The sequence below is a fragment of the Schistocerca piceifrons genome, chromosome 6, assembly GCF_021461385.2.
Source record: "Schistocerca piceifrons isolate TAMUIC-IGC-003096 chromosome 6, iqSchPice1.1, whole genome shotgun sequence".
NCBI lineage: Eukaryota > Metazoa > Arthropoda > Insecta > Orthoptera > Acrididae > Schistocerca > Schistocerca piceifrons.
The window spans coordinates 498474641-498546729 of record NC_060143.1 but is presented as its reverse complement, the minus strand read 5'-3'; positions in this window follow the sequence as shown (position 1 = coordinate 498546729).

Genomic DNA, 72089 nt, shown 5'->3' with positions numbered 1-72089 from the left:
TGTTGGCCGTCGAATGGCGCTAGCTGCGCAGCATTTGTGCACCGCCGCCGTCAGTGTCAGCCAGTTTGCCGTGGCATACGGAGCTCCATCGCAGTCTTTAACACTGGTAGCATGCCGCGACAGCGTGGACGTGAACCGTATGTGCAGTTGACGGACTTTGAGCGAGGGCGTATAGTGGGCATGCGGGAGGCCGGGTGGACGTACCGCCGAATTGCTCAACACGTGGGGCGTGAGGTCTCCACAGTACATCGATGTTGTCGCCAGTGGTCGGCGGAAGGTGCACGTGCCCGTCGACCTGGGACCGGACCGCAGCGACGCACGGATGCACGCCAAGACCATAGGATCCTACGCAGTGCCGTAGGGGACCGCACCCCCACTTCCCAGCAAATTAGGGACACTGTTGCTCCTGGGGTATCGGTGAGGACCATTCGCAACCGTCTCCATGAAGCTGGGCTACGGTCCCGCACACCGTTAGGCCGTCTTCCGCTCACGCCCCAACATCGTGCAGCCCGCCTCCAGTGGTGTCGCGACAGGCGTGAATGGAGGGACGAATGGAGACGTGTCTTCTTCAGCGATGAGAGTCGCTTCTGCCTTGGTGCCAATGATGGTCGTATGCGTGTTTGGCGCCGTGCAGGTGAGCGCCACAATCAGGACTGCATACGACCGAGGCACACAGGGCCAACACCCGGCATCATGGTGTGGGGAGCGATCTCCTACACTGGCCGTACACCACTGGTGATCGTCGAGGGGACACTGAATAGTGCACGGTACATCCAAACCGTCATCGAACCCATCGTTCTACCATTCCTAGACCGGCAAGGGAACTTGCTGTTCCAACAGGACAATGCACGTCCGCATGTATCCCGTGCCACCCAACGTGCTCTAGAAGGTGTAAGTCAACTACCCTGGCCAGCAAGATCTCCGGATCTGTCCCCCATTGAGCATGTTTGGGACTGGATGAAGCGTCGTCTCACGCGGTCTGCACGTCCAGCACGAACGCTGGTCCAACTGAGGCGCCAGGTGGAAATGGCATGGCAAGCCGTTCCACAGGACTACATCCAGCATCTCTACGATCGTCTCTATGGGAGAATAGCAGCCTACATTGCTGCGAAAGGTGGATATACACTGTACTAGTGCCGACATTGTGCATGCTCTGTTGCCTGTGTCTATGTGCCTGTGGTTCTGTAAGTGTGATCATGTGATGTATCTGACCCCAGGAATGTGTCAATAAAGTTTCCCCTTCCTGGGACAATGAATTCACGGTGTTCTTATTTCAATTTCCAGGAGTGTATATGTGTTTCGCACAGTTGATCCTGGCGTAATCCCGTAGTTATTTGCAGAATTATGCATTCCTGACGTGTAAAACATCACAATAAACACCACTAATGTCTGTTTTTGTATGGTGGTGGTGGTTGTTGGGATGTTTAAGGGGGACTAGACAGCTAAGGTCATCAGTCCCCCATTCCAAAAAAAAGGCGAGACAGAAATGCACGAAGCAGGTAAAACCCCAAGGGGAAGGAGACTCCCCCCCCCGGGCCCTAAAAGAACACAAATGCGGTAACGAACACTACAGACACGAAGACACCTGACAAAAGGAAACAGAACAAAAGAATGACCGGAGACTGGTTGACTGACCACGACAACAAAAAAGGGAAAGAGTCAACCAACCGACTACACACTAAAATCTGCAACAAAATATGAGAGACTCGAGGACAAGAGACACACAAAGGGAAAGGTGCAGGACCACTCTAAATGGAACCATAAAAAGGACTAGCATGGATAAAATGTAAAACACTGTCAGCCATGGAGGCATCGTCGCATAAAATCAAAGGCAAGGTGCCCGGGAGATTAATAGACTGCCGAAGGGTGCGCAGTCGGGGACACTCCAATAAAACGTGGGCGACCGTCAGCCAGGACCCACACCGACACGGGGGGGGGGGGGGTTCTCCTGACGCAAAAGATGGCCGTGCGTCAGGTATGTATGGCCGATGCGGAGCCGACACAGGATAACAGACTCCCTGCGAGAAGACCGCAGGGAGGAGCGCCACACATCGGTCGTCTCCTTGATAGCCCGCAGTTTATTCTGGGCTGTTATGCCATGCCACTCAACAGACCACACCCCAAGCACCTTACGGCGCAACACCAGCTGCAGGTCGCGAGCCGTGAGGCCGATCTCCAAACCTGGGGCGTCGATCGCCCCTTTGGCCAGCCTGTCAACACGTTCATTCCACGGGATGCCAACATGACCTGGCGTCCAAACCAAGACCACCGAACGACCAGAGTGGGCAATGGTGGAAACAGACTCCTGAATGGAGGACACCAGAGGAGAAGAGTGATAGCAGCGGTCGATGGCCTGAAGGCTGCTCAGGGAGTCACTGCAGATGACGATGGACCTACCTGAGCAGAAACGCATATGCTCAAGAGCGCGCAAGATGGCCACCAGCTCTGCAGTAAAAATACTGCAGCCAGTCGGCAAGGAGCGTTGCTCAACATGGGCAGCGTGAGCAAAAGCGTAGGCAGTGCGACCATCAACCAGGGAACCATCAGTGCAGACAGGCTCACAGCCCGGAAATGAGGCGAGGAGCGCAAGAAAACGGCGACGGAGGGCCACAGGCGGAACCGAGTCCTTAGGTCCCTGTGCCAAATCCAGACGGACGGACGGCCGGGACAAACACCAGGGAGGCGTAGGTGTACGGACCCGGAAGGCAGGCAGAAGAGGGAATGACCCCAGTTCTGACAGCAGGGACTGGACACGGACAGCTACGGAAAGCCCAGACCTAGGTCGCCGTTCGGGCAGATGGAGGACCATGGCAGGGAAAAGCAGGCGACGATTGGGATGGCCTGGCGAGCAATGCACATGGACAGCATAGTCGGCGAGCAGACGATGGCGGCGAACCCGCAGCGGGTGAACCCCGGCCTCCACCAGTAGACTATCCACGGGGCTGGTGCGAAAAGCGCCAGTTGCAAGCCGAACCCCACAGTGGTGTATGGGGTCTAACAACTTCAACACTGAGGGGGACGCAGACCCATAGGCCAGGCTCCCATAATCAAGCCGGGACTGCACAAGGGCTCTGTACAATCGCAGCAGCGTGCAGCGATCTGCACCCCAAAACGTGTGGCTAAGGCAGCGGAGGGCGTTGAGGTGCCGCCAGCATTTTTGCTTCAGCTGAGTAACATGAGGAACCCATGTGAGCCGGGCATCAAACACGAGTCCCAAGAAGCGGCAAGTGTCCACCACTTCAAGCAGGTGGCCGTCGAGGTAAAGGTCAGGATGAGGGTGGACCGTCCGACGCCTGCAGAAGTGCATAACTCGAGTCTTGGCAGCAGAGAACTGAAAACCATGAGTCAGAGCCCATGATGCTGCCTTGCGAACGGCGACTTGCAGCCTGCGTTCGGCGACTCCCGTAGTCGTGGAGCTAAATGAGATGCAGAAGTCGTAGGCATACAAAGAATTAGACACCGACGACCCCACTGCTGCAGCCAGACCATTAAGGGCCACTAGAAATAAGGAGACGCTCAACACCGAGCCCTGCGGAACCCCATTTTCCTGTATATAAGAGGAACTAGAGGTGGCACCGACTTGCACCCGGAAAGACCGACGCAATAAGAAGCTTTGAAGAAAAGCGGGAGCCGACCACGAAGACCACACGCATGCAACGTGGCGAGGATATGATGCCGCCATGTGGTGTCATACGCCTTCCGCAGATCGAAAAATACAGCAACGAGATGCTGACGTCGGGCAAAGGCCGTACAGACAGCAGATTCCAGCCGCACCAAATCGTCCACTGCAGACCGGCCCCGACGGAAGCCACCCTGGGATGGAGCGAGGAGACCGCACGACTCAAGGACCCAACACAAACGCCGCCCCACCATACGTTCGAGCAATTTGCACAAAACGTTGGTGAGGGTAATGGGACGATAGCTGTCCACCGCCAGTGGGTCCGCACCGGGCTTCAAGATGGGGACAATAACACCCTCTCGCCATTGCGACGGGAACACGCCTTCGCTCCAAATGCGATTAAATATCGCGAGAATGTGTCTCTGGCAGTCCCTGGAGAGATGCTTCAGCATCTGCGCGTGGATACAGTCTGGGCCTGGTGCTGTATCAGGGCAATCGGCGAGGGCAGCGAGGAATTCCCTCTCGCTGAAAGGAGCATTGTATTTTTAAGAACGACGCGTGTGGAATGAGAACGGCGTCCGCTCGGCTCGCTCCTTTAGAGAGCGAAAGGCGGGGGGATAAGATGCAGCCACAGAGCTCGTAGCAAAGTTGCGGCAAGCCGTTCAGCAATGGCGGCAGCGTCCGTGCAGACAGCGCCGTCCAAGGAGAGCCCAGGGTCACCCATAGGGGTCTGGTATCCACAAATCCGCCGGATCCGGGACCACACGAGCGAGGGGGAGACATGGGAGCCCAAGGATGAGACATACCTCTCCCAGCACTCCTGCTTACGCCGTGCAATAAGACGACGGGCCAAGGCACGGAGCCTCTTAAAGGCGATGAGGGTCTCGAGAGACGGGTGCCGCCTATGACGCTGGAGAGCCCGCCGACGGTCGCGAATAGCCTCAGCAATCTCTGGCGACCTCCAGGGTACAGCCTTCCTCCGAGGGAGGCCAGGAGATCGGGGGATGGCAACCTCGGCCGCTGAAATGATGGACGTGGTTAAAACACGGACCACCTCGTCAATGTCACCCTGTGGGGGAGTCTCAATGGTTGCAGTGTAAGTAAAAGCCGGCTAGTCTGCCCTGTGGAGAGCCCAGTGGGGCAGGCGCCCAGAAGAATGACACTAGGGCAGTGACAAATAGATGGGAAAATGGTCACCACCACACAGGTCAGGATGCACTCTCCAGTGGAGGGATGGGACAAGTCCAGGGCTGCAAATAGAGAGATCGATGGCCGAGAACGAGCCATGGGCGACACTGAAATGCGTGGGAGCACCGGTGTTCAAGAGGCTAAGGTCGAGCTGAGCCAACATATGCTCCACGGCCCGACCGCGGTCATCGGAGACAGTCCCACCCCAGAGAGGGTTGTGGGCATTGAAATCGCCCAGAAGCAGCAAAGGCGGCGGAAGTTGAGCCAGCAGCGCAGCCAAGACCTGTCGGGGGAGCTCCCCATCCGGAAGAATATAAACAGAGCAAACAGTAATAGCCGGCGAGAGCTCAACCCTGGCAGCGACTGCCTCTAAAGGCGTCAGAAGGGGTACTGGCGAGCTACAGACAGAGTGGTGAACAAAGAGGCAAACCCCACCTGACGCCCGTTGACAGGCAGTGCGGTTCTTATAGTATCCCCGATAACCGCGAAGGGCGGGGGTCCGCATTGCCGGAAACCAAGTTTCCTGCAGAGCAATGCAGAGAACAGGAGAAACACTCAGAAGCATCCGGAGCTCAGGCAGGTGGCGGAAATAACCGCCGCAGTTCCATTGGAGAATGGAAGCAGGAAGGGACTGGGAGGGCGTGAATGCGACTAAGAGGCAGACAGCGCCTCAGAGCCAACTGCCGCCACCGGAGGAGAGTCAGCTGAGTCCATAGGAGAGGCCCCCAAGGGTTCCGTGAGGGCGAGATCCGCAGCAGAGGCGAGGATCTCCACCTCATCCCCGGAGCCAGGACTATGTACAGCAGGCGGTGCTGAAACCGCCGGAACGTCCTTCTTCTTGGACACATGCCGTTCCTTCTTCTCACGTCGGCCCTTAGGGTGAGAGGGCTGGGAGAGCGTCTCTGAAGGAGCGTCGGAGGCTGACGACGACGCAGAAGCCCTACGACCAGCAGGTGGCGGAACCTTCAGCCACTGGCTGACATCCGGCTGGGTAGGAGAAGAAACGGAGGAAGGGAGAGCCCCGAGGGACCCCTTCCGCGAGAGAGGAACCGGCGGAGGCAACGCCGGCGGAGAAGGAGGGGGAGGGATCGAGCCTCCCGGTTGTGGAGCAGAAGTCACTCCCGAAGTAAGCGTGGGGGGAGGGACAGAAGAGGGTTTGCCCCCAACTGCTAAGGGGGCAACAGAGGAAGGCTTGCCCCCAGACACGAGGGGGGCAGACAGAGATACACGGCCCCGAGGGCCCACTGAAGGCGGCACAGATGAGGCGACAACTGTCGCTCGCGTGGGCGACGATAACGTGGCTGCAGCACAGACGTTCGAATGGAAGCAGGATACAATCTTTCATATTTCAGTTTTGCCTCTCGGTAAGTATGCCGGTCAAGGGTCTTAAATTCCATTATCTTCCAATCCTTATGAAGAATGGGGCAATCCGGCAAGCATGGAGAGTGGTGCTCCCCACAGTTGACACATAGAGGCGGAGGCGCACATGGAGAATCGGGATGAGAGGGGCGTCCGCAATCTCGACATGTAGCGCTGGATGGGCAACAGGAGGACATATGCCCAAACTTCCAGCACTGGAAGCACCGCATCGGGGGAGGGACATATGGCTTGACGTCGCAACGGTAAACCATCACCTTGACCTTCTCGGGCAAGACATCACCCTCGAATGCCAAGATAAAGGCACCGGTGGCCACCCTGTTAGTCTTGGGTCCTCTATGTACACGACGGACAAAACGTACACCACGTCGTTCCAAGTCGGCTCTCAGCTCGTCATCGGATTGTAACAAGAGGTCACGATGGTAAATAATCCCCTGGACCATATTTAAGCTACTGTGGGGAGTGACGGTAACAGGGACGTCACCCAGCTTATCACACAAGAGCAACGCTCGTGACTTGGCTGGGGAGGATGTCTTGAGGAGGATGGACCCATTCCTCATTTTAGACAACCCCGCCACTTCCCCAAACTTATCCTCCAGGTGTTCCACAAAAAACAGAGGCTTCATCATAAGAAAGGAGTCACCATCAGTCCTGCTGCAGACAAGGTATTGCGGTACGTAAGGCTCCCGCTTGCCACTAGATCGGCGTCCCTCCCATGGCGCAGCCAACGAGGGGAACGACTGAGGGTCATATTGCGCAGTCTACTCTACCTCACTTAGAGACGCTGGTGGCCGTGCGACCACCAGCTTGGTGTGATTTATTGCGCTTCATTGCGCCACATCCGCCCAGATGCCACCTACTCTGAACAAGGGCTCTCCCCAAGGGCGCCACCCAGCCAAAGCAATGGGTACCTGGCCGATATCCCGTTGCCCGGAGTCCCCGTGCCCCAGACAAGATGGGCACATACTCCTTGGCATGCATGGGGAGGAAACAGCTCTGGCATCTGTAGTGCGATCCCTGCATGGTCAGGGGGCTACCACCAAGAGGGTACATGACGACCCCACCACAACGGACTGGCTACCATGCTGGATTTTAGGTGTTGAAAGGGTCCACAGTTGTCGTGGGCGCTAAGAAGAAGAGTGCGCACAAGGCGAGAAGGAGACAACCAAGAAGATGTTGGGCGTAGTCCCCCCCCCCCCCCCCCACACGACAATAGGTAACATGCAAGATGGTGGAGCATGATGGACCAACAGAAAAACACCACGTAAGGTGTCCTTCCCCAAATGGCACGCACTAACAACGGAAATTTGGGAAAAAAAAGGAGGTCAAACCCAAGAGGGGACCATCACAGAAGGCCGAAACGTTTGAGACTCCTTTTAGTCGCCTCTTACGACAGGCAGGAATACCGCGGGCCTATTCTTACCCCCGAACCCGCAGGGGGCTGTTTTTGTATCTTTCCGGCTACATATGCCATGTATGTTTTGTCAAATGTTGCGAACTTTACCGCTAGTTTTCTCTTTCATGTGAAAGTGTTGTCTTTGTCCGTTATTCGTATTGCGTGTGTCGCGTCCCTTAAATTGTGTATTTAATGTGTAAGAGGATTGAAGTGTAATGGAGTTTGAGATTTTAATGATAATCTGTTAGGAGGGGGAGTGGAGGGGAAAACAGGGGTGGGGGGAGTGTAAGATAATTGAACAGTAAATCTAAAATAGTGGAATTGAGTGTGTGTTGTAGGAAAAGAACGAGAGGTGAAATGAAAAAGGGGAGACCCAAAATGAGGGAAAGTTAGGAATGGAAAAAGAAATTTATTTTCTTACTACATGGTTTTTCAGTTATTTTATGTAGTTTCTGGTTTCCATAATTTTTGTTCATTTAGAAACTATTTGGTTTCTGCTAATGCGTTTTGTATACAGAAGTTTCCTTGTAAGAGAGGGGATGTGTGTATTTATTGATTTTTTAATGTTCATATCTTTTTATTGTGCTTTGCCTTTGGTATTCCTTTTTAAGGAAGCAAAGTGAAACAAAACATTTTTATGTGAACTAAAGTTTTTCTTAACGTTCGTAACACTACACTAAGTGCACGAGGCATATATAGCCAGAAAGAGACAAACAGATAGTAACCATGATATATTGAGGTATAATGCATATCTGGAAGTGCGTACTTCTGTATATGAGTACGAGATTAGGCCGGAATTAACGGTGCCATTCCAAAGAATAACTCAAAAACGTTATTATTACTATTTTCACCATTTGTGGCAGCAGCTGCTGTAGTACAGGGCGGGGAAAATAAAAGTGGCGCGGTCGAGTATATACGACTCGATGTGAATAATCTTATAAGCACACCCCGTGACGCGCACTCCACGTGTACGACAGCCACGTAATCCATAGTGCGGGCTGTGTCAGTATGAGTGGAGCAGTGCAAAGATGGATGATGCTCACAGGGTAGCTGCGGATGTTCATTGTAGAAAGTTATCTAACAACCAACTCATGGAAATGGTATGGTCAGTTGTTTGCTAAGAAGTTTACTGGTGTCAAAGTGTCGGCAAAGAGTGCCATTCAATATAAAGTCCGAAGATGACGTCAAACACGATCTGTTTTTTAACAAGCCAAAAACATTCCAAAACGGGCCCGCACACCAGAAAATGTGGCTGCAGTTGACCAGCAAATGCTTCGAAATCCTGCCAAATCATCCCGACGCCTGTCGCTAGAGATCGGCGTATCACGTCGATCGTGCGACATGCAACCCTACTGAGTATCTGTCATTCATGCATGAAAACCAGCAGATGCTACTAAGCGCCTCCAGTTTTGTGAGTGGCTGTTCACTACAAATGAATGGGTTGGATATGAATCTGTTCTTCATGTGTGATGAAGCCTGGTTCCATCTGAGTAGTTATATCAACGCACAAAATCACAGGTCCTGAGTAGCGGAGAATCCGCGTAGCTGCCACGTAGCAGGACTGCACGATGAGAAGGTTGGCGTTTGGTGTTCAGTGTCTGCACGCCGCATTATTGGTCAGATCCTCTTTCACCAAACGCTAACCTCGGCGCGTTAAGAGGCCAACAGTCTGAAACAATTTTTGGCATCATTAACGGAGGAGGGAAAGACCTGGGTACTTCTAACAGGATGGAGCAACTTCCCATACAGCCCGCCGACAAGCTGTTAGCAGAGATCCGTCTGGTCGCGGCTCTAGCTGGCCACCCATGTCACCTGATCTATCGGCGTACGATTACTTTGTGGGGAGGTCTAATGCTAAAGTGTTGGAACAACCGTTTAACAATTGCAACAGACCATTTTGGTTGAGACTGCAGCCGTTCCAGCAGTCCACCTTCGATACTGCTTCAGGAACTTGCTGATCAGGCCCAAAAGTGCCAAGAGATGATTGGTAATCAGTTTAAAGATATGCTATAGTCAGGTTAATACTGTGTTTCCTTTCCTCTGCTGTTTTTTTTAACTTCATTAGATCATAATATAATTTACACACACAGCCACTTTATACATCAAAATCATTTTAATGCTAGTACTAGGGGTCATATTAAAATTGTTATTCCTTAGATAAATATGATGTAATAGATACAGAAAATGTGGCCGTCCCATACAGAGCGATGAGGTTGCGCAAGACGCATCAAACGGTACAGTTCATCCAGGTGCAGAGACGAGCAGTGTGACTGAAAATGGATAAATCACAAAGCTGGAAATTTGGACAGCTGTTGCCAACCTGGCCTTTGTGCAGGAGATGCACCAAAAATAATGGAATGTCAGGCAATCTGACAGACTGTTTCTTACAGGTCTTTGGGAATCTGTAATAATTTAGTCAAGTATTAAAGCACATCTGAATACATTTGCGATCTCAGAAAAATGAGGTGCATCCAGTGACACAACAATATCTGAAATATCTTTAAAACTACAGAAGTTAATATTTCACAACGAAGAAACATTTCCACAATGAACTCTGACTTAAAACTTTTAAACGCTTCATGCTATTTCAACATATGATGTCTCAGATAACACCGATGCACGATGGCTGTCATCATAGAAAGCGACTCACCTTTATCTGTTTCATATATCGACTTATGACGTCGTTTATAACTTTTTTATTACTCAACTGTCTGTCAGCATATCGTATTCTCCACAGTTATACAGCATATGTACATAGCATGAATACGTCATATTTTGTCGTTCTTGTTTCTTTCTTTCATGAACAGTTTACTATTTTGCCAGTAACTTTATTCAAATGTCGATTGCAAGTGCTATTAAAATACTGTGCTAACTTACAGTCACATGTGTTAGAGGACAACACATCTGGACTCCTTCTGTCCAGCGTACCCTCTCCATTCTCCTCCACATTTACATCTCAGAGCTTTTAGCCTTTGTTATCCTCTCGTTTCAATGTCCTTGTTTCAACCCCACAGAGTGCCACGTTCCAGACAAAACTCATCCTAAGACTTTTACTCAGACGTTTATCTAGTTTGCAGCATAAATAATTCCTCTTTCTCTTGAATGCCTCCTTCGCGATAGTAAAACGAGTTTTCAGCTCTTGATTGCATCTCAAGTCTTCAGTAATCGCATGAGTACTTCCAAGATAATTAAATGCTCTTACTTGGCTAATAACTGTTTCGGGGTAAAGTCAAGCGCCGACGCGGCAATCGGAATCGAGAGAGCAGAGAAGGCTGCGAAAAAGGCGTCAGCCAACTGTACGCTTTTAGGTTCTGTCCTAACAATATTCCTACTTCGTTTTCATCATTTTTGATTTTCTCCGTGTGGAAAAATTTATAATCACCACTTTCTACCTCTCCGTTCTCTCGCCATCTTACTTCACACATGCCAAGCGCATGTAATCAGCTTCTTTTCATCTCCTGATTTGCATTTTCCAATTTTCCTGCTTGCAGCAGTGTTTGGACATTCCATGTTCCTATCCTTGTCGTTTCTTTTTTCATTCTCCCCTTCTTTTCATATATTTTTCTTCTCAAAGTTCTTCGTCTCCCAGAGATCCTAGTGATAGGATGTTTCAACTCTGGACTCTTTCACAGGGAGAAACGTAGCATGTACTCCTTGGGAAATGAATGTAGTGGTATCCCGTTACTTTCCATGCAGGCAGTAGATTACCCAGCCCAAAACCAGCCTCCCACTAACGGTGAGACACTGTCTGTAGCCACCCCTATAGGGTACAGTCGCTAGTTGTTCACTACATTGATCCAAGGAGAATAGGTGCCTCTTCCGCCATCGTCACCATTCCGAAAGACTCTTTCTCCGATATCGCTGTCTTTAAGTTCTCCACTATTAACACTGGCAGGTAGCCCTTACATGGTTCTATCAACGACGAGGTAGTTGAATCAAGATTTTTTAACGAGGTATCACTCCTCCTTCCCCATTACGTGCAAAATGGGGTCTTAAGTTTTGTCAAAAGAGCGTATGTAACTGTTCAAACAAAATTTAACTACAATTCGTTTTCATTTAACGTGAGCGCACTTGCGTAAGGGTACTAGCTTACTCATTCATGTACAAAGCATTTTATTTGTAGATACTGTGAATGATCTGAGTGTAACCGAATATGTATAACATTTCTTTACTTAAATACTGTTGTAATATACTAGATAAGAACGGAAGGTTGTCATGTTGTGTCAGATGATGTCTGTAGAGCTTAAGAACGGTGTCTTTTTGTTGCGTACAGCCTTCAGCCACTGGTAAACAGCAGGGGAACACTACGTTATTTTGAGAGGTCTGAATGTGCTCCAGAGTAGTGAATTTTGAGCTTTTGAATATTTTGTATATTGTGATTAAGAAATGGACTTAGTTTTAGCGTATATTTCGTTTGGGGATTTTGCTACCATTCTTGAAACACTCTCAAAGTATTTTCATTGCGTTTTTCCGTCCGAACAGGCCTTGGATGGCCCAACGGTACCGACCGAACCCCTTGTCATCCTCAGACCACGGGCGTCTCTGGATGCAGATATGGAGGGGCATGTGGTCAGCACACCGCTCTTTTGGCCCTGTGTCAGTTTACGAGACCGGAGCCACTGCTTCTCAATCAAGTAGTCCCTCAGTTTACCCCACAAGGGCTGAGTGCACCCCGCTTGCCAGCAGCGCTCGGCAGACTGGATGGTCACCCATCCAAGTGCTAGCCCACCCCGACAGCGCCTAACTTCGGTGATCTGGCGGGTACCGGTGTTACCACTGCGGTGAGGCCGTTGGCTTTCATTGCGTTTCATAAGGGTATTTTCTGTCCGTATTTTACCTGAATATCGTAGGACCACTTCCCCTTGATCTGATGATGATGATGGTTGGTTTGTGGGGCACTCAACTGCGCGGTCATCAGCGTCCGTACAAAGTCCCAATTTTTACACAGTCCAATTTTTTACACATGTAGATCTATCCACTGCCACGAATGATGATGATGAAATGATGAGGACAACACAAACACCCAGTCCCTGGGCATAGAAAATCCCGAAGTCGGATGGGAATAGAACCAGGGATCCCGTGATCCGGAGGCAGCAACGCTAGCCACTATACCACGAGCTGCGGACCCCTCGATCTGAACTATGCTTTCTTGAATAAACGTTATTCAACATAATTTTCTGACGTGAAAATCAATTACAGACGTTGGAATAGCTCCCACGTTATTAAATTATTCAGGAAACTTTTCTTTTTTAGTTCTGTGTATTTCATTAACTCTCAGTTCTAGCCAGTGCACAGGCAGTTTGAGTGCAGGATCACAGCTATAGGTTATTATTGGCAGAGAATTAGATGCTGTCCACGAAAGTTCAAAATGGCTCTGAGCACTATGCGACTTAACGTCTGAGGTCATCAGTCGCCTAGAACTTAGAAGTCATTAAACCTAACTAACCTAAGGACATCACACACATCCATGCCTAAGGCAGGATTCGAACCTGCAACCGTAGCGGGCGCTCGGCTCCAGACTGTAGCTCCTAGAACTGCACGGCCACACCGGCCGGCCGGTCCACGAAAGTATACGTGTGCGATGCGACCCCATGACTACATATGCTCCTTTTGAAAAGAGCCGTCCATAGCCGAAGTCCCTAAAGTACCGGTAAGCACAAATAAAGTCACAACAGTTTTGCTTGTATGAGATGCTGTCTAGAAGAGCAACTCAGCAGCAGTGACCGTTTGGTACAATAGCAAATATAAGGAAAAGATTTTACAGCCCCGCAGGGATACTCAAACCAACAAATACAAGACTTAGATTTGTAGTTTTTGTGGTATTCAGTCCAGACACTGGTTTGATGCAGTTCTCCATGCTACTCTATACTGTGCAAGCTTCTTCATCTCCGAGTAACTACTGCAACCTACATCCTTCTGAATCTGCTTAGTGTATTCATCTCTTGGTCTCCCTCTACGATTTTGCCCTCCACGCTTCCCTCCATCACCAAACTGGTGGTCCCCTGATGCCGCAGAATGTGTCATAATAACCGATCCCGTCATCTAGTCAACTTGTGCCACAAATTCTTCTTCTCCCCGATTCTATAACGTACTTGATCTACCCATCTAATCTTTTGCATTCTTCTGCAGCATCACATTTCGAAAGCTTTTATTCTCTTCTTGTCTAAGCATTTTAGCGTTCATGTTTCACTTCCGTACGTGGCTACACTCCATACAAATACTTTTAGAAAAGATTTCCCGACACTGAAATCTATACTCGATGTTAACAAATTTCTCTTGTTCCGAAACGCTTTTCTTGCCATTGCTGTCTGCATTTTAAATCCTCTCTATTTCGACAATCATCAGTTATTTTGCTCCCCAAATAGCAGAACTCACTACTACTTAGTGTCACATTTCCTAATCTAATTCCCTTAGCATCACCTGATTTAATTGTACTACATTCCATTATCTTCGCTTTGCTTTTGTTTGTGTTCATCTTATAACCACCTTTCAAGACACTGTCTATTACGTTCAATGGCTCTGCCAGATCCTTTGCTGTCTCTGACAGAATTACAATATCATCGGCAAACCTCAAAGTTTTTATTTCTTCTACATGCATTTTAATTCCTACTCCAAGTTTTTCTTTTGTTTCCTTTCCTGCTTGTTAAATATACATACTGAATAACATCGGGGATAGGCTACAACCCTATCACACTCCCTTCCCAACCTGTGCTTCACTTTCATGCCCCTCGATTCTTATACCTGCCATCTGGTTCTTGTAAAAATTTTAAATAGCCTTTCGCTCCCTGTATTTGACCCCTGCCACCTTCAGAATTTGAAAGAGAGTATTCCAGTCAACCTTGGTAATAGCTTTCTCTCAGTCTACAAATGCTAGAAACGTAGGTTTGCCTTTCCTTAACCGATCTTCTAAGGTAAGTCGTAGGGTCACTATTGCCTCACGTGTACCACCATTTATACGGAATCCGAACACATCTTCCCCAAGGTCGGCTTCTACCCGTTTTTCCATTCGTCTGCAAAGAATTCGTGTAAGTATTTAGCAGCCGTGACTTATTAAACTGAAACTTTGTGATTTTCGCAATTGTCAACATATACTTTCTTTGGGATTGGGATCATTATATTCTTCTTGAAGTCTCAGGGTATTTCGCCTGTCTCGTACATCTCGTCACCAGATGGTACAGCTTTGTCATAGCTGGCCTCCCCAATGCTATCAGTAGTTCTAGTGGAATGTTGTCTACTCCCGGGGCCTTGTTTCGACTTAGGTCTTTCAGTGCTCTGTCATATTCTTCACGCAGTACCATGTCTCCCATTTCATCTTCACTTACGTCCTCTTCCATTTCTATAACATTGGCCTCAAGTACATCGCCCTTCCCCCTTGCCGCTTTCCCTTCTTTGTTTAGCACTGGATTTACTGCTTGGAACTAAATTTACGACAAGCAAAATAAACACCATATTTTCACCTCCGAGTTCTTGAATAAGATAAATTCTTTGAATTTACAGTACGACGAAGCGAAAAAAATAGTGTACGGCGCTATAACCAACTTGCAAGTCACTAAGATTGGGTGAGTGGCGTCCGTCCTGTCGGACATGTCTGAGATCTGTTTGAGAAAAAACTTTCAGTGCCGATGTACAACGAACGCGCGAATTCCTACGGGAACCAAAAATCTGCAAGTAGCGGGTCAATTGACGGGGGTCGTTAGGGTGCGGTGAGCAGAAGTTGGGAATTTGGGTATGACGGAAATCGTGTCCGGATAGCCTATGCGGTTAAAGCAAAAGTTCTAATGAAACCGAGAATACGGCATTAAGTCCCAGTCCGGCACAAGTTTTCAACTCTCGCCGTTGCATTGCCGCAGTGCCCTGTGCAGCCGGCCTCTGTGGCCGAGCGGTTCTAGGCGCTTCAGCCCGGAACCGCTACAGTCGCAGGTTCGTATTCTGCCTCGGGCATGGATGTGTGTGATGTCCTTAGGTTAGGTTTAAGTAGGTCTAAGTCTAGGGGACTGATGACCTCAGATCTTAAGTCCCATAGTGCTTACAAGGGAACCTCCCTATCGCACCCCCTTCAGATTTAGTTATAACTTGGCACAGTGGATAGGCCTTGAAAAACTGAACACAGATCAATCGAGAAAACAGGAAGAAGTTGTGTGGAACTATGAAAAAAAATAAGCAAATTGGGGAGGTTCCCTTGTGTGGTGTCACCGCCAGACACCACACTTGCTGGGCGGTAGCCTGTAAATCGGCCGCGGTCCGTTAGTATACGTCGGACCCGCGTGTCGCCACTATCAGTGATTGCAGACCGAGCGCCGCCACACGGCAGGTCTAGTCTAGAGACTCCCTAGAACTCGCCCCAGTTGTACAGCCGACTTTGCTAGCGATGTTTCACTGTCTACATACGCTCTCATTTGCAGAGACGACAGTTTAGCATAGCCTTCAGCTACGTCATTTGCTACGACCTAGCAAGGCGCCATTTTCCTCAAGAATGTATTCTGAACAGATAATATGGTGAATCATTTACTGTCAAGAGCGATGTTCATCATTAATGGATTAAAGTTCAGTATCAAATTAATTACGTCCGCTTTCTGAACTCTCATTCCTTGTCATGTTTCAGACCTCAACTCAGTATAGTTCTTCCCTCCTCACGCCAGCCTGTGTGAGCTAAAACGCGTGCATTTCGGCCTCCACTCGTAACACGATGTTGGCCCCTCTGCCAACACAACACCTTGTTAGAGCCACATTAACCATAGTGCCCTGTGAGGCAGGAAATAATTATTTCCTTCCTATCTTTCCCGTCCCGTTTCGTTTCTATCCTTTCCACCTCAGTTATTCATGACTAAAGGAAGTATTACCAACCTGTGGTTTTCCATTTTACTACACGCAAGCACATAGCCCCATTCCTATGCACGGACTGATCAATGCCAACCTCACGTCACCAGTGCAACTAAACCTCAACACGGCAAATAAATTGAAAGATCCCATCCGATTTTTTATTCATTGTAGACTCTGCACGACAGGAAAGGCCTCCACCAGACAATAGCAGTGTTGTGTCGTTTCCACACCCATCTCCACCATCAAGAACACAGCCTAGACTGCGATCAGAACTAGAGTGTAATGGAATGGCCGGTTCGCTTTCAGACTAGCAGAGCAGCATGGCCTGAAATGTTTGAACGATTCCCATTGCTCTCAAGTATCCTGACTCGCCAAAGACGTATAACTGCATCCGTGACCAAGCAAATTGGTTTCACACAGATTAATCGAAACTGATTATGGCAGACCAGCGTGGAGTATGGCAAAGATAAATAACGCGATCTACGACAGACAAAATGTAATAGGAGGAAAAGAAAGTGTCAAGTGAACAGCTTGTTACCTATTTCTTTCAGAGATCAATCTGATCAGATTGATCATACATCATGTGTGAACCACACATTCACAGGCTGACCATTTTCTGCCAACAAAAAAAACAGTAGACTTCGTGAGTGACAGGCAGAACCACCAAAACCCTACGAGGCTAGGGCGAGACGGAAAGGGAATTGCCGTCCGGTGTGGCCGAGCGGCTCTAGGCTCTACAGTCTGGAATCTTCCACCCTTCAGGGCTTTATTAACGGCCTGAAGGCGTGATAATCGCACTGGGAGAGATAAGGACTACAGGGCGGGTGCTCAAGTGTCTCCCAATTGAGTCTGCGTAAATTACGCGTTACGACATTATCGGGACTTGCGTTATCATTGAGTAGCAGCGCCTCTTGGCACAGTTTGCATGACAGTTTTCTACAGACGTTCTGCCACATTCACATTCGCCATTCTCTGCTGGATGTCTACCGATATTTTTCCTGCGGCGCCCAAGAACGGAAGGACAACACGTTGTCCTGTTCGGAAGCGCTTGGTAATAACATCGCCATAGTTCACGTTGTCGCATATACCACACGCACATCGGAAAGCTACGAATGCTACACTAATCTCTTGTTACATGTTGGTGTTTCTGTGTTCTGTGGCTGACGCCCGAACAACAGGGAACTGTCAGGCATCGTGGCTAGAAAATAGTGCATTGATAATGGTGTATTGGTTAATAAAAAAATAAATGGAGAAGAGAGACCGTAAAAAAGGGAAAGAATGAAAGAAATGCAGATCGGACTTTGTATTACGGAAAAGCTATCGGACTTCGTTATTCGGAAAAGCTATTGTTGGGGTGGTCCTTGTGGCGTTTTTGAGCAAAAGTTAAACCAATTTTCACTACAAAAGTTATTGAAAAGAAACAGAGAATAACAGAATGTAACTGACAGGGGGAAGTGGCGTAGACGAGAGATCATCCTTTACCAGATTAACTTATCTTCTTTCGGGCGGCGTCCACGTCTTCAAAAATCTCCTTCATTTCAGCGTGAAAAAATCTACTCCGAAATCTTGCAATAGTCCAGGGATCACTAATTTATACCAATTAAAATCATCTTGATACTGTATGCAATTTAATTCACTTTGCTACTTCCATCCACCGAATTTCTTAATAACTTCCACAATGTCTACACATTACAATCAGATCAAGATTAGCCATTAAGTTTTTACGTCAGCATCCGATCACGCCTGCCTTAAGCTACGGCTAACAAGAGACAATTGAAACGGAAAAAAAAACAAAAAAGTTAACAATTTTAGTAGTTTCTCTGCCGTCGAGCGCTCATACCGCTGCGACGAGACATTTTTTATCTGAGGGAACGAGTGTAGCGCGGCGAAATTCAAAGCCCCGCTACATCGCCCCCTCGACTGTCACGCTAAAACATTTAGCGTGGCAGGCTAGCAAACAATAGAATAGATATACCTAAATGTCTATTATACATATTTTCCCAGGAAACGCCACGTGCACACTTACAGGATTATCTTTGCCAATACTTGGTTTCTAAATCTATATACTACATACACTTGTTACAGTTTTGATTCTTTTTAGACAATTAATATATATATGTTTACATATGTTATGCGCTTCCAGCGTTGGTTTCCCAATTCACCTCTGGCAGCACGTAGTCTTTGCGCATGCGCAGTAGCATCACTGAATTTCGCGTGCGGCAGTTTCAAAATCGCTGTGTTATGACAGTCTTCAACAGTATTCGCTCTCACATAGTGTCCATTACAAGTTGTTATTCCAGCATAAATGGCGTGTTAAGTTCGGTGACACCATAAGATTGAGCGTGTGCGTGATCTGAAGCAACGTCCATGTCTTCTGTTACGACACAACACTCCAGGTCCTTGTGCGTTTTCATGACTATTGTTCCCGGGGCATATATGGTCGATGTAGTTTTTAGCCTCCACATCGCCTACGACAGGTGCTGAGTTTATTGTCTCCAAGCACCTGAAGGCCGGCCAGGAACAACGGCGTCGATGTTCGCAAAGGTACGTGTTTCACCACATTGTTTACACTTCCCAACAAACGTTCATTTGCAGTGTGAAAATCCTCATTATCGTCGAAGTAAATTGCAGTTTATATCGATTTACAAACAGTTATTTGGTTTATGCAACATAAGTTTCACAAACAACACAAAATTCGTCGTTTATAACGTTCACAGTTTAACACAGTTTGCAACACTTTTTGCCACATTTACATTTTAACAGTTCACTTTGTCCAAGCATGTTTACATCGTTAATTACGAAAGCTTACATTTCGTGATCACGTTTCAAAATATGTTGACAATATTCAAAGTTTTAACACATATACAAATACATATAAATTTACAAGAATATACACGTGAAATATTTACACTAAAAAAAAAATTATACTAAGTCCCATTGGCTTTCTTTTATTGGGGTTTATGGTCATTTTGATTTTCTTTATTAAGGTTTTGACGTGCCAAGGGATATAAGACTTAATGTTTAAAGCACGGGCTTTCCTTCATTTATTATTTCTCTTTTTTTTTAATTCCATACCTTGGCTAGTGGTTGACCAGGCTTGTAATGCCATACTCAGTTTTCTTCATGTCTTTTTATTCATACTTGAAAGTTTACTGTCACACAATATATTCGTACATTCCATAAACAAACAATACCCAGCTGCAGGAGGTGGTAGGATAATGGAGAAAGAAAGATAGAATGGAAGAAACTATTCACTACCTAAAAACTACCTAATCCTATAGCTAATACATTAAAAAAAAAAGGACATAATACATTATAACGTTTGCATCACCTTCAAGGGGTGTGTGAAAGGGGGTGCTTACAATTTACCAAATCATGGGTAAATGTAAGTGTCCTTACGTCACGTCTGTGTAGTGTAACATCATGACAGATTCTCTGTTTGTGTTCTGACTGTTCATATGACTTAGTGTATTATACCTTAACAAATCCTTGCATGAGTAAATCACATATCTGCTCAGTACATCCTCAATATCTCCACTTCTTGTGGATACCGTCTATACAAATGGAAAATGTATCTCAGAGATTGTCTCTCTCATAATGTGTATTATATGATAACATATCAAATTTCCTCTCAAGAGTTCAACCATGAACTTTCTTCTACTTTAGTGAAGGTTAAACATCATGTATGTGGTATATATATATATATATATATATATATATATATATATATATATATATATATATATATATATATATATATATCATTTCTATCTATAAATCATAAATAAAGAACATATTATTATAATTGACAGTAAAATGTCTCTTTCTCACTGTCTGTTGCTCGACATCGGCTGCACGGATGGTCACTGCTCCTTTGCACTTACCTTGCATAGCCTGAAAAGTCAAATGTCTTCAACGTAGATGTAATTTTGTCATCTGTTCGCTTAAGTGGAGGTGTTGTACGAATCGCAAAACGGCCGTAATAACTCTCCCTTCTTTTGTTTCCTCAGGGTTTTCTGTCATATGTAAGTATAAGTATAATAAAGGCTAACATGGCACTAAATTTCACTTTCGTAAAAAAATTTTTATACAAATGCATTCACATGAGGGCTGTGTAAAAACTATATTTCCACTTAAGTTTCTTAAAATATCATTCTCCTGTCAGAACACGAACTATTAATGTTTTCTTTCACACAACGGCTTAACAAAACTTATCGAAATGTTACTAAGTTACACTTCTGAAATAAATTAAAGCTAATGTGTTTCTAAGTTACATTCTTATTACGCTTCTTTCAACAGCTGTAATCACCATTATGTTCACTCTGCTTTTCTTGCATTCATTCATTTTTAAGGGCACTGTAAATAGATTCACTTTTAACGTCTTGTACTCACGTGTTCTAACTCATCACAAATGTTTTCTTTCAAACTGAAATTCTTGTATAATCTTACAGATGTAGACTGTTTACTCACTTCTCTATGTAGCACAATATTACCAAAACATTCTCACTCATTCCTTACTCACATATTCATCATAATATATATATATATATATATATATATATATATATATATATATCCTTATACATTAAACATATTCCTCATCAAACATTAATATATCACATACGTGGGGCCATTTGGCACGTCCTTTCTCATAAAACTCCAATAATATTTTCCTCAAATAATCTCTTGTCTCCATCAACTACTTCACAGTAACTTACCTTCTTATATTAACCTAAATATTAACTCATTCATACTGATCCTTCATTCTTACGTCCTCATTCATTCTGCTACATACCTATGTCATTACTGATCTCAATAGCTATTATTTCCTCTCATTATAGTGCCTTGAAATAACTAACTAGTTGTTGATTCACCTCATAATTTACAATTAACAACCAATGTAATCTGTGTAGATCTCATTCCCATATGAATATCTTTTCTCATTCAGTAAGTGTACTCACCTGGGTTTACATTCTCTTCATAACTATGTGTACAAGTGTAACTGCAGTATATAATTTCCATAAATGAATGTTTGTGTTCTTAGGCTGTATAACTTAATGTTCGTGTATTCAATACAAATATCTATGATCTCGTTTTCACAGCAACTTGCTCATGTTCAACTTAGTTACTATTATATTATGTTGTTTTAGTGCACAAAGGGTTTCAAATGTCTGTGGGGATGCAGCCCCCTCGGCTTGTGAGATAACGGGTATTCTAGGGAGTAACGACCTGGGTGAGGTATGCTTGCTATTCTGAAAGGACCTGAATTTAATAGCTGCCATTTTCTGTTCAGTTGTTTTAACTTTGTAGACTTGGGATGTGAACGAAAAAGAATAAGGTCATCAACCTGATAGGTTTGTTAATTCCTGTTCTGCTGTCATTTTGTCGTCGTACCTGAGGAAACAAATCGTCTCAGCCGTTGCGCTCTTACAACACCTCACGACCGAAGCACGAGCGCTTAGCTCGGTCGTCGACTGTTTTCCGTCGTCTGCTGTGTTTGGCCGGGTTCATTGACCAGCTCCACTATGTTTACATTCCGGCCGGTTGGCGCCCACGCGTCATCTGATGGCGCGCCGCAATTGTTATTGCTACTTCGTGGCGGGGAGTGCATAACTGTACTGGGGAACGGCGGCGGATTCCGTGGAGGGTTATGATTTTTCATGCGTGAATTTTGTGTGTTCCACATATTCTGTCGGTGATTGTTGGGACTGTTATTGTTTTGGTGGTAATTATGTCTGTTATATGTCATGTTCCTGTCAAAGTAGCCCGGGTTGAACCGGTTATTCTCACGTTTCCCATTGCGGTTGTTGTTGTACTGTCTGTGATTTTCATTTTGCATGTAGTTACCATTTTGATATGGGTGATAATTATTGTTGTTATTATTATTCCACGAATTTCTGCGGTTGTTCCTACCGTCATACACGTTTCCATTTGAGTATGTTTCGCGCGCAGGCATCGTATTGTGTCGCGGCGCGGACGGATGGTTCCACCAACCACCGTCACTACGATTCCTTTGGGGTGGGTACTGATTTTGTTTACTAATATGCGTAAAATTTGAATGGCGTGAATCGCCTCTGCAAACTACGTCCATTTGATCTAAGAAGTTTAAGAAAGTCTTGACGTCATTCTCCGGTACTCCTATTAATCTGTCTCGGTATGGAAAGGGTAAGTGGCTCTTTAAAGTGTCAATTATAGCTGGCAAGTCGGCTGGTTTGGACCAGTACAGTGTCTTGTCTAAGTACCTCTCAAAGTATTGCCTTAATGTCTCTTTTTTAGGGTCATAGGTCTCGAGGTTGCACACTTCTCTCCTTAGACTCTGTTGCTCATTCTTGGACCAGAATTCGTCCAAGAAGGCTTGTTCGAACTGTTCAAACGTAAGGCACCGCCGTTTCATAGCGGCACCCCACTTAGCTGCTCGTCCTCTCATGAGATTGGTGACGTATCTGATTTTATCGACTTCTGACCAACTACGTGGAAAAACACCGTCAAATGATCTAATAAACACAATAGGGTGGACTTTGTGCTTGTCCTCACTGGAAAATGTCTGGAAATGCCCATGTCTTACAAACGTGTCATCGGCCATGCCGGTTGGCATAACTGTATTGACGTAGTTTGTGTCACTTGCTACTCTAGGTGTCGTATCGTAATATTGCTCGTTTGGTGGAAAAGAAGGCGGCACATTGTAATTTTGATTGGAAATAGGTGATTCCACAATAGGTGTTCTGTCTGTGTCATTAGCCATGGTTTTAGCTGTTTTGTCGTTTCCTGACGATGCGTTTGCACCTATCGCCAAACACGGCACAACATTGTCTCGTAATTTTGTCACTTCGTCTTGTATGTGTTTTGTCTCGTCTTTAACATGTGTCTTTGTTTTTGAAAGTATGTCCTGTGTAATTGTTTCAAGTTTTTTGTCCAGGTAGTCGTCACACAATTTACATTCGTGTACAATTCTTTCGGCCATGTTGGTGTCGTTGTTTAGTGACGCGAGGTCCGCTCGATCTTCTAATTTTTCTATCTTTTCTTTGAGGTGGGTTTGTTCAACAACTACCTTTGTGAGCTGTTGGGTAATATTTCCCACTTCTTCAGTCAGCTTTTCTTGGGTGGAGCTAGCTGAAGTGTGGGCCTGAGCTAACTCTTCCACACGAGTGTTCACTTCCTGCTGCACATTAACTATTTGAGTTAACTGATTCTCACATCGGGTGATATTGTTTTTTGTTTCGTGTGTGAGTGTAACCAAAGTTTCTTCCTGTTTAGTGACTCGGTTGGACAAAGTTTCAAATCTCTGGCTGAGCTTTTGAGTGGTGTTATTTAATTCTGTCATCTGTTTTGTCGTTCGTTCAAAATTTTCGGTCATAGTACGGTTTAATACGTCAAATTTTTCGTCGCTTTTATCTAGCCTTTGTTTAAAGTCCTGACCAAGTGCGTCCAGTTTTGCGTCAATTTTCTGACTAACGTCTCGTTTCATGTCTGCAAATAACTCTAATAGTCGGTCCAGTTTGTCAGTTTCCTGTGTCCGATTTGTGTCACATTGCTGAATTTGTCTCATATTCGGTTCTGACATTGATGTTAACAATGGCGCTGACGGTCTAGTCTCGCGTCCATTACACATTTCGTCATTTAAAGTCGCCATCTGTGTATTATCACAAATGTTGCGAGTTTGAGGCAAAATCATTGCATTGATCTGTGAACTCGTCCATGGAGGGAAACGCGGACTTTCTTGTTGGTTGAAAGATGAATCTACTTCACTTAACTCATCTGCCGAAACTATCTCTACCTTACCACGTTCCATTGTAATAGGATGTATAGTAGTGAGTCAAAAAGGGAATAATATAAGTCTGATTAATAAAGATTTGACTCAAATTTAGGTTGAAATATTTTCTCGTCAATGTAAATGATTGCTCTATTGCAAACAATGGTTGAGAAAGATGCAGCAGGGCAGACTAAATTTTTCGTAACAAATGACTGTTTGGCGGTCAAATTCACGATCTTCATATGCTACAACAATACTATAATTACCACAAACTACAATAGAGATAGATAATTTTGGAAAAATCTAAAAGAAAACTACAGGATGTGTGGAAAGGGAAAAATGGATTCTGCAGTTGGCTATTGAATGCTTGAATGAAACATAATTGTGTGACTCACCATTAAATTTTCTGTCCTGCAGCGGCTGGTCAAACACTTCTGCGTAAATCGTATTCGTCAAAATATGGATGTTCTTAATACATCTCCATCGGATAATCACCAAAAGTCCTCAAAATAACAGTTTTGCATCAACATATGCCATGCAAAGAAAAACAGATTGAATTAGTTACAAAAATTCTTTACAATATTGTTGTATAATCATTTGCTTAGGTACAAGAAAGTTGGTGTTTTAGTTACCCTTTAAAGTTCAGGATTTTTTGATATTCTCTGTTGGGAAAAAATACAAATTAAAGTTTCAAATTTGCTCAAAAACGACACATCCGAAAATTGCGTCCTGTCACGGGAGCCAGTTGTATTGGAAAATAAAAAAAAAATGGAGAAGAGAGACCGTAAAAATGGGAAAGAATGAAAGAAATGCAGATCGGACTTTATATTACGGAAAAGCTATCGGACTTCGTTATTCGGAAAAGCTATTGTTGGGGTGGTCCTTGTGGCGTTTTTGAGCAAAAGTTAAACCAATTTTCACTACAAAAGTTATTGAAAAGAAACAGAGAATAACAGAATGTAACTGACAGGGGGAAGTGGCGTAGACGAGAGATCATCCTTTACCAGATTAACTTACCTTCTTTCGGGCGGCGTCCACGTCTTCAAAAATCTCCTTCATTTCAGCGTGAAAAAATCTACTCCGAAATCTTGTAATAGTCCATAGATCACTAATTTATACCAATTAAAATCATCTTGATACTGTATGCAATTTAATTCACTTTGCTACTTCCATCCACCGAATTTCTTAATAACTTCCACAATGTCTACACATTACAATCAGATCAAGATTAGCCATTAAGTTTTTACGTCAGCATCCGATCACGCCTGCCTTAAGCTACGGCTAACAAGAGACAATTGAAACGGAAAAAAAACAAAAAAGTTAACAATTTTAGTAGTTTCTCTGCCGTCGAGCGCTCATACCGCTGCGACGAGACATTTTTTATCTGAGGGAACGAGTGTAGCGCGGCGAAATTCAAAGCCCCGCTACAATGGCTAGGCAATAGCCGAAATCTGGATTTGCCAAATAAAACCAGCGAAACAAGGACGACTAATTGCTGCGTTCTATAATTTATAAGACATTATGTTTCTATGGGGAACTGCGTTACGGCAGGGTAGGAGTGGGTGAGTGTTTCTGTGTGGATGAGGGTTTCTCTTCTGTAGGTTGGCGATGGAGCAAGCAAAGAAGGCAGCCAATCAGTTCATAGCTTTGCTGATGAACACGTCCAGGCATGGTCCAGCACATCTGAAACAGACCGAGTACAGTCGATAGGACGTGATCCTCGAACACCTGCACGTGCAGGCGTGCTAACGCAAGCCTTCTTCGCGGACGTTAGCAGCTGTCCGGCTACCACATCATGCTGTTGGAACATGGCGGATGATGTCTACACTGCAGTGGCACGGCAACAATGCGATGTCCCTGTGCTCAGCTTGGACACTAAGACAACAGTCATTGGTATGCTCTCCGGGAGACATTGTCGTAGAAGCGGCAATGAGCGACAAAATCTGGTGTCATTGAATTACACAGCCTGACGACTTGCGGAGGGTTGGTCTTGCTTGTCTAAATCCCATTTTCACATGCCGACAGTTTCGGAAGGCCCCTTGTATCGAGGCCGCGTCGAAACACCTGGAGCGATCTCGATGGACTGGTGTGGTGTAATCGGGAGGTCAGTTGACCATGCAACAGGGGTCCACGTGGCGTCCCTCAAGCGAAAGCCGTGTCTGCTGACGCTTCTGAGCTGGTAGGGCACTGACCTGTAACTGCAGCCCGGCTTTGGTTCTGTGCTGCTGTCCTGGCTGTTTGTATTTAAGCTATATTTGATAACATACCTGACTGGATATCAGAAAGGCTGAGTAGTCTCTAAAAAACAGGTACTAGTTATTTTTGGTGCATTTATTCTAAATGACGTGTTTCAGGCTCTGTCCATCATCAGACTTTCTTGTGCAAACTCATAACATATAATTAGTCATACATTTTTTTTAAAACACCAAATGTTAACAAGGAAGCGCGAATTCGAAATAAATGTCGGTACCAATACATACCACTTCATATCAAAAATAGCTTGGACAGCTTGTTCTTTATTCACACATTCACCACCCAAAAGGTGTTACGTTTAATTTGAACTTCATTGAACTTAGGTTTATCAATAGTTCAGAAGGAAAATGTGTTCGGTTTCCACGTTTGACGTTTTGTCAGCAAGTGCACTGACCAGACAAATAAATGTTTTAATATGCTGAAAGGTACAATCTCGTGCCCATACACTACAGTCATGATCCTTTTATTGTCCTTACGTGCAAGCACACTGCATGTATTTTTGTTGTGTTTTACTGTTTTAACTAGCAGTAAACATGTGCCTTATGGATAGCCGCAAAAGTAAATAACAATATGGGACATACGTGTGAAGATATTATGTTTGACGAATAGCAAAGAGTGTGATTGATAATCTAAAGAAGTCCTCTTGTAATCTTCGACATTTCATGTCTTTCCCAGAAAAAATATTTGTCTAATATGTCCGTTGAGATGTTACGGGTTACTGTTTTAAGTTTTAGTAAACATATAGGCATTTGCACAGCCTCAATGCTGGAAGGTGGCCCCCTGCTCCACTGCGTATTTCACATAGCAAGTGCGAACGCACTGAAGTAACAGTTTTACGTTCTCCTTCTCACAACCATAATTTTCAGTCTCCAAGTTTACATTATATGTAACACCTGTTTGTTTGTGAATTTATGAGTAAGGAACAACATGTCAAAGTTATTTGTGGTATTGGTTCTTTGATTTTGTGGTTTCCTGTTGACATTTGTTTTTTTTTTTAAATTTATGGCTATTTGTTATATTCTTTAGATAACAAGCCCGAAACTAGTCATTTGGAATAAATGCACCAAAAAAACTGGCACCTGTTTGATTGCGACTATGCAGCTTTTTTAAAATCCCATCAGTTATTTTAACAAGTACTACTACCGGCAGTTTCAAGCTGACATACGATTATACATCTCGAACAGGAGCCAGTGATAGAGGCCCTGCGATTGACACACGAGATGCAGGAGCTTACTGGAAGTTGGTCAATGTCCCAGACCCGTGGCAATTCGCCGGGGAAAAGTCTCGCTGCTGCAGGGGCTGTTCTGCAAGCAGGTCGTTGACCTTTGCTTCTGACGGAGATTGTGCCCCTTTGGGCGGGTCTTGGCTGTGGCTTTTTTCTGTGCCATGGGCCCTGATAACTCATTCCGTGTATGATGGTATCGATGATTATAAGGCGTGAGAGGTGTTCTCTGGTACAGCCATTCATGCTGCATTTATCTAATTCCAAAATCTGTCTGTGGTGAAACTTCCTGGCAGATTAAAACTGTGTGCCGAACCTTTTGTATCCCGCCTGGAAGGCGGCACGTGGGTCTGCTCCCGAAAACTTAGTTCGCTGAATGAAGGATGCGAGTAGTAGCACAGGCCCCATTCTGTATCGTTCATACCGATCGGCGTAGTAAGTTAGCCTCGGTAGTGACGTCATTTTCGGTTCTTTATCGAAATATCCTATTACCGAAATATCCTGTTACCGAACGGTCCTCCCACCGATTTTACGGCAATTGTACTGAGAGGTTTTGGATTTCGGTGTGGCCCTGTCGATCGGTGAGCTGTGGTTTATGTACACCTATAATTTGTTATTTTAAACATATTTAGCGGTTTTAGCTTTGTATTTAGTGACTGCATTACTAAAGAATCACCAGAGGGTGCATCCAGTTGGAAAGTGATTTCATGATACACTCCTTTCCTTTGTTAGGGATATGGTTATATTAGGTTGTTACTGTGAATGAGTACTCCCAAAGTAGTTTTCGGTCAACATTCTCTCAAAATACGTGTTATTTATTTATGCATATAAGAGTTTGAAGATAATTAAATATCAAGACATTGGCTCTGCTTGCGTATGTTACATGAGTGTGAACTGACGTTACTAGTGACTTTGTGTACTTTTTACCACAAATGGTTTAGTTAGTAATTATTGAAACGTGTTTACAACTTTCAAGTAACAATGGAAAGCAATCATGTGAAGTCTGATATTGGAAACCTTCCAACTTCCAAACTATCACCCATTTATGACTTACGCAGCACCGTTTGGCAACGAAGTCAGCCTACGTTCCTCTACAAAGTAATACGAGATTTGAGGGCCATGTTCCTGTTGTTTGTGGTGGCTTATTGGTTAGCGCGCGGGAATGTCAAATGAAAGGACACGGGTTAGCGTTCGGATGAGTAAAATTTTTTTTTTCTCTTCAAATATGCAACACGTTCTGAGACTTTGTTATTCGTGTAAGAAAAGATTTATGTGCAATATTCGTTATTACTTACATGTAAGACCGCACTTCCTCAGAAATGATTTCGTGATTTCAGTGTGTTTAAAAAACGAAATATGAAGTTGCTGTGAGTGAAACAACCGACAGTAGCCATTATATTTTTTCTTGTCAGAAATAGTTCACTATTTTTTCCGAATATTTTGCGATTTCCGAGTTGCGGTTAGACAGGAATCTAAGAGCACAACTTAAATTACTGGGAATGTAACTAACAGCAGTCATCTTCATAATCTCGCTTGTCACAACTATTTATCTGCAATCGAATCCTCAACAACAGTGGACAGAGATGAAAGATCTCTGCCGTAATATTTTTAGACTGTAGTACCATATACGAAACATTTCCATTCATGAGCTGCATATTATAAACTTCGACGAACTGCAGGAGCTCTCGAAAATGTGTTTTTTTTTCAATTTTGTTTTTAAGACCCAAATCGTTGACGTATCATACAGGGAAGTTGGATACTTAATCATTTGGATCTCTAGAAGCGAGTTATAGCTGCATTCTGTTTATCTTCTTATCCTTTGAAACTCACAGAATCAATTTTTCAGGTGCTTTTGTAGACGTATTAGTACAATGTGGTACTACATACTGTTCCTAATTCATTTTCCGAAACGTAAAATCCAAAACATGATGTCAGTGTGAATGTGAAGATGACATAATTTTCGAAATCTGCAGAATACAGTCAAATACACAATCGTTATTATTCATGCATGGAAACATGCGGTCAGGGAAACTGTAAAATTTTCTATGCATTTCAGCCGAGAATCATGGAAATGGACATACTGTACCTGATACTGTTAAGGAGGAGACAAGAGCTATGAAGGCGGACATGTCAACTCGATGGAATTCCGCGTCATGCGTTATGGCAACGTAAACGCAATTTTCTGTACTTGGAAGAATAGCGCACCTGTGTCGTCTGCTAGCCACTTTGTGTTCGTGGCGCTGTGCATGCTGCAGTGCGCATGCGCGGATGTGCGGGCACTTGCTTTTGATTGGCTGGCACGACGCGAATCGACAAAAGCGCTTCGGTTCTCTAGACCCGAACGGATCGCTACCGAAATGCTTACTGAATAATGCACGGGCTCTAAATCGAGTACTAGACCATTCGGTACTCTTGAGTACCGAAACGATCGGCACAATGGCGGAAAGATACAGAATAGACACCCAGGTGAGGTAAAACACGTCGGTACTGCAAGTAAGTAAAAGGGGTTTACTGGTGTATGAATATATACAGAGGCATACATAACTTTGTACAGATGAGCAGGTAGGTGCGAAGCCTTAGACCTGTCGTAAGTACTGCAAAGTCTCTACACCAAGCCAAGCTGAAGCGAAGTGTCCCGGCCATCTGCTCTTAATGAAATGGGCGAAAGTGGACCGGCGCTCATAGAGCTGTGGTCGGCGAAGATGATCTGCTCTCGCAGTGACATCCTAAGAAAGGGCACCTACGCTGTGGCATCGTAGCTATCTAACTCGTGACCTTTGCTTTTCGAGGGCAAGTGCTCTACCGACTGAGCTACCCAAGCACGACTCACTACCAGCTGTCTCAGCTTTAATTCTGCCAGTACGTCGTCTCCTACCTTCCAAACTTCACAGAAGCTCTCCTGCTAACCTCATTGAACTAGACTCATGGAAGAAAGGATATTGCGGAGACATGGCTTAGCCACAGCCTGGGGAAGTTTCCAGAATGAAACTTTCACTCTGCAGCGGAGTTTGCGCTGATATGAAACTTCCTGGCAAATTAAAACTGTGTGGCTTCTATCTGTGGTGGTTACACCCTTCGGTTCACCGTATGACTCGCATTTTCTCGTGATTTTGGTGGCCAATGCAAAAGGCCGAAGTCCTCTGTCACCAAGAAGGCACGTGTTCGTTTTTTTTTTGGTCACGTATTATCTTGCTGTCGTCTGGGCCGTTGTGCAGAAAGGGCGTGGCTATGTGTGTTGCAAGATGCCATTCTTGTAGGTCACACCGGTCACAGTTCCCTGCATAAGTACCAACTGTGATTTGTGGCTGTGCCCAACAGCATCCCACTCCGTAACGCCTTGAGTTTGCGCTGTATGTCTTGTGCGATTGCAATCAGTGTGATGCCGCTCCCCCTGACTGAGGCGAACCAAAAAACGGTCATCTTATTTTTATCAAATAGAATATGAATTCGTCCAAAATGCTATTGGATACAATTCCTGTTCCCAGTGACGTCGTTCCATACGCTATTGTCGTCTAGCATGTTTCTTCACATTCCTCAGAGGTGGGTGGAGGACGACGAGCTCGTAACTCACGCCGTAATGAACGGACGAATTGTCACCCCTGATAGTGTAAGGTGTGTTCCACTGTTCCACTGTTGCGTGAGAGCCGAAGAGGACGCAGATCTGTCCTGCAATGCCATTCGGATGAGGTGTTGATCTTCTAGGAGGGCCGCAGCCTAACCTATCTTGTTCTGTCCTACAGACTTCCGTGAACCGTTCTACACACACCCGTCGCACTGCCGAAACACTTTGTGCCACACGAGCAGAAATTTCTCTTAAGGATGCATCACGTTCTGTTATGCCAATAATGCGACCTCTTTCAAACTCACTTATTCGACGGTACGCTTCGTGCATATGTCTGCAAGGCATGCTTCACGTATGATCGGGACACACTGATCATTACCTTCGGTTTATAGTGTTGTGGACTGGCAAGACAGACAATCCACAGTGACGGGTAGCCGAAAGGCACGCGTTTAAGCTCACGCAGGCTGGCGTGAGGTCTGGAACAGGTAAAGTAATTATACTAGCAAGAAAAGTACGAAGCTGCTGGAATACTTAACTTTAATCCATAATTGGTGAACATCGGTCTGACGGAACATGCATCACAAGATAAATAGCAATTGATAATGGCGCCTTGCTAGGTCGTAGCAAATGACGTAGCTGAAGGCTACGCTAACTATCGTCTCGGCAAATGAGAGCGTATTTGTCATTGTAGTATCGCTAGCAAAGTCGGCTGTACAACTGGGGCGAGTGCTAGGAAGTCTCTCTAGACCTGCCGTGTGGCGGCGCTCGGTCTGCAATCACTGACAGTGGCGACACGCGGGTCCGACGTATACTAATGGACCGCGGCCGATTTAAAGGCTACCACCTAGCAAGTGTGGTGTCTGGCGGTGACACCACATTAAGCTCCGCCGTTTTGGCTACAAAACCCTATTTTTATAATAATCTCCGTTCAGTGCAACAGCTTACGCCACCTTTCTGGAAGGGCATGTATGCCCACACAGTTCCATTCTACTGGTGGACGTCGGAGCCAACATCTTACTATATCATCCACATGCTGCGTCTCGGTGAGTGCACGTTTCATTCAGCCAAACACATGGAGGGTGCGAGATCCGGGTCGTAAGGTGGATGAGGAAGTACACTCAAATTAAGTTTTCTTAGTTCCCCTCAGGTGCGCAGACTTGTGTGAGACCTTGCATTGTCATTGAGGAGGAGAAATTCGCTTGCAGTTCTGTGCCGAGGGACAGTTCAAGACTCTTCAGTTTCCTGACGGTAACGCAATACACTCCACATTTGATCGCTACACCATGATGGAGGAAATCCAACGAAATAACTCCTTCAGTCTCAGAAGACCGTCGCCCTGACTTTACCCGCTCAGGATGCGGCTTTGAACTTTTCCTTCGGAGGAGAGGTGGTGGATCGACTCCATGGATTGTCGTTTTGTTTCCGGTTCGAAGTAATGTCGATGTTCGACAAAAAATTGTCACCATCTACCTCGAAACACGCAAGCAACTCCGCACAGATGGTCTTTACTGAACTTCATGCTCGAGTGTTGCGCGGCGAGGACCACAACTGGTGGAAGAGTGTCTCGGCACTATCAACAGAGACGTTCATTTGTCCTGCGACGTGATTAATTGTGACCTCTCGATCACTCTAATGAGTGTGTCCAACACTGCAGACGTTACAGGTGAATGCGGCCGGCCGGCACGCGGGAGACTGGACAGGTTTTCGCGACCTTGTTGCACTGATACGAAAGAGTGGTTTCTCTTCTTTCCAAATGAAGAGACACCACGCACCTGTATAGATGATTAGCCCCTATGGGCAATGAATCCACAAGCTTCAGTGCCGATGCACATTACGTCCGACTTCCGACGGGAAACTAAACATTCGCGGAGGCACTGCGGATAGGTTGCGCGAATGTCAGTTGCCGGGGAGTGTGGCAATATAGTCCGAGAATTCGTGAAAATCACTATGTGTCAGGGTGGCGCAATGGTTAACGCAACTGGATAATAAGCTGGTGCGGCACATATTTTCACTCCTTGCCACTGATTCCGCACAAAGTCTAGACGCACCCAACTGATATCATCATTTTCTACGCTGTCCTGTCCTTTCCTTTCCGTTCCTTTCCTTTCTTTTCTTTTCCCGACCCCCCCCCCCCCTCTTTCCGCCTTCGATTATGTAAATGGTTGTGATGTCGACAGACGCCTCGCCAAACGACTTACAGTTCTTTTGTTTACTGACAGGTCTCCACTGACATTCTACAAGCGCCTATGAATATCTAAGGTTTTCTGCTTTTTCACCAATAGAAACACAATAACAGTTCTCTCCTTGGAGCGCACATTAGTTACAGACGCTATTTTGAAGGCAACGTCTAGAGCTGCACCCTATCGGCTGACGACTGGTTATCTCTGTTCTTTATATGCAGCGGGAGGTTTTAACTGGTTTCGATACATCAGCAACAACACATTATGTTGTTTGTCGTTGCCAGAAGCCAAACGTTAATTATAAGCAAAGTGCGCTGCGCACTGAATGTAACCACAAAGTTAAACCAGGATTATTCCGAAACTAAGCAGGATCGTTATAGACGGTCTGGTAAGGTGATTTAATGAGTACTTCATCAGCACGCCACAGTAGAAGAGTGGCCGCCCAGCTGCCTCACACGCTCAGTACTATTGACAATAATACTGTGTCAATACAAAGAGCGGAAGTGTGAAGCCGAGATCAGCAGACACAATATTGCACAATATTTATGTCTAAGACTTAGAACTCTTGTCTTGATAGCGAACATGTCAATGCTCGGCGATGAGAAACTTGTATGTATTGTGACTGAGTTGCTTGCCTCGCAAAACGCAAGAATAATTTCTGCGTAATGTTCGAAACAAGTCTGAAAACTAGTTATTTTTATCTGTTTTCAGTCTTTCCCTTTGTTGCTGTAAATTCCAGGAGGTATCTACGGTCTGTACAACTAAATGAAGGCAGTTTGGTTATTGCCTTACGCGTTTCGCTTCTTTTATTTGGGAAGCATCATCAGTGGCCTGAAATACATGTTTCCTTTATACATGCAATAAACGTATTATGTGGTAGATATAATATGCTGCTGTATTACGTTTTGTCGTGTTTTCCTCTTGCTTTTTACGTAAGAAGCAACTTTTGTAGCACAAGTTCCGTATTATGAAAGTATCGTTCAGTGTTACTTACGATTTCCAGCGCAGTTAACACATGTGGGTTGTTCTGAAAATATATTTGCTAGTTTTCGCGCTCCAGCTGGTCGATTTCTTGCATTCTTTCATCCACATTTGTCATATCGCATATTTCACCATCACTTTGCATTTGGTGATAAACATGTGTGTGTTTTTGGTGAGTAGGGCTGCTAACTGTTGTTGTGTGTTTGTCTGTCTTTTGTTTCTGTTGTGTTTTATGTTTTTCATTTAATGTGTAATATATATATATATATATATATATATATATATATATATATATATATATATATATATATATATGGAAATTGAAATAAGAACACCGTGAATTCATTGTCCCAGGAAGGGGAAACTTTATTGACACATTCCTGGGGTCAGATACATCACATGATTACACTGACAGAACAACAGGCACATACACACAGGCAACAGAGCATGCACAATGTCGGCACTAGTACAGTGTATATCCACCTTTCGCAGCAATGTAGGCTGCTATTCTCCCATGGAGACGATCGTAGAGATGCTGGATGTAGTCCTGTGGAACGGCTTGCCATGCCATTTCCACCTGGCGCCTCAGTTGGACCAGCGTTCGTGCTGGACGTGCAGACCGCGTGAGACGACGCTTCATCCAGTCCCAAACATGCTCAATGGGGGACAGATCCGGAGATCTTGCTGGCCAGGGTAGTGGACTTACACCTTCTAGAGCACGTTGGGTGGCACGGGATACATGCGGACGTGCACTGTTCTGTTGGAACAGCAAGTTCCCTTGCCGGTCTAGGAATTGTAGAACGATGGGTTCGATGACGGTTTGGATGTACCGTGCACTATTCAGTGTCCCCTCGACGATCACCAGTGGTGTACGGCCAGTGTAGGAGATCGCTCCCCACACCATGATGCCCGGGTTTTGGCCCTGTGTGCCTCGGTCGTATGCAGTCCTGATTGTGGCGCTCACCTGCACGGCGCCAAACACGCATACGGCCATCATTGGCACCAAGGCAGAAGCGACTCTCATCGCTGAAGACGACACGTCTCCATTCGTCCCTCCATTCACGCCTGTCGCGACACCACTGGAGGCGGGCTGCACGATGTTGGGGCGTGAGCGGAAGGCGGCCTAACGGTGTGCGGGACCGTAGCCCAGCTTCATGGAAGCGGTTGCGAATGGTCCTCGCCGATACCCCAGGAGCAACAGTGTCCCTAATTTGCTGGGAAGTGGCAGTGCGGTCCCCTACAGCACTGCGTAGGATCCTACGGTCTTGGCGTGCATCCGTGCGTCGCTGCGGTCCAGTCCCAGGTCGACGGGCACGTGCACCTTCCGCCGACCACTGGCGACGACATCGATGTACGGTGGAGACCTCACGCCCCACGTGTTGAGCAATTCGGCGGTACGTCCACCCGGCCTCCCGCATGCCCACTATACGCCCTCGCTCAAAGTCCGTCAACTGCACATACGGTTCACGTCCACGCTGTCGCGGCATGATACCAGTGTTAAAGACTGCGATGGAGCTCCGTATGCCACGGCAAACTGGCTGACACTGACGGCGGCGGTGCACAAATGCTGCGCAGCTAGCGCCATTCGACGGCCAACACCGCGGTTCCTGGTGTGTCCGCTGTGTCGTGCGTGTGATCATTGCTTGTACAGCCCTCTCGCAGTGTCCGGAGCAAGTATGGTGGGTCTGACACACCGGTGTCAATGTGTTCTTTTTACCATTTCCAGGAGTATATATATATATATATATATATATATATATATATATATATATATATATTATATATTATATACACTGCTGGCCACCGTAAATGCAACACCAAGAAAGACAAGAGGTAGCACAACAAAATTTATTTTGTAGATAACATGTTGACCAAGCATCAAATGATTACGTTTACAGACGTCTGTGACATGTGGTTCCTGCCAGAATCAGTAACCAGAGTAGCCGCCATTGTTGGAGATCACCGCTGCCACACGTCTCGGCATTGAGTCAAAGAGACGTTGGATGTGTTCCTGGGGTACAGCAGCCCAAGCAGCTTCCACATGTTGCCAAAGATCATCTGATGTGGCAGCTGGGGATGTAATCTGGGTCACTCGTTGAGCAACCATGGACCACATGTTTTCTATCGGCGAAAGATCCGGAGAGCGAGCCGGCCAGGGAAGCAATTCAATCTGGTTATTGACGAAGAACCTTTGGACAATGCGTGCCACGTGTGGTCGCGCATTATCCTGTTGAAATATGGCTGTGGCCGAGCCCTGAAGGTGAGGAAGGACAACTGGCTCCAGCACCTCGGAAATGTAGCGCCGGCTATTTAAAGTACCGGCAATACGTACTAGAGGCGTGCGAGAGTAATATCCAATACCGCCCCATACCATAAACCCGGTGCAAGACCAGTGTGGCGGTGCATAATGCAGCTGTCCAGCATCCTCTCTCCACGGAGTCTCCACACTCGAATCCGACCATCGTGGTGCTGCAGACAGAAGCGTGCCTCGTCAGTATAGACAACGTCATTCCATTCTGCCGTCCACATCCGTCTGTCATCACACCATTGGCGACGGAGACGTCTGTCGTTCTGCGTCAATGGTAGACGAAGCAATGGACGTCTTGCGGACAGACCACTCTGCTGTAAACGGCGTCGAATGGTACGCGCAGACACTGGATGATGCGTTACAGACGCAATGTGCTGTGCTATGGTTCGGGATGTCACGGAGCGATCCGTCACTGCCACGCGCACAATTTGCCTATCAGCACGTGCAGTGGTGCACCGAGATGAATGCGATCGACCACGTCGGTCCGTCGTACCCTCCTGCATCCAACGGTCACATATCCGCATTACAGTTGTTTGGTTTCGTCCAACACGACTAGCGATTTCTCTGTATGATAATCCACAATCTCGGTAAGCCACTATCCTTCCTCTGTCGAACTCGGATACTTGATCAAAAGATGTTCGCTGTTGTCTGCGAGGCATAACTGATCGTCTTGTGAAACAACCACAAGGTAAACACACGTGCCGAACGTACACTCGTCGAAATCGCCAAGCCTTAAATGGCGCTATGAGCTGGCGCCACAGGCGCGCGTGATGTGCGTCTGCGCTGAAATTCTAATCAGTTGCATATCTCATCGCTGCAAACTCATGGTGTAAATTTCACTTGATTCGGATGCTTCCTTCAGGGTGTTGCATTTACGGTGGCCAGCAGTGTATATGTATGTGTGTGTGTATTCTGCTTCTCTTTAATATGAGTTTGTGTGTCTGTATTTTGCTGTGCTTTTTTTTTAATAAATATGAGTTTATTTGCATGTGTGTGTGTAGTCTGCTGTGTGTAAATGTATTATTTTAAATAATAAATATGTGTGTGTGTGTGTGTGTGTATTTTTGTGCGTCAATGTTTGTAGTTTTTTAAAATATGAGTTCATGTGTCTGTGGGGGAAGGAGTGGGGGAGAGAGAGATAGATAGAGAGAGAGAGAGAGAGAGAGAGAGAGAGAGAAGGGAAGGAGATTCATTCATTGTTTATCCTGGTTACATTTCGTTTTGTTATTGTTTTGGTGGCTAGCATGATCAGAGAGTTATTATTTATATGGATTTGGTCGTTGAGTACCTTCTTTTCAACTGCCTTGGCTCTATGTATTTGAATGTTATCTTACAATGTCAGGAGCTTTTTGTTGTGATTACTCACTCCGATAACTGTTATGTGACATTCCATTTTGGATGGTTCAAATGGCTCTGAGCACTATGGGACTTAACTGCTGAGGTCATCAGTCCCCTAGAACTTAGAACTACTTAAACCTAACTAACCTAAGGACATCACACACATCCATGCCCTAGGCAGGATTCGAACCTGCGACCGTAGCGGTAGCGCGGTTCCAGACTGTTGCGCCTAGAACCGCTCGGGCACTCTGGTCGGCCTTGGATGGTTCATGCCCATGTTTTATCAGGTGATCGGCGAAAGTCGAATGGCTATTTTCATATTTCCAACTTCTTGTACGTTCTTTATATCCAGTTTTAAAGTTCCTGCTTGTCATCGCCAGACATACTGATTTACATTCTTGTCACTCTAGCTGGTACATACCTGCTCCTTCGTATTTATCTGACATATAGCAAAAATCGCACACACACAAACTCATTTTTATAAAAAAAGCACATTTGCACACAGAAAAATACACACATAGAAACTGATATTTATTAAAGAAAAACATTAAAGAATTACACACAGCAAATTACACATACAACCAAAAACTCATATTTAAAAAAAATAAAAGCAGAAAACACACACACACACAACAAGTGAAAAACATCAAACACAACAGTTGGCAACACTAGAAACCAAAAACACGCGCATATTGATCACATAATGGAAAGTGAAAGTGAAACATGCGATGTGACAAAATTGGGTGAAAGAACGCCACAGATCGGCCAGCTGGAGTATGAAAACTAGCAAATACATCTCCAGGACCAGACACGTGTGTTAACAGCGCTGGAAATCGTAAGTAACACCGAACGATACTTTCATAATACGGAACTTGTGATACTAAAGTTGCTTCTAACCTAAAAAGCCAGAGGAAAATACGACAAAATGTAATATAGCAGCATATTATGTCTACCACATGATACGTTTATTGTATGTATAATGGAAACATGTATTTCAGGCCACTGATGATGCTTCCCAAATAAAAGAAGCGTAACGCCTATGGCAATAAACAAACTGCTATCATTTAGTTGCACAGGCTGAACATACCTCCACGAAGTCTAAAAAGTTTCCAGTAAATTTTTCAGTTGACCTGGGGCAGCACAGATTCATAAACCCTAATAACTAATTGCAAATGGAAAAAGTGAAGTGTGTAATTTATTATGTACATGCTCTGATTTTATTTGTTTCTGTGTTCTGCCAACTGTTGCTAATAAAACAGAACAATTATTTACTGATTGTTAATTGATAGTTTACCTGACCTTACACATGCGCTGTAACAACTATTGCATTAAAAGTAAAGGTGTATGCTCGCTGTACAGCTGATCTGATATCATTTGTCACTCCTGAAAAATGCCAGTCAGGAATTCCGTTTCTCGTAGTAACGCATAGTTCTTTGACGTACACATTCCACCTCATTTCCAAATGTATTTGTTATTTGTTTTTCAGCTATTTGCGGAATTTTTGTCGGAGTGAACTAAATTATTGAGTCTGTCTCGGCAGGAACTGCCGTGTATTGCGAAATACCATCCTTTTAGAGTAAAAATATTGCGCGAACGACAATACTTTTGAAACGGAGTAGCCACCTTCAGCATATTCCGCTGTCCATCAATGGTACTCTCAAATGGTCCGTATTTTATACGGCACTCTTTATTGTGCAATAAATTAAAATTCAGTAAAGCATTCTCGACCGCAGCACATATTTTGGTAGGGAACCGGTTTCGGTCTGTATCGAGAACCTATATACAAATATTCCAATCGATGAAGCCTTACAGATAATAAAAACTAATCTATTACGTAACGGATGTCTAGGCAAAGCTAAAGTTGTAGAACTGATTGAAATATTGCAGTTTGTTCTGTCGTATAACTACTTTCTATTTAACAATAAATGTTACAGACAAGGCGATGGACTCAATATGGGAAACTGCTTAACAGGAACAATAGGAGACATTTTTATTAACCAGCAAGAAAAGACTTCCTTCGACACGAATCCAGAGATTCTGACGAATATAGTATATTACAGAAGATACGTCGATGACTCAATTATTCTATATATAGAGAGAGTTAATCGCAAGTAAATGATGTGGCACAGAAGTTAAGCAGTATGCATTCCAACGTGAAATTCACGACAGAAATTGAAGTAGCCAAAAAGATAAATTTCCTAGATCTGACGATTCATAACAAAAATAGTACCCATGAGTTCCAAATATTTAGGAAACCAACCTGTACGGACGTGATTATCAACGCCCAGTCCAATCACCCACTACGTCAGAAACATGCATATTTTTATTCAGTGTTAGAATAGTAAGACTTCCATTATGTCAAACTGAAGTGATAAAAGAACTTGACATATTGAGACAGGTCGCCCTTGCATATTATTATGACCCAGATATCGTTAACTCCATGCATAGCAAAATTAAAAGGAAGATAAAAAGGAGCGAGATACGGCAGGTAAAACCGACATCCGAAAAGGATAAGTACGCCACTATGAAATGTATAGGCAAAACGTCATATAAAATCTAACATATATTCCGAAGAAACTGGGTTAAAATTGCATTTAGGACTACCGATAATTTAAAAAGACTAGTCCGTCATAACTTGCCACGAAAAAGTAATAAATATAGTAAGTGTCAACAACCTTTAAGGCGGAGGAGCCTGCCATCCACCTGCAGCAGAGCACTACCCTCGTCGTCCTGCCCGTGTCGTCCCTGCCGTACCAATGGACAACGGCATAAACAGGCAACAGCCGGAAATACAGCGCCATCAGGCGTCAGAAATACACTCTACAAGTGCTACTACTGTTTTCATCTATAGCAATATTTTCTCCTTGTTGTGAAATGTTATTTCACTGATATAACGATCTGTTCTGTAGTTTTAAATTTTATGTACATTTGACCTAAATATTAATAGTAAATGTGTCACATTTTAGGCTTTTGAAAAATAAAGACTGTCTTATAGACGACGCGCGCTTCTAGCGCAAAGAAGGGGAACAAAATCCAACAAATTTTTACATCTATGTAAGACCGGTGTTTTACGTTTCATAACTAGTTTGACAACGCATGAACCTGTGTTTAGTGTATGCCGCCTTTAGGTATGAACTATATGTATTTCGCATGAATTCAGTTAGATTACTTATCAGCCCGGTTAAACACTGCACTAGTTTTTAGGTTTTAATATAAATTTTCTTTTGTATTGTTATAGCATCTGAAGATGGTCTTTGTATGGCCGAAACCGGTTATGACTGTGTCATAATTATATGATTGTGCCTCTAAATAAACAAAAAAAAATTTAGAAAATAGTCAATCACTCACTCCATGAACAAAATGTAGTTTTCTTCAAATTCACTTTCATCAGCAAGATGGCCCCCACATACTCTTCCCATACTATCAACGACATAAATGCATTTCTGCGTTGCAGCGCCTTCATGGGCCCATTGTCATGGACAGTTCTCACATTCTCTGAATTCTCTACATTTTATGCTGCCAGTCTCTAACGGCCTAGATAAGAGATCTGGTACAACATTCAAAACACAGACATCCAAACTTTAATACCCTCACTCTGTGGACGCCGCCCTCACTCAGTGTCTTGCTTCTTATGGAGACATACTGCAAGAATGTTGTTTGTCCACTGAAAAACTGCTTGTGTGGCCACGCAGTTCCCAACTCTCCATTTTCCAACCGTAGGTCGCAAACCCCCTCCACAGTGTCGCCACTACTGCTTTACCTTAAAAGATCCTGTTTACTCACTCCCCTTCTCCCCAGTGGCTGCTTTATTATGCACCTCATTGGCCATACCGTGCCAGAGATCTAAGTGAAGGATTGCACCCAGTGTAGAAAATACATGTCATGTTCAGACACTTTGGAGTCCCATTTCTCCCACAGGAAATATTACATATCTCTCTGTTCCACAAAGGCAAACCAGCTTGGAGCCTCCCACATCTGCCATCACAGTGGTACCTCCATTGGCTGATATGCATCAACATAATATGGGCATCGGACATCACAACGCCACCATGGACACTGAGCCTGCTCGTAACAGAGGTACATCGCTGAAGATTGACATCTGCCTCTACCACTCCACCTTCTCCAATGAAGGAATGGGGGAGGGGCGTAGAGGAAGCTGTAATGATGTGGACAGCAGGCGCTGACGAAACCACATGCAACATATACGCAGTGTCGTGCTTGTTGCAGAAAGCTCAGTCCCTACAATTGAAACGATGCAGGACTTCGCAACCTTGAGCTCAGTGGCCAGGTCAGCAGAGAATGTCAACAGCTCTCCCAGAAGTCTATCAGGCGCCATAAGCCCCGAACGGTGGCTTGCGGAGTGTGTACGCAGATGTAGATGTAACAAAGCACCGTTGTGGAATGATGCGCAACGAGAGGTGCTGCTGCTTTGTGATAATTCACATCCCCATATCACATATTCTGTGACGCAATAGTTGCTTCAACTCGAATGAGAGACACTCGAGTGCCCACCCTGTAGTTCTGATCTCACCCCGTATAATTATCATGCCTTTGTTCCCTAAGAAGAGGCCATGAAGCGTCTACGACTCCTATAGGACGAGGATGTGCAGCAGGTGCCTTTAACCTGGTGCAAAGGTGGGATGATTTCCTCAATGCTCATTGCGACATTGCCCGATTCTCAAAACTATTTTGGACTATACAGTCTTCAAACAGATAATTTTTGATTGCCCCTGATAGCATACAAAGAACTTGGCAGTATGAGCCTACTTATCAGTACGCCATGGCGCCCCTTTTGTTCTGGATTCCTTTGGCTATTGTAATATTCCAATGTGGCAAGCTGACCCACAAATGTTGTAACTGGTCTTTGATATCCCAGATACTGGCACTGTTACGGATTTGACATCTGAGCTGTTCCTACACCAGTTCTTTCAGGTAATGGTCTGGCAATCTTGCTGGCCACGAAAGTACCTCAATATCACATTGGCAGTTCGGACACATGGGCCATTTATGGACGAGAATTGTCTTATACAAGACTGTCACCATGACAATGCAGGATATCGGTGTGGTACCGCTGGGCTGTCGTACTGCCACCAGTCACTAGCAGCTATGACCTGAAATCATAGCCGATGGCTCTCCATACCACCACAAGCTTCCCCAGGTGGCCACTATGCCCACCATACACAGAGTTGTGTAGAATGACGGTTCATCTGTGATCACAATGCGACTCCACTGCTCCCATTCCATGTTTCCAGTCACGGCACCACTCCATATGCAGCCATTTAAGTCAGTGCGCTACAGAAGCCTATGTATAGGGCTGTTATTCATTAGTCCCACTGTTACTAGTCTCCGAGCAATGGTGTAGTATGGTAGAATGTTGGAGGAACCCCCTTGCTTGTTCTCAGATGCCAGGCTCAAATGAGGAGGAATCACGATGTCGTTCGGTCGGAACATGGCGATCCTACCTTGTGGTGATCAGACTTGGTCAACCAGAACCTTGATGAAGAGTGTACGTGCCCTCACATTCCCGTACTATCCAACATCAGGCCACTGCCACATACAACTGCCCCAAAAGTCGGGGTATGAAACAACTGAATCAGCTGGCCAAATGGAGAACCAAAAGGATAATAGCTTCAAAGGTACTGATAACATTGAGCTACAATCCATCTCCGCATCATTCACAGTGATCTTTCAACATCTGTTACTGTCCACGCTCAGGACCGAGACAACACTAAACACGAACAACAGTAATGCACTGTGGTTGCCGTTCTACCACTTACAGAGACTTGCATCTCTAATCATGAACATGCCAGCCGATGGTGTACTGATGTACCAGTTGTACTGACATTCTACCACATCGTCAGGTGCTTCCGTTCTTTTCGTTTCGCCAGGCAGTGTATGTCAACACACTCATATGGTAGTGACTTCGTTTCGATTTCTGTTATGATGTTGTTCTGCAGATTTCCTCCAGTAATCTGCACACTTTGCTGTCGTTTACGTCATGAGTATTGACATTCAAATTGTTACGAGGGCTATTCGGAAACTAAGGTCTCACTGGGCGCGGAATGGAAACCACAGTGGAAATCCGATGAAGCTTTGCACAGATGTGTTGGACAGTGTCTCATTTCCATTCTGTGCTCAGAGTGAGCACCAAAAGATGGCTGAAAAATGGTGTCTCCCGTCAAGTATGAGGGCCTCCTGAGACATTTGCCGGATGATGTGAGGCCCACGTAACATTAACTGTCATGCACTTCATGTTCATTCTCCTCGTCGGCCGCACTCTGCAGGGGAATGTACATGTTCTTGTAGCGATCAAGGTGAGAAGTGTTGATCACCCACCATACAGCCAGTAATCGGCTTCCCATGAATTTCGTGTCTGCTCACATGAAACGCTGGCGATGAAGGCAACTATGTGGCACACACAACTAGCGTAGAGAATTGGCGGAAAGCGCAGGCGGCTGCCTTCTATGACGAGGGTGTTGGAAAGATGCTAAGACAAATGTCCTAGTCGGAGCGGGACTATGTAGTAGCGGCGGATACAGAAAAACCTCAAGGAGGGGGCGCTAAAGATATCTTGTGCTACCTTTACTTTTACCGTAATAAAAAATAATCAAGTCACACGCAAAGCTTCAGAAAGTTTTATTTAAACTCATTATACACATATAGAAGACATGCCAGCTTATGATATAAAAAAGTTACAATTGTTGTTCCCTTCCATACATGATGGATTCTATGCACCTATTCTTCCTGGATAATTGGTTAATTACATCGTCAATAGGACAAACAATGTTAGGGTGAGTGTCCAACAGAGCTAAGCAATTAAGTAGATCCCTGTGTGCCAGACGGAAACGTATAAAACACGATGACACGGACCCGCATGCTATGTACATACGAAAGTACAACTACATGATAACTTGATTCAGTCGAGTCGACTGACACTGACGTAAGAAACGAACGGGAGCGGTGCGGGTGGCAATGCTGGCGGCCTCGCAAATGGGGGGTGGGGGGGGGGGAGGGGGGACGGGACGCGCGGCCTCCACATGTATCCGCCACAGCTATGAAAAAAAAAAAATAGCTGGAAGCTGTAGTTTGTAACGTTTTTTCCTACGCATACATCCGGAGTAACAACTTCTATAAACCGCAGGATGTCAAGGGCATCTGCTGGATCCGCAGTATCTGAGGCTTGTAGTGTGCTTGGAGCACTAGCATGACAGTTTATGATAATATTAACCACTGGTTGCAGCTGCAAAAAATCTTTCAGTCGTGTTGATACTGAAAATAAGAACTATGCGCAAATACAGACGAATACGAATAATAATACCAATGTAAATACAGAGCTAAGATACATTAGTGTAGTACTAGTTTTATTAATCGCATTTGCCTTTGTTCTGCAGTTTTTTTGCATGATATCGTTTGCGGTTTTCATCGCACACTTCCTACGCCAGTCAGACTGGTGGAATCTCTCGTTTTGGCATAACTTGAGGTGGATAACATGTGTTGCATATCGTGTTACCACGTATCTGAGTTCGTATTTTGCCTGTTTCCACTGCCGGTCGGAGTGGCCGAGCGGTTCTAGGCGCTACAGTCTGGAACCGCGCTGCCGATACGGTCGCAGGTTCGAATCCTGCCTCGGGCATGGATGTGTGTGATGTCCTTAGGTTAGTTATGTTTAAGTAGTTCTAAGTTCTAGGGGACTGATGACCACAGAAGTAAGTCCCATAGTGCTCAGAGTCATTTGAACCTGTTTCCACTCTTCTGACGTTATAGCGTCAGTTGAGTAGATGTCCTTCCAGACAGGGTTATGTTTTTCTGTGGGTATTTGGCGTGTGATTTTGTAGGTCTTGGTGTTGGCCAATAGCATCTGCATACTGATGTCCTCTATAAAGGAGGTTCCTTTCAATAAGACGCGAGCCAGTCATGGAGGTGCTATCTTCCCGAAGCCCAGGATTCGCTACATAAAGTGGAATTCGACTTTCTCTAGTTACTAGGTCATTGACCTTTAGTTTGTCCCTGATTATCTTCCGGTCATAAACTACGCTGAGTTTCATCATGTACATTCTTCTTGAATTAGCTTACGCCTGATTCTCATCTTGCTCATGACTCACTGCTACATTTTGTTTAGACCGCATTACAAACCTCTGACAGCTGTAATCACCTCAGACAGATTCTTAGTTTTTTCAACATACTTCTACGATTTCTTTTTCCTATCAAATTGAATAACTGAAAATAAAGAAATCTGTTTTTTAGACAACATTTAGGGGCATATTTTGCCTTCAACAACGAAAGACTTCAGTTTTGATATTGAAACAGTGTATTTTAAGAAACAATTATATTTTGTAAATATCGATCACTATATAACTTCCCAAATCGGCACCTCATGAACATTTTTAATCCTATATTTCCGATTTAAGAGCTATTAACTTTCTATTATTATATATTCAACTGTAGCCTTCAATGATAAGTGTTTACGCTGTTATCGCCTGCCGTGGCCTATTCATCTGACGACGTACAGTATAATACATTCAAGTGCCTGTAGTGCTGTATGCAAAATAATTTGATGTCTAATTTAGTTTCTAAGTATATTTGTACTCACTTTCTTCGTTTTCTTAAGCAGATAATCGGTTGACGAATTTTTAATAAGTCAAAATCGAGGCTGAATCGTAAAATAACGTATACCCAGCCGGAAAAACTGAGGCATCAAGAAGGCATGGTGAAAGTTCGTTCACGTATACACTATAGCCGAGTTCGTAAATAATAAGAATTCCAATTGGCTGTGAGAGATACAGGACACAACAAAGTGCTCCGTGTTTAATGTCGTTACAAGTCCATGCAGAGTAAATAAGGGCCTAAACAGTGTCAGGTTTTGGGTGAAGGATCCGGAGATGCTACGTTCTCGTACGAATGAGTGTTCTCATCACCTGACGTAGTACGAAAGGCCGCCCTTGTGGATCTCCATTTGTGGGCCTGGTGGAATCGTGCAGTATCCAGACTGGTGGAGCATTTTGATAGGTGTCCAGTCTTGGACTGGATGGGTGCGCGAGAGCAGGTTCCAATTCTTGACGTCTGACCACAGCACGGGAGGATCGCCGTTCTGTGCACCAAGCATAAAAAAACAACTTTTCATTAGCGTCCGCCTCCCGAGGATAAGTAATGGACCCCCTGTAACATTCTGCATCATTCTGCAACTTCGGGCAGAGACTGGGAGCAGCCACACTAGAGAATTACCGTCCCAAGTGCAGGCTCCTGTTAACAACACAACAAACGGTTCCGTTTGTAATGGTGCCATGATCGGGGAGCATCGACTGCTCGTTAATAGCGTCTCACAGTGCTCAGCGATGGATTGTCTTTCTGTACTACCTTGGACGACTATCGTCTGAGAGTGTGGCGGTGGCTTAGGGGAGGTCACGTACTGCCTTTCGCCTGGCGTTATGGGGCCCGTGGGGTATTTCAGATAGCGTTCACAACGTCTTCAACGTGCTACGTCTCTTGCACACATGGCATATGTACCTATGAACTGTCGGTGCGATGTTGAGGTACTTCTGTGACTAATAAGATCCAAGTGACCTGTCCCGAATACAACGTTTGGGATCAGTTCCGACATCAACTCCGTCCTAGTGGCAGTATCCAGCGTATCAAGGATTAGTTACAACTGTTGCTGGCCAGCCTGCCCCAGTAGAGGCCACAATGGCTCATTTCACTCTTACCAACCGAATCAGTGCGAGTATCCAGACCAGGGGGGGTGAAACCATAATGCCAAGTGCTTCGTAAACGAGGCCCGATTTTGCAACTCCTGGTTTAATATAGCGTACTCTTTCAAATCCCTGAAGTTCCATTTCGTTTGCTCCTGCTCCTCTGGGTACTTCCCTTCTCTGTCAGACAGTGTATTGACTGAATCTTATTCAATGTCTTTCGCGAATGCAACATACCAGGTTTCTATAAGAATTGACTCCTTCATACTATTTGATTGAAAATGTGAAATTGCTACAAGAAATTCGCACTGTTCTCTGATGGAAATGTCGTGTGGCTAGGGCCTCCCGTCGGGTAGACCGTTCGCCTGGTGCAGATCTTTCGATTTGACGCCACTTCGGCGACCTGCGCGTCTATGGGGATGAAATGATGACGATTAGGACAACACAACACCCAGTCCCTGAGCGGAGAAAATCTCCAATCCAGCCGGGAATCGAACCCGGGCCCTTAGGATTGACAGTCTGTCACCCTGACCACTCAGCTACCAGGGCGTCGGACTGTAAACGTCCTAGTAACAGTGAAGTTATTCGTTCAAAGTTAGTACTTCTGGCTGCACTGTGCTTCCTCATTGATATTTTCGAACTCATAGTCACGGGAATCAAAAGGTAATGAATGCTATTTCGTTCTTCTAAATTTTAGTAGTACTTTTAACCTTACTTAACACTGTCTTGATGATCGCTTTGTTGGCAGCGTTTCTCAAAGATAACCTAACCTCCGTTTGAATCTCCAGGTGAAAAGGGCAATAGAGGATTTACGTTGTACGAAGCAACTTATGTAATGAAATGCTTGAATGAAGAGATAGATGGAGGAATTCAAAAAGTCCAGATATGAGATTGTTCGTAGGTTAATAACAGCTGCGTTAGTGAACTGTGTGGTAGGTGTTGATATCGTTGCGACCTGAAAGATAATACGAGAGTAACGTGGTAATCACATGACTGCAATATATCGCCACAAGTTTCCGGAAATTATTTTCTGTTCGATAAAATTTGTTCTCGACAAAGTTGAAGCTGCAGTTCGTTAAGTGGAAGTAGAAATAAAATTAAAACGTCGTTTTACATAATATACGAGAAACAGAGTTTAAGCGTGGACCAAGGTCGGAAAAGAATTACTCTTGGGAAGGGAGACCACATTCCCTGATCGTTTAATCACGAGATTCGCAACAAGAACAGAAGAAAGAAAACGAGATGAATTTCCTTCTCCTACTGGAAGCAGAGATTATCCGTGGAGCCGCTGTTCATTTGTTTTTACATTGCTTCCGTAAGTCTGTATGCAGAGCACGAGACTCTGCGACAGTGGAGAGCCGGAGGGACTTTCTTTGCAGTTGGTCTTATCCCACAGTTCACACCGTATACCGTACACTACTATCTTCTGTCTGTTGAAGACTTAGTTCTTTCGTTGGCAACCTAGATTTAATGTATTATCGCGTTTTTCACTTTCCTCACAGTCACATAGCATAAATGTTTTTCTTAAATAATTTATCATCACATGGCTCCTCGTTCTGGCCGTGATGGACCACTTCGGACCGACCGAGTGCCATGTCATCACCAGCCAATGGCAGGATACGATATAGAAAGGTGTGGCGTCAACCCACCGCTCTCACCCTATAAAGTACTCTCGTTGTGGTGGAGAAGAAGGAAAGGAAGAAAGATCATTATTTATCGTATTAATGACGATGAGTTCAGATCGAGCTGAGATCGGGTAAGTGTGGAACCATGTCCAGCCAAATGAATCAACGACGGACGAAGGAACCCTGGTCCACTGTCTTACCATTGCAACACCGCTCTAGATCTCGCTGAAAAGAAATGTTCCAGTCGCATTTGAACGTGTGGTGAATCAATTCTAGCTTCCTTGAAGTATTCTGATGGAAATAGAAAGTTTCGCAAGATTAAGCATTCGCCCGATGTATATGAAACCCTGGGGACATGATCTTCACATAACGAGCATAAATTACTAAACTTCCATTCAATTTGGAGCTGATGTCCATCATAAACATCTGCATAAGGTAATCCATTAAATTTCGGGCATGCAGCCGCGCAAATAAAATTTCTTCTACTGATATTTCGGCCGCGTATCGTCCGGCCATCTTCAGAGCGAGTCACAAGACAAATATCAGTAGAAGAAATTTTATTTGCGCGGTTGCATGCCCGAAATTTTAATGGATTATTCATTACGCCGCGAGAAGTTGAAAATGCATCTGCATAAGGTGTTACGCCCACATCCACGAATACAATAACACGGAAGGGAACAGCCTTCAAATGTCATCTTGAAGAAGTACTACCAATCACTTAAAGCCTGCTTTTGCAGCCAGTATTTGTGTCCTTCGTCTACTCTGTTTGATATGCAGTAGACCGTGTTCCTAGGCGCATATGTCTGTGCCAGTAGTTTCGGCTCCAAATGCTGGAGACATCATAAGAGGACATTAAGACATGGACAGAAATTGCAGCCTTAAACAAACTCAGCAAGCTGCACTGGCTACACTTGCCTCCGCAACAGTAAGGTCTTCCGTTCCATAGAATTACTGACTCTGTTCAAGTTTGAAACTACTTTTTCTTTATACGCTCTAATGATGACTTCGGTACGAAGAAGCTGGAACCATAGGCACAGAAATATGCACCCTGAGACACGGTGTAGTCTTCATAATAAATGCGGGGAGTGAAACGTTAAATTTTGTTACGTGGCCTCCCTGTATTTCAGAACCCACCGTAGCAACAGGCATGAAACTTTTGCATGACATTATACGTAATGCCTTTAGTCTACTAAATTAAAATAATTGCTTTCAGCCACTGGTTTCGTAAGTACAATTCTTCAACTATACATTTATTTCTTATATAATCATTCGTGCTTTCTCCTAAACAGTTTCAATTACATTTAACATGAAGTTTTATTCTAGTGCAGTAGACTCTGTATACAAGGTACGTCACTAACTATTCCCACGAAGAATAGCTCCGAAAGTATGATAAGAGCTGAAAAGTTTGTGGGACAAAAGTTGTATCGGACAATGGGGGCCATAAGAGTATGAGGGGGCGGAGATCTATTTTGAACAGCACGTTGCAACGCATCCCAGATATGCTCAACAGTGTTCATGTCTGGGGTGTTTGGTCGCCAGCGAAGCGTTTAAACTCAGAAGAGTATTTCTGGAGCTACTCTGTAGCATTTGTGGATGTGTGGGTGTCGCATTGTCCTGCTGGAATTGCCCAAGTCCGTCGGAATGCACAATGAACATAAATGGATGCAGGTGATCAGACAGGATGCTTACGTACGTGTCACCTGTCACATTCGTACCTAGACGTATCAGGGGTCCGATATAACTCCAACTGCACACGCCCTTCACGATTACAGAGCCTTTACCTGCTTGAAAAATACCCTGCGGACATGCAGGGTCCATGGATTCATGAGGTTGCCTCCATACCCGTACACGTCCATCCGCCCGACACAATTTGAAACGAGACTCGTGGGACCAGGCAACGTGTTCCCACTCATCAACTACAATGTCGGTGGTGAAGGGCCCAGGTGAGGATAAAGATTTGTGTCGTGGAGTCATCAAGGGTACACGAGTAGGCCTTGACTTAAAAAGCCCATATCGATTATGTTTGGTTGAATGGTTGGCACGCTGACACCAGCATTGATATCAGCAGCAATTTGCGGAAGGATTCCTCTTCCGTCACTTTGAACAATTCTCTTCAGTAGTCTTTGGCCCCTTTCTAGCAGGGTCCTTCTTCGGCCGCAGCGATGCATCCACAATTTGGGCAGTGGTTCGTCACGTGAGCTTTAGAAACTTGCATGTTACAATTTGAACACTTCATAGGTTGCCATTTTCCATTTTTTTATCCAACTTCATTGGCAGAATTTGTATCTGACGTTTTCAGGGTTTACCGTCGCCGTAGCTTGGTGTTGAAGAATTTATTGGTTGTATTTGTTCATCAACGGCTCGTCAAAAAGAAATCTGGTCGTTATTATATCACACAGAAATTACTATTTTGGGTACATGAACTGCGTCCGCACCGAACAGTTGACGAAGCTTTACTGATAGCGACAGTGGAATATTTGAACGTAATAAGCTGCTGGTATTTATGAGTAACTTCAAACGTTTCCACAATAAGGAAGCAAAGAATGCACAGTTAAAAAAATAAGCTGCTGGTATTTATGAGTAACTTCAAACGTTTCCACAATAAGGAAGCAAAGAATGCACAGTTAAAAAAATAATTGTACATATCTCTCAAATGTGAATAAAAATATATTTGCTAGCGAGATTTCTACGTGATGTGAATTTTTAAACATCAGTTTCATGTAAACTGAAGGGATGTAAGTATAACTCATCAGGCTATAACAGGGGGTATAAAACCTATTATTGTTACTGAGCCTTAAGCTATTTAGAATCTATAGAAAACACAGTGATTATGCATGAAAACAATAATAAAAGAGTAAAGTCCTTTCCTGTCATATTGACCCAAAGGTAAAAGTAGAGTTAATTTGCGAAAGAAATTTCTGAGAATGCGTATATTGTTGAAAGCTGAATCTTCTGAGATGTAATGTTACAGAAGGCTCCTGAGAATTAGGTAGATATTAGGCGCTTCTTTGCAGAATCGGGAAAGAAAAGCGTGGAAAGCACGAACCACATGGAGCAGGACGATAACACATGTGATAACGTATCATGGAATAGCTTTCATGATACCAGAGGGATCCCCAGAGAGCAACACTTCAAGAATGTATAATTTCCTTCGGTAACGATGACTCTTCTCTGGTCTCCAGCCGAGGCAATAGTTTTAAATCTTACAAGGTACCGACCAAGTATTCATCAGCAATTGCAAAGTGGAAGGACTGCCCATTGGGTGCTGGTACGCTGTTATATACTGGAGCTGCCAACTATGACGTCACTGGTGCGGGAAACAACGACTTCGAGATGAGAAGCTGAGGCGACAGGACCGAATGCGGTGTCGACGGGCGACCATATATGGCGATATCGCGGGCATAAAAAATGCCAGAGCCTTTCTGACTGCCTTTCTAACTTCCTGGGACCCTAATCTGGTATGTATACCTTGAGATGTCATTTTTCAACTCTTATAATCAATTCTGATTTTTGTCGGTTACCGCGCCATCTATCAAGCAACGAAAAAAAATGCTAAATACAGAAGTTACGTGATTTTTCCTGGAGAACCCCAATCCCCAGTCCGCAAGAATAATGGGGTTCCTATTTTAGATTTCAACATTGGTGGCCTTTGGGTTGGGGCAAGAACATATTTTGTAAGAGAAGCAATCTGAAAGTACCACAAATTATCATTTTGAAGACAAGTAAAATTGTTAAGACTTAATGAAAATAAATTCGTTTCGAAAAAGACGTCTTTCATTTCAAGGCGCAAGATGGTCAATGACCGACGAATAACGGGTTAACCGTTCACGTGTTATGAAACTAGTTTTAAAAATTTGTAGAATTTTAAATTCTTCATAATTAACAATGTCTTGTAGATAGTTTTAATATGTTATACAGCGCTTGAAAAGGTAGAAAAAAATTGTTCAAATGGCTCTGAGTAGTATGGGACTTAACATCTCATGTCATCATAGATCTACTTAAACCTAACTAACCTAGGGACATCACACACATCCATGCTCGAGGCAAGATTCGAACCTGCGACCGTAGCAGTCGCTCGGTTCAGGACTGAAGCGCCTAGAACCGACCGTCCACCGCGGCCGCCTAGTAGAATTCAAAATACACTCCTGGAAATTGAAATAAGAACACCGTGAATTCATTGTCCCAGGAAGGGGAAACTTTATTGACACATTCCTGGGGTCAGATACATCACATGATCACACTGACAGACCCACAGGCACATAGACACAGGCAACAGAGCATGCACAATGTCGGCACTAGTACAGTGTATATCCACCTTTCGCAGCAATGCAGGCTGCTATTCTCCCATGGAGACGATCGTAGAGATGCTGGATGTAGTCCTGTGGAACAGCTTGCCATGCCATTTCCACCTGGCGCCTCAGTTGGACCAGCGTTCGTGCTGGACGTGCAGACCGCGTGAGACGACGCTTCATCCAGTCCCAAACATGCTCAATGGGGGACAGATCCGGAGATCTTGCTGGCCAGGGTAGTTGACTTACACCTTCTAGAGCACGTTGGATGGCACGGGATACATGCGGACGTGCATTGTCCTGTTGGAACAGCAAGTTCCCTTGCCGGTCTAGGAATGGTAGAACGATGGGTTCGATGACGGATTGGATGTACCGTGCACTATTCAGTGTCCCCTCGACGATCACCAGTGGTGTACGGCCAGTGTAGGAGATCGCTCCCCACACCATGATGCCGGGTGTTGGCCCTGTGTGCCTCGGTCGTATGCAGTCCTGATTGTGGCGCTCACCTGCACGGCGCCAAACACGCATACGACCATCATTGGCACCAAGGCAGAAGCGACTCTCATCGCTGAAGACGACACGTCTCCATTCGTCCCTCCATTCACGCCTGTCGCGACACCACTGGAGGCGGGCTGCACGATGTTGGGGCGTGAGCGGAAGACGGCCTAACGGTGTGCGGGACCGTAGCCCAGCTTCATGGAGACGGTTGCGAATGGTCCTCGCCGATACCCCAGGAGCAACAGTGTCCCTAATTTGCTGGGAAGTGGCGGTGCGGTCCCCTACGGCACTGCGTAGGATCCTACGGTCTTGGCGTGCATCCGTGCGTCGCTGCGGTCCGGTCCCAGGTCGACGGGCACGTGCACCTTCCGCCGACCACTGGCGACAACATCGATGTACTGTGGAGACCTCACGCCCCACATGTTGAGCAATTCGGCGGTACGTCCACCCGGCCTCCCGCATGCCCACTATACGCCCTCGCTCAAAGTCCGTCAACTGCACATACGGTTCACGTCCACGCTGTCGCGGCATGCTACCAGTGTTAAAGACTGCGATGGAGCTCCGTATGCCACGGCAAACTGGCTGACACTGACGGCGGCGGTGCACAAATGCTGCGCAGCTAGCGCCATTCGACGGCCAACACCGCGGTTCCTGGTGTGTCCGCTGTGCCGTGCGTGTGATCATTGCTTGTACAGCCCTCTCGCAGTGTCCGGAGCAAGTATGGTGGGTCTGACACACCGGTGTCAATGTGTTCTTTTTTCCATTTCCAGGAGTGTATTAACAAGTACTTTAAAAACCAAAACTACATGTTTCAGAAGAACATAAGCAGTAGAAAATTTCGGTAACTCCTTATGGCGGCCTCTCGTGCGCATTCCTTCAAGTGATTCTAAAATCAATCACTGCACTGAAACATCGACCAAGAAAAATCGGGTATTCCTAAGTACACTATCCGCAACGTATTAGGGGCAGTCAAATGAAAATGAGCAATATGGAAGAAAATTAAGGAAACTGATTATTATTTCAAAAGTAATTCACATAGCTGTTAGTATATTTATCCGACTGTGAGACACGGCGGTCAATGTCTTCAAGAAAAAATGTTTCCAGCTGACAGTGCAGAATGATTATACCCATACGTGTTCTTCTTCTTTCGAAGCAAAGGGTCGGCCACAAATGCCTTTCATCAGGGCTCCTAAAATGTGGAAACCGTATGGGGAGAAATTGGAACTGTACCTCAGGAAGTATAAAGGCTTCCTAAAGTAACTTCTGCAGCGTGGTCGAAACAGTATTGGCAACATGTGGACCCTCTCACGAATAGGTGCACGCCTGAGCGCAATTATGGCTCCCTAGGCAACAGCAAACACTTTCCCATGAAGGCATTGACCGCTTCATCTCACAATGGGAGAAGTGTACTAAGAGTTGTGGAGATTAATTTTGAAGTAATAAACAGTTTATTTACTTTTTTGCATCAGTCTCCCTTTCCGTTGACTGCCTTTAAACAACACTCTCCCCAACTTGGTCCAAAGTTCGTGGCACTTTTTTCCACTTGACCGGGCTGGAAGTCCGAAATTTGTTGATGATATTTGAGATGAGTGCTTCTTTGAGCCGGAAGCTTGGCGAGAATATTGCGGTAGGACATTTCAAACCACTCAGGAGACACATACAAATACCGACGAAACCATATTCCAGAGAGTGATCATTACACCCGCATCCAAGTCTTTCAGATGTGGATGACCTATAGTTTGACGTCGATGAGCAAAGTAACTTATGTTTTTAAATTCCGTTTGCGGGATTTCGGAGACTGATAACTTAATATGACCGTACAATCCTCTTTAAAAATCTCTCATTGCCTACATGCTGTTGTGAACGAACAACCACGGAAGGTGGATTCGTTCGCTTTTCTCTAGCCGCGTTTTACAGTTTTCACTGTCTTTAGTGTTCTTTAGTGGGAGGAAGAGAGGCGGAAAGAAGTGGTCGGGGAGGCGAACGAGCCGGCTGTGGCCTGACTTGCTTCCACCAGTGTTTATCAGGGGACGACCAGGGCCCGGTTCTGTACAGGGCAGCATCCTCCGACACACCGCTTTTTACGGCACCCGGCAGTTTGTGGTGCTCGTGGTTTACATATTTCAGAGTGTTACATTTTAACAGCTTGCTTTTTTTTCTTTACCCTCTGACAAGGGGGCTGCAGTAAATTTAGCTGGGTTGGGGGTGAGGAGGGGGGAGTGAGGGAGGTTTGCTCTCCACTTTATCTGGCGGCGTGGAGAGTGTGGAGAGCGCGTCAAAACTTTTTGGTCTTTCACACCTTTGAGATTCATTTAGGGTGGTTGTTTAGTATTCTGCAGACTTGCTGGATTCAGCTGTCAGCCAGCAGGTGGTGTTGGCCGATCAGCCTCAGCACCAGAAATGAAAATAATTGTGTAATAAGTAGGGTGTTTATTCAGTACTGCAACCATTTCTTGTCTCGGCGAGTTTCAGTTGAAAGAATGCGGAATTTATTGTGGGACATCGTGGAATATTCCCGCTTCAGCCCCTTTAGTTTCATGAAATTCCGGTAGGAGTCGACGCTGTACACTGCCTTCATATGGCGTCTGTAGCGGAGGAGCTTTCCAAGCAGAGAGCTGTCACTGAGTCCATTTTGGCGGAAGACAGAGCATCATAAATATTCATAGACGTTCGGAGAATGTCTACCGAGACCTGACAGTGAACAAAAGCACCATGAGTGGTTGAGGGAGGCATCTGCCGTCACCGGAACAAAAACCTCCAAACCTGTCCGCTCTCACGTGTCAGCTAGCCCGTACATAACCTCAGGAAACTGAAGAAATGGCTTGAACGGGTTCGTCGCAATAAGAATGCAAACGAACTTCACCTTGTCCATGACAACGCAAAGCCTTACACACGACTGGGCATCTGAGAAGAGTTCACAAAACTTTACTGGATTGCTTTCCTTCACCCATCCTACAGCCCTGATATCACACCTTTCGACTTCCATCTGTATGACTCAAGAACGGGCTCCACAGGAAGCAGTACACTGATGATGGGGAGTTTATTGATGCAGCAAGACGTTGGCTCCAACGTCGACCAGTAGAGGTACAATGCGAGCATACAGGGCCTCCCAATAAATGGGTTCAAATGGCTCTAAGCACGATGGGACTTAACTTCTAGGGTCATCAGTCCCCTAGAACTCAGAACTATTTAAACCTAACTAACCTAAGGACATCACACACATCCATGCCCGAGGCAGGATTCGAACCTGCGTCCGTAGCGTTCGCGCGGTTCCAAACTGTAGCGCCTAGAAACGCTCGTCCACCCCGGCCGGCGCCTCCTAATAAGAATGCGTTAAGTCCCCGCAGTGAACGTAGATTGCAACACTTTTAACTTGCGTATTGAGGCATTACACTTATATGCAACAAACTGTTCTATTTATGAAGCTTTGATTCTTTAGATACACGAGGGTCGTTCAATAAGTAGTTCAACACATTTTTTTCTGAATGCAGGTTGGTTTTATTCAGGATTCCAGTCCACCATATTATTGCCAAATATTTGGGAAAAAATGTGTTGAACTACTTATTGAACGACCCACGTGTATCTAAAGAATCAAAGCTTCATAAATAGAACTGTTCGTTGCGTATAAGTGTAATGCTTCAATAAGGAAGTTAAGAGTGTTGCATTTAACTGAAAACCTGATTACATTTAACTCCACTGAAGATAACTCAATTATAGAGTTGTCCCGTGGCGCAGCCTAAAAACTAAAGATATGGTATTACTTGGAACTGAATTTTAACATGTTAACAACATTTAACGTATTGCTGTTTAGAGGCTTATTTGGTCGACGTAATGTTAGCATGGAAAACTCTTTGCACAAGCGGTCCATGAACTCTGCCCGCATGCTATAGTTTCTGGCGTGGTACCTTTGTCCATAAGTGAACGACTACAGCCATACTAAACGGTTATCACGACCTTCATACTTGGCAGTATTGCTGTCCTCGGACAGACTCTGTGTTGGTATTGGGAATGAGATCTGTCTCTTTATTGTGTGGTTCCTGAGAAGAGAAGACTAATGTCTTTCGAATGTTTCGGTGTATTAAGTTACAGTGATGTCGTCGCATCTGTGAGACATTGGACATAAAATGGGGCAGCACGTTTGATTGCTATCAGATCATAGCATCAACGCATGGGACACTGCAACTAGGAGTTCACACAGCTGCTAGACTTTTAACGTGCCACTTTTTAAAGAGTATGGAAAGTACCTCGAGTCGAGGAAAACAGTTGCCTCCACAGCAAATTTCCGTTGCCATGAATATGTTGATGAGTGCGGCTATCGTCAGCAATCCGCAATTTTACATCGTCAACAAGAACAAGCACGCAAAAAAAAAAGGTTCAAATGGCTCTGAGCACTATGGGACTTAACTTCTGAGGTCATTAGTCCCCTAGAACTTAGGACTAGTTAAACCTAACTAACCTAAGGACATCACACACATCCATGCCCGAGGCGGGATTCGAACCTGCGACCGTAGCAGTCGCGCAGTTCCAGACTGTAGCACCTAGAACCGCTCGGCGAAACCCGGACAAGGTTTGGCTGTTTACATGGGATCCAGTGTGCCACTCATACGTTTCATAGTACTTAATGACCAACGACCGTTACAAAAAACCTACTCTCTCACTATGTGAACTCTTTTATTCGTTTACAGCACCTCACGGGCGATCAGAAAATACTATCCGCCACCCACTCGCCTCAGAACTGTATCATACTGGTTTGAAGAACGCTCCACGGATAGCAGCCCACCTGACCTTCATCTTTTTTGGCATATAGTTTAGATCTTCATGAGTTGTTCACAGCAGCTTTGCGATCATAGTTCAGGAATGCTCTATAACGTTTTGGGAGTATCCTACTCGTACCTCAACCACCGTCAGCCGAATGAGTTGCTATATGCTGATAATTACTATAGTTTAATTTCTACTGATTGCTTTTTTCGTTAACCTGTCCTCCGGAGCCTAACCGTGACGAAATCCTTACAGTAGTCTCTTGTAACAGTCCAGTTTCTCTGCTGCTGGGCCGGTGAAATGTAATACGACTGCTGTCACTCCCTTGTAATTACACGGACTCGTTTATTTTATTGTCGATTTTCTGCTAATAACTAGTTAAATTATATATTCTCATATGTTTTATTGATGACGACCCGTTAATAGCAATAACTGCGTCAGTTGGCTTTAAATTTAATTATACGTTTTCCCATGAGGTCTTGTGATTATACGTTTCTACTGGGATATTAGCGTATGAAAAATATGAAACAGGTTTTACCGCACACGGAAGCGCGCCGTTAATGTTGCACGTGAAATCATATGCGATTGCCCTTCATCTCTCGTGACAAGCACAGGAAGTTTGCTGTTACAAACGCTGTGTAAAGTTTCTGCCTGTTATCTCATGTTTGAACCCCTAAAACGCTCACACATTTAAGGAGGCAAGTGGACTGTCTAACATCTTCCAGGAGCAATAAAAATTTGATGTCCAGTACTTTATACATTTCTTTAAAATATTCAAAATGCTATTACAATCTACTCATTAAGAGCTACCAGTATTACGTTACAGGTTTAATACAATAAGTTCAGTATTAACATCAGAAATTGTTTACTACAATAGACACTATAGTTCACGACGTTCAAATTATCCGCACTATACTCATTCAGTGTTATATAATGACAGCACATTATGAGAACACTTTGGAACTTGCAGCAAAAAATCAACACAATATCTTTTCTTAACTGTTTCTCACCAACAGTCCCATAAATTAATGAAAGGAAAACATTTTATTTTCTTACTGAATGTTCATTGTTCATTCGGCTTGAACTGAGCATCAGCTATGACGTTTACGCATGACAGTCCGATTCTTTAAAGAATCGGGAGGTGGATTACTGGTTGACTCCTAGTGCCTAAATACCAACTATTTCTAGCTTCGGAGGGAATTCCTTGAGAAAGAAGAGGTATTTTCCACTATCGATATACTAAGCGTCTATGTAGAAACAGCAGCTGTAGGCGTGAGCTGGCGTGGCTTAGGGGCACCAAGTTAAATAATGCAGACTTCAGCTTTCAGAACTGGTACATTTGTGTTCAGTTCATTTTTTTGGGAAACTCGCACACAGCTAACCGCTATGTCTGCAGTTCGGTGCAAACGTTTACGCAAATTTCATTCGTGGGCAGAGAGGGCAGTAGAGTATAAAACGGAAAGTTTCAAATTTCCCTTAACTGAAAACAACGTTTCCCTTCCAACAGCCGCTTTCATCGAAACGTGCTCAATGTTCCTGTTCTCACAAACGCCGTTGTTCCTCTTTTACTGTGAGAAAAGCTCTGTTTTACTTTCAACATTTCTGTTAAAGGGCAACTAGCAAAAGTATACGGTAACTAGTTAAAATTATGGTTATCACGGTTATTGCGGATGAGAAATTATATTATTGCAAATCATCTTCCATGGACGCATGGAACAAATTGACACCTAAGACCTTTCGTGTAATCTCTGATGTCTCTTACTTTATCACGATGGTAATTTTCTCCTGTGTAGGCGAAAGTCAACAAAATGTGTGGACATTTGCGATAAAAGGTTTGTAATCAAAATTTTGTGAAATGGCCTCGCCGCATGGATAAACACCTTGGTTTTAATGACTGCTACTGCCAAATTGCTTTTCATATACGACGCACGAAAGTAGAACCCATGCTGTCTTTCTATGAACTTTTTCGCTCTCCTGGTGAGTCCCATCTAGTAAGGATCGCACACTGCCCATAAATCCTCCAGAAGGGCACGAACAGTCGTAGCATAACATGTCTCACTGGTATATTTGTATCTCTAAATTTCTGCCAAATAAACGCTGTATTTAATTCACCTTCTCAACAATGCTATTTCATCGTTCCAATTTAAATTGCTCGCAATTGTGATCCCAACGTATTTTTCCGACTGTTGAACATTTAAATTTGTACCAACGTATTTGCCTGAACATAGGACATTTACATTTTTATTATTTATGGTGTGGATTTATGGTATCTATGTAGAAGAGTCGCACTTTATAATGTTTTGCAGGAATTTACACTTTTCGCCCACGGCCAAACGCAAACGACAGTATCATCTGCAAATAATGTAAGAGCACTACACAGGTTGTCTCCTGAATCATTTATAAGGATTCACAACGCCACGGGGCGTATATATATATTTATATTTTTGGCACTTTTTACGATATCTGGCATATTTTTAAGGCGGCTACAACACTTTGTTAACAAGTGAACCGGAGACGGACTGCCGTGATTGAGTTTTCTGACTATCGTGGTATTCGGGTGCATGATGTTTCCTGTGATATTTGATCTTTAGCCGACTGCTATAGCCTATTTCCCCGAAACTGAACAACTACTTTGTCACTGTCATTTAATTCCTAGCCGCACGCTGAATGCAAAAAATTGTCTTTCACATTTCTGGAAAAAAAGCAAAATAAATGAATACGGGTCTATTCAAATTAATTGCTTTCAAGCATCTTCGCATATGTTACCAGCGATCTGAGATCCATCTCTCAGTTTTGCCACATGTCTTGGTCAAATGAGCAATATCGAAGTGTTATTATTTCATACCATTTTAATGTAACGCAGATAATGCTTCAAGCAAACGTCTGAACTTCATGAAGATAATTTTTCACTATCTTTCTAACGCACTTATATAGACTTTTACATTTGTAATTTTATTCTCGAAGAATCTTCAGTCGCAGGTTAAAGTTCGTCATCAGTGGCTTAAATGAAAGTGCGAGCAGTACAGTAAACACTAGATGTTGGTATATGATATATCTATAAACACAGTTTGCGTCTAGCCTAAACAAGAGTGTAGGGCGGTAGCTTTTCCTGTGGTTGTTTAGTAAGAGAAATACTCTCTCCTTGCAGCTAAAGTACCCTCTTCTTATTGGTCGAAAATGCTGGTTCCGGCTGCTTATAATGCCTCAACATCACGAGATAAAATGTTGTTTCGATAAACTGATCAAAAATAAATTATTACAATTTCGTAATCTGATGTGTCCTTTAGGAGCGAATACTTCTGAGAGCCGACTCGTCATAACTATTCCGTAAATGGAGATAATACGTCGTTTCTCTGCATTAGCAACGTACCATTTTCGAACCAGGTGGAAGAAATTTCTAAAAATGGTTCAAATAGCTCTGAGCACTATGGGACTTAACATCTGAGATCATCAGTCCCCTATAACTTAGAACTACTTACACCTAACTAACCTAAGGACATCACACACATCCATGCCCGAGGCAGGATTCGAACCTGCGACAGTAGCGGTCTCGCGGTTCCAGACTGTAGCGCCTAGAACCGCTCGGCCACTCCGGCCGGCGGAAATTTCTACTTACATTCTTACATTTCAGCAGGAGACATTATGTCTCAATATAAAGAGCATGTAAACACCTGACAATGATTGTATAGGTGACCTATACTCTGTAACTCTTCTTTACATTGTGAAAGCTCTCCATAAGATTAGTGCAGTGGCCAATTAACATTAGAAGCTTAAACACTCCTCGCAGGGCTGAACCTGATCCATGTTCGGAGAGTCTGAATTTTATCGCACCAACCATAACTTTTCCTGTAGAGTGGAACCCTCTCGTCGGAACATTTCCAGAGCTCGGTAAAATGAGAGGTACGTCATAATCAACTGAAAGACAACGTTTCGGAGGTTCAGTATCGGACATCAGAGGAAGCACCAGAACCATAAACTCTGGGCACATTCCTAAACGAGTAGAGCTAGTTCCTCAATAGGAATCCTTGTAATTTTTTATACTGGAGGCGGTTTCACAAAGTTTCTGAAGGCATTCTTTTATGGAAGAAGAAATTTTTCGTCTGTATGTCGCTAGTGCAAAGATCCAGGAAACCCTCAGCCGTAATGTCTCCGCTGATGTTCACGATGTCCATCGTAGACAGGCAGCGAACCTCACGTGTAGCGTACAGTGTGCACGTATACCTGAAGATTATTCGTTACACATGGAAAAAATCTACAGGAGAACTGAATCATTCACTGTATGTCAAATGCAACGTAAATCGTAAAAATGAAATTTGTGATTATGATATGACACGCTATCAACGCTGACTTTTTTAAGCCCAAGCGGAGCCCAGCATCATTTCTTCCATTGTAGTATTACCTTTTCATTGAAGCCTCACATGAAGCACTGTCCATTATCCTGAACCCAGACCGAGATTTTCACTCTGCAGCGGAGTATGCGCTGATATGAAACTTACTTGCAGATTACAACTGTGTGCCGGACCGAGACTTGAACTCGGGACCTTTGCCTTTCGCAGGCAATTGCTCTACCAACTGAGCTACCCAAGCACGACTCACGCCCCGTCCTCATAGCTTTATTTCTGCCAGTACCTTGTCTCCTACCTTCCAAACATTAAAGAAGCTCTCTGCCCGCGAAAGGCAAAGGTCCCGAGTTCGAGTCTCGGTCCGGCACACAGATTTAATCTGCCAGGAAGTTTCATCCTGAACCCAGTTTACTATCTTCTTTCACTCAGAAGGAAGGAACATGGTTACAGAGTCCTGCAAACACGGGATGATGACGTAACCGTGTGATAAAGGATTTAAAAGTAAGGACAGTTGGAATGTTGTTTTAGGGTGATGCATCCAGATTAATCGAATACATTTTGAGAAACTAGAATTAATATCTCACTTTCACTTATACTGTAAGGCAGAGATATCATATAGAAACACAGATAATCGTGTATTCAGAAGTATGCCTTTTATGACGTTTTATGTACGTAACATTATTTCTTATATCTAGCACTAAAAGTTACAAATTACATATTTAAACACGATAGTCTCAATATTTCAGCCTGGTATTCGAATTTGGAATTTCACGAGACTTGTTGTGGGGCCGGCCGCGGTGGTCTCGCGGTTCTAGGCGCTCAGTCCGGAACCGCGGGACTGCCACGGTCGCAGGTTCGAACCCTGCCTCGGGCATGGATGTGTGTGATGTCTTTAGGTTAGTTAGGTTTAAGTAGTTCTAAGTTCTAGGGGACTGATGACCACAGCTGTTAAGTCCCATAGTGCTCAGAGCCATTTGAACCATTTGAACTTGTTGTGGGCCATAAGAAACTTATACAATGAAACTAACTTTGTAACAAAAGCAGGGAACAAAATACGTAAGGATAGCTTTATAAGTAGCCAAGGGGTAGAACGAAGCTGTAGTCTTTATCCAGTTATACTCAATTTGCGCAGAAATCACAATTAAAGGAAGGAATGATGAAACACAAAATAACAAAGGAAGAAAACTAGATGACGACCATTCTAAGCAAAAAATAATAGTTTACGGTGACGACCGAAGAACTGTTAGCAAGAGTTAGTTTTAAGTTAACCATATCGGCCAAAACTACAATTTCAAGTTTTTTGTAGAAAAGACATAAATAATGGCATTTCAAGGAAAGCAACAGTTGTGTTCAGAGCTAGTGACAGAAAACATAATCACTACAGCATTTTAACTACCACGTTTACGACATTTCTTTTGGTTATGATAAAGCTGTAAGGAATTAAACAGTAAAATTGCAGTCGTCTAAATAACAATAAAGAAACTCAACTGAAATCTATAAAATACGAGGTACTGCAACGCTACTTTACGGATCTTAAGCTTGTATGGCAAACAAGAGAGACATAAATCGATTAGTGACGTAAGAGATGAAAATTGTCTGATTATTTAAAGGACGTAAACTACTGACAGAATAAGAAACGAAGGTATTACAAACGAGCTTAAAATTTTTCACTAGAAGAAAAACATTGGCAGATACAAGTAGAACTGGAAGCAACATGTAGACAGACTGCAGCAAGGGGAGACATCGTAAAAACAATTTTTGCAGTATACACGCTAAGGGATAAGGGGTATAGGTCGACCGAGGAAGTAATGGAAGTAAGACGCTTAATGCAGAACATGTTCCTTCAACATAATCCATAAATGTACATTATATATATATATATATATATATATATATATATATATATATATGTGTGTGTGTGTGTGTGAGAGCGAGAGAGAGAGAGAGAGAGAGAGAGAGAGAGAGAGTCTGTGTGTATAGGCTGTTGCAAATTCTTTGCATCAAGCGTCATGAGAAACTACTTTTGTCAGAGACAAAATGTTATCTGACGTTTCCTCGTGATGCTAGGTGGCTTTACGTATTAATCATGTCCCTGTAAGATAGCAGCATATAGCCACTCCAAATATGAGTAAGCAATGTACGTTGCTTATAATGCATCATCTGTTCTGTGTGATAAAGGACAGGTCGGGACAAAAGTCTTGATACGCTTCTAAAATATGTTTCTCTGCTTTGACACTAATTCTTAAGGTCTTCTTGTTGAAAATCACTCTTTCAATTCAGTTGAATAGGTAGTGTGCTGAACAGCTCGTTACTAGACTCTGCTGATTCAGTGGCATCTTGTTGTCCCAGGACCGGCGAATACTAAAGGATGCCTAGCGTCACGGGGAAACAAACATTTTGTCTGTGACAAAAGTTGTTTCCCATGACGTCATCCATTACCACTAGACATTTTATGCAAAGACTTTGATACACCGTATGTATGCAGGGTGCATCATGTAAAACAAACACCTCAAATTTTGCGACAGTGGTAATTACTATTGATGTGCGTTTCCACAGAATGGACTGGTAGTCAGGGTCAGCCGATAAAGAAATTGGAAAATATTTTGAAAGTATGTTCTTTTGTGCAAACATACTTTTTTTAAAAAAATGAAAGAATTGCTACTGACATTAACAGACTAAAAGTAGGGTAAATTAGAATGTCAAGAGCGTTTGTTGCAAGATTCCAGTGCGAGTCGTTTATGAGACATCATATTTTGAAACGTTTGTACACCGACACTTCTCTGTGGCATTCAGCCTACGTGGTTGCTAGGTACGATGTTGTCATTTTTGCTAACAGTGTGCTTTTGTGTTCGTTATGTGTAATGCGACTTGCTAGTCTGTTAGTGTGTGACAGCCCAAGCAGTAGGTCGTCAGTGGACGATCGGATTTGCCAGTGCAAAAAAAGCCGACATGCTCATGGTGTACAGAGAGTGTAGGAAGAACGCAGTTCGTTCTTGTGTGGTGTATGCGTCAAGATGTCCCAATAGACGTCAACCATCTCGGCAGTTGATCCGCAAGTTAGCTTACGCGCAATCACACGAGGAAGTGGCATGAGTCAGGCATGTGTCCTTCGTATTCTCCATCGACATAGATATCATCCTTATCACATCTCTGTCCATCAAGGGATGCACGGAAACGATTACGAGAACTTCTGTATATGGGCATTAGGACTGGATACTCCAGATGTACCACGTATTTTGTTTAGTGATGAGCCCACATTTACCAATCATAGTCTGGTAAACTGCAGACACACGCACTATTGGTCTGCTGACAGCCCCCTTTGGCTTCGTTACGTGGAAGTCAGCGCCGATGAAGTTTAGACGTGCGGTATGGGATAGTGAACCATCAGCTAATACGCCCGTTTTTCGCACACGGAATACTGAAGACGCAGAAGTATCGCAGCATCCTAACGGACCACTTTCCACGGATACTCTTCAGACGAGGTGGAACTATTGGTACCAACATGGTGGCTGACCACCCCACAGTGGCAAAAGTACTACAGGAAGTCTTTTATTTATTTATTTATTTATTTATTTATTTATTGTTCCGTGGGAGCGAATTAAGAAGAAGACTCCGTGGTCATGGAACGAGTCAATACATGGAATTATAACACGATAGTAGAAACAGATAAAATGAAATACAAGAAACGTATTCAGGCGACAATTCGTAAGTTTAAATAAAGAAAATCAACAAGGTAACACTGGAATTTGCTTAATTTTTCAGCTCTTCCTGGAGCTCATCGACAGAATAGGAGTGAACCATGAGGGGACTCTTTAGTTTAGACTTAAGAGCGTTTGGGCTACTGCTAAGATTTTTGAGTTCTTGTAGTAGCTTATCGAAAATGGATGCAACAGAATAGTGCACTCCTTTTTGCACAAGAGTCAAGGAAGTGCATTCCACATGCAGATTTGATTTCTGCCTAGTATTAACTGAGTGAAAGCTGCTAACTCTTGGGAATACGCTAATATTGGTAACAACAAACGACATTAAAGAAAACATATACTGTGAGGGCAATGTCAGAATTCCCAGACTATTGAATAGGGGTCGACATGAGGTTCTCGAACTTACACCACACATAGCTCTAACAGCCCGTTTTTGAGCCAAAAATACCCTTTTTGAATCAGAAGAATTACCCCAAAAAATAATACCATATGACATAAGCGTATGAAAATATGCGAAGTAGACTACTTTTTGTGTTGAACTGTCACTTATTTCAGATACTGTTCTAATGGTAAATAAAGCAGCATTTAGTTTCTGAACAAGATCCTGAACATGGGGTTTCCACAACAGCTTACTATCTATCCGAACGCCTAGGAACTTGAACGGTTCCGTCTCGCTTATAATGTGCCCATTCTGTCCGATGAAACAATCAGTTCCTGTTGAATTGGGAGTTAGAAACTGTAAAAACTGAGTCTTAATGTGATTTAGCATCAAATTATTTTCCACAAGCCACGAACTTATTTCATGAACTACATGATTTGATAATGTTTCAATATTACACACAAGATCCTTCACCACCACGCTGGTGTCATCAGCAAACAGAAATATTTTTGAATCACCTGTAATACTAGAAGGCATATAATTTATATAAATAAGAAAGAGCAGTGGCCCCAGCACCGACCCTTGGGGAACGCCCCACCTAACAGTGCCCCATTGGGACTGAACATCACCACCACTCTCAATATTGCGGAGAATTACCTTATGCTTTCTGTTCTTAAAGTAAGAGGCGAACCAATTGTAAGCTACTCCCCTTACTCCATAATGATCCATAATGATCTGCAGAAATATCTTGTGGTCAGCACATTCAAAAGCCTTCGTTAAATCAAAGAAAACTCCAAGCGTTCGCAACCTTTTATTTAATCCGTCCAAAACCTCACAGAGAAAAGAGAATATAGCATTTTCAGTTGTTAAACCATTTCTAAAACCAAACTGTACATTTGACAGCAAATTATGTGAATTTAAATACTCCAGTAACCTTGTATATACAACTTTCTCGATAATTTTAGCAAACACCGATGGCATAGAAATAGGTCTAAAATTGTCAACATTATCCCCGTCTCCATTTTTATAAAGTGGCTTCACTACCGAGTATTCAATCGGTCAAGAAAGCGACCACTCCTAAAGGAAAAGTTACAGATATGGCTAAGTACTGGGCTAACATACATAGAACAATACTTCAGTATTCTGCTAGATACCACATCATATCCATGAGAGTTCTTGGTCTTTAGTGATTTAATTATTAACTCAATCTCCCTCTTGTCAGTATCAGGGAGGAGCATTTCAGGTAAGAGTCTCGGAACACTTTTTTCTACTAGCGCTATATGATTCCCTGTTGGGACTAGGTTTCTATTTAGTTCACCCGCTATATTCGGAAAGTCATTATTAAATACTGTACATATATGAGACGTATCAATAACGCGGACATTCCCACTACGCACTGATTCTATATCCTCGACCTGTCTCTGCAGACCAACCACTTCCTTTACGACTGACCATATGGTTTTAATTTTATCCTGAGACTTAGCTATTCTATCTGCATACCACATACTTTTTGCCTTCCTAATAACTTTTTTAAGCACCTTACAATATTGTTTGTAATGGGCTGCTGCATTTAGATTTTGACTGTTTCTAACGTTTTGATATGATTGCCACTTTGTTCTACAGGATATTCTTATCCCTCTAGTCAGCCACCCAGGCTGCCTGTTTGTACTACTACCCCGTTTTGAACCTTCTAACGGAAAGCAACTTTCAAAGAGCACGAGAAAAGTCTTGAGGAAAGCATTATATTTATCGTCTACTGTGTCAGCACTATAAACATCTTGCCACTCATGTTCCTTGATAAGGTTTACAAAGGTCTTACGGCAACTGGATCAGCTTTCCTAAAGAGTTGATAACTATATTTAACATGTGTTGCAGCACAAAAATATTTTAGAGTTAAAACTTGTGCATCATGATCTGAAAGGCCATTCGCTTTTTTGATAACAGAATGCCCTTCTAGTAATGAGGAATGAACAAAAATGTTGTCTATGGTTGTTCTACTGTTCCCTTGCACTCGCGCTGGAAAGAATACGGTTTGCATAAGATTATATGAATTAAGGAAGTCTACCAGCATCCTTTTCCTTGCATAATCACTTATACAATTAATATTAACCGGCGACCGCTACGGTTGCCGGTTCGAATCCTGCTTCGGGCATGGATGTGTGTGATGTCCTTAGGTTAGTTAGGTTTAAGTAGTTTAAGTTCTAGGGGACTGATGACCTAAGATGACAAGTCCCATTTCAACCATTTTGAGTTACCAAAATGTGGACACTTTGCCTGCTACGCACCGCCGACCATCTCCTTTCACAATAGAGCCTTGCAGTTCGACAGCCAAACCCAGCTTTCCTGTTCACGTCATGTCACTTTCGTTGCAGAGAGACTTCCCTCGATGTTTTACCTGATTGCAGAGCTATGTGCCATATCCATAAACCAGTATTACAAGTAGGTATGAAACATTTCCATTCTTTTAGAGTACATTGTTTCTGAAATTACACCCATAGATTAATTCCAATTAATAAATGGTCATAAGTAATGATTACGAGCTATGTGCCATATGCATAAATCAGTATTACAAGTATGAAACATTTCCATTCTCTTAGCGTATATTATTTCTGAAATTACATCGATAGATTAATTCCAATTAATAAATGGTCATAAGTAATGAATAAAGATTTACGTAGATGTTATATTAATGAGTATGGTTGTACAAATGTGCCATTATAAATGGCTCTGAGCACTATGGGACTTAACATCTATGGTCATCAGTCCCCTAGAACATAGAACTACTTAAACCTAACTAACCTAAGAACGTCACACAACACCCAGTCATCACGAGGCGGGGAAAATCCCTTACCCCGCCGGGAATCGAACCCGGGACCCCGTGCTCGGGAAGCGAAAACGCTACCGCGAGACGACGAGCTGCTGTCCCATTATATAGAGCGGAAGGAGAAGTAAATGGACAGAGAATATAGATGTTGGCGTTACAACCTTTGAGACGAATTTCAAAGCTTTGCATCATAATGGAAGACAATGGAAATGAAATGAGCGTATGGCATCGTTGGCCGGGATGCCCCGTAGGGGGAAATTCGGACGCCAAGTGCAAGTCATATTTCATTCGACGGCACATTGAGCGACTTGCGTGCCTGATAAGGACGAAATGATGATGAGGGGAACACAACACCCAGGCCCCGAGCGGAGAAAATCTCGAATCCGGCCGGGATTCGAACCGCGGCCCGCTTGCATGGGAGGCTAGCACGTTACCACCCAGCTAAGCAGGCGGCCAATGGAAGACAACTACGGGGTTTCGAAGAGGTGATCCTTTAATTTTTTCGCAGTTTTTATATGCTGAGGAAGGCTGCTGCAACGTGGCTGAAACGCTGGTTATTTCTGTGTTTTGGCTTTTTAATTGACGTACAGACAAATGGTTCAAATGGCTCTGAGCACTATAGGACTTAACATCTGTGGTCATCAGTCCCCTAGAACTTAGAACTACTTAAACCTAACTAACCTAATGACATCACACACATCCATGCCCGAGGCAGGATTCGAACCTGCGACCGTAGCGATCGCGCAGTTCCAGAGTGAAGCGCCTAGAACCGCACGGCCACACCAGCCGGCCGTACAGACAAAGCAACGGTAAACGCAGAAGGAAGCTTCGTTAGAGGCCTCTGTGTAGTGTTTCATTTCATTTTTCGTTAATGGAAGAGAAGTTCCTCTGGGCGTCGGAAGCCGGTTCTGTGTACTGCGTCGCTTACTTTTAGCTCCGTGCAACTTAGAGGGCCGCTCATCCGAGACGATAAAGCGGCAACACCTTCCTGCGCACTAAGCACGAGCTACGGAAATGGAGGAGCGCCGAAACAATACCCCTTCCAGTCCTTACGTCGTCACGACGTGGATGCGTGAACCGTTTTTCACGGGTGACGAACACACCTGTTCCCAGAACGCTTTATATTTACTTCCATTACGGCGTTCGCGGCGCTCTTAAAATGTGAGCTTCGACCTGGAGCACGACGGTTTTCAGCAGCAGCGGCAAGAGTGGAGAAATTTGAAACACGGAATATATGAGACGGGCCGGGGGAGAGGAGGAGGGGCTGAGTCGGGAGACAATGTGTTGGCGGAGAGAGGTGAATGTGGGGAAAGTGCAGAGTGAAGGAGGAGAGAGAGGAGAGGGATTGGGAACAGTGGGAGAGGGACACACGGAGGGAGGTGGGTGGTTGAGGGATCGAGGTGGCGGACGGAGAGCAGAGGGTGGGTTTGGCGCGGCTGAGCGTCCCGGCGCGACGCGGCGGCACGCAGGGCGGCTTCCGGCGCTTTGTGCTCGCGGCTAATCAGAGCCGCGCGCGCCGCGGGTCGCGCCGGCTTTCTTCCGGAGCCGCGGGTGCGCCGCCAGAGCCGCCGGCGGCGCGCAGCGGGGGCGCACAGTAGCGGCGAGGGAGCGTGTCGTACTGCCGGCTGTGCAAACTCCTGTTAGCGAGCCGCTTTGCTGGCTGCGGTCGAGCCAACTGCTGGGGAATCCTCCGTCACTGCCCTAATTCTGCCTCAGGTCACTCAAGCATACACTGTTCTTGCTGGAATAAAAGACCAGCGGAAAAAAAGCTCCTATCGCAGCACGAAAAACCTGAATCTGTTCCCGTTTACTTAAGGGGGAACTGCAGGATGAAGCACGAAAATACAGCTATTTCCTGTACATGGCCGTCTTGGAATCCTCGGCTCGCCCTCTAGTGACGACAAAAACACAGTAAAAAAACCATTTTTTAGGGATTTTCCGAGGAACGGCCGATGAACTAATGGTGTCTCTACAGTTTTCATCAAGTCACAG